At 42.5% G+C, this 72,089-nt stretch overlaps 2 protein-coding genes and 1 pseudogene across 2 annotated transcripts in view; 2 read left to right on the top strand and 1 right to left on the bottom strand.

Moving 5' to 3' along the window:
* The window catches only part of Pin4 (peptidylprolyl cis/trans isomerase, NIMA-interacting 4), an 11,469-nt gene extending 6,642 nt beyond the window's left edge, over positions 1-4,827 (top strand). Inside the window, exons 2-4 of the mRNA XM_042694896.1 lie at positions 64-137; positions 3,993-4,112; positions 4,648-4,827. Of these exons, the coding sequence (XP_042550830.1) occupies positions 64-137; positions 3,993-4,112; positions 4,648-4,806 (353 nt within the window). The 3' untranslated portion in view covers positions 4,807-4,827. The remainder of the gene's footprint in view (positions 1-63; positions 138-3,992; positions 4,113-4,647) is intronic.
* An 8,570-nt stretch (positions 4,828-13,397) lies between these two features.
* Positions 13,398-57,522, bottom strand: Ercc6l (ERCC excision repair 6 like, spindle assembly checkpoint helicase). Its single transcript, XM_042694919.1, has 2 exons — positions 57,378-57,522; positions 13,398-17,124 (listed from the first exon to the last, which is right to left on the bottom strand). Exons 1-2 carry the CDS (start codon positions 57,446-57,448, stop codon positions 13,464-13,466), a joined length of 3,732 nt encoding a protein of 1,243 aa, XP_042550853.1. The 5' UTR covers positions 57,449-57,522; the 3' UTR covers positions 13,398-13,463.
* On the top strand, positions 50,102-50,605 carry LOC122120672 (annotated as a pseudogene).
* Positions 57,523-72,089: the final 14,567 nt, after the last annotated feature.

The following is a 72,089-nucleotide window of genomic DNA, read 5'->3' as shown; positions in this document are numbered from 1 at the left end:
TTTAGGCTTTCTATAAAGATCAAAGTGCAGCTTAAATGATAACTTGTCATCTCTTCTCCAAAGGGGGTGCAGCTTCTGGAAGTGACAGTGCTGATAAGAAAGCTCAGGGCCCCAAAGGTGGTGGCAATGCAGTAAAGGTGAGTTAATTCACTTGTTCCTTTTTTTTCTATATTACGTATATTTTCTATATTACGTATATGTGTGTGGGCACATATGTTTTGTGTGTATACATGTGTTGTATATACTCTCATTTGTGTGTGCATGGGTGTGTGTTGGTACATACAAAAAGCAGTATGAGCTGGGTGCTGATGGCTTACACCTATAATCTTAACTACTCAGGAGTTTGAGATCTGAGGCAGCCTGGGCAGGAAAATCTGTGAAACTCTTATCTCCAATAAACTATCAGGAAGTTGGAAGTGAAGCTGTGGCTTAAGTAGTAGAGAACTAACCTTGAGTGAAAGGCTAAGAGACAGTGCCCAGACTCTGATTTCAAGTCTCAATACCAGCATGCACACACACACAAAACGACAGTATGCTTAATTCTTTTAATTGTTGTTGCAACAGTGATGTACATAAGTCAGGTAATGAGTAACTATTTTTTTTGGGGGGGGGGGTCCGGTCGTGGGGCCTGAACTCTGGGCCTAGGCACTGTCCCCTCAGCTCTTCAGCTCAAGGCTAGCGCTCTAACCACTTGAGCCACAGCACCACTTCCAGCTTTTTTCTTTTTTTGCTTATGTGGTGCTGAGGGATTGAACCCAGGGCCTCATGCATGCAAGGCAAGCGCTCTACCACTGAGCCACCTTCCCAGCCCCGTGAGTAACTTTTTTTTTGAGCAATGGCATCCCTTCACTCTCTCCCAGTTTATGCTTAACTTTTATTTTAGAGACTAACCTAATACATAAAACCAAGAGGACACCATTGGAAAACAAAGCCCAGTTTTTCTTATGAATAGTAAATTATTTTAAATGTTTTCTCAAGTGCTATCTCTCAGGCATACAAAATTCCTTCATACTTTGAGTAATACTCCATAAAATATATTGACTTAGATGATCTTAGTGAATGATTTCTCAGAAAAGGGTACTGTTTTATGAAACCAAGAGCTTAGGTGTATGTTCAAAGCACCTCTGTTGAATAACCAAGTCTCATTAGAAGGCTTCCTACTGGTGAGCTACAAACCAGAAACCTGACCATGCTTTGGCGGGAGGGGGGGAGGGGGAATGGGAAGGGATGGGAAGGGCAAACAAAGGAAGAGGCAACAATGCTTGATAAGAAATGTACTCATTACCTTGCTCATGTAATTGTAACCCCTCTGTACGGTATTTTCACAATAAAAAAAGATGCAATAAAAGAAAAACAATAAAAATAGAAAGCACTTATAATAGTAATAAAAATTCCTATTCTCTAAGATGCTGTGGCATATGAATCAATCTGTTACCTAGTACATAGTAATTATAAAACAAGTATTGCCTACTGAAATTACTGCTTTTATTGTTATTAAAAATAAATCGATAGTGAAAAAAATGGGGGTGGGAAACAATTAGGAAATAATTACAAGAAGTTTGTAATATAGTTCTGGAAGGGTGTTTGCTATGAGAAAATTCAGTCTGAACACAACTATGTGGCTTATGTTATGGAACAAGATAATTTCCATGTGTTAGTCAGGATATGGGAACATATAGTTTGATTCATTCATTCAGCAAGGATTTAGTGACATCTGCCCCAGGCCAAACAGTGTACTAGGCTTTGATAGCAAGAGTAAGACAGACAGAGAGAATATGAAACAATGACAGGAGCTGTTTTATCTATCTTTCTGTTCAGGGAACCTGCTTCCAGAGGGAGGAAGATAGGATGCATGAATCTGCTTTTCTGTTCTTGTTCTCTCTTTCTGTATGGGCATTTAACTGTATCAAGTGAATTTTGGTGTCCAAAGAAAAAATTTTCATTAAACATGACCCCTAAGTATAACCTAGTTACTTTATCTCATGTTTTTCCAAAGAAGTAGTCATTGTCATAACCGAGGATTGGTGGGGAAGGGGGGAGTCTGGCTATTTGGGGCTTAATGAGAGCTGACTTGTTGGTCTCCAAAATAACACTTAAAAGGAGTGTTTAGCTGGGTGCCGATGGCTCACATCTGTAATCCTAACTACTCAGGAGGATGAGATCTGAGGATTGAGGTTCAAAGTCAGCCCAGGCAGGAAAGTCTTGTGAGATATTTTTTTGGTCAGTTGTGGGGCTTAAACTCTGGTCCTGGGCACTGTCCCTGAGCTCTTCAAGAGCACAAGCACAGTGCCACTTCCAGTTTTCTGGTGGTTAATTGGAGATAAAAGTCTCATGGACTTTCCTGCCTGGGCTGGCTTTGAACCATGATCCTCAGATTTCAGCCTCCTGAATAGGTAGGATTAGAGGTATGAGCCACTGGTGCCTGGCTTCTTATCTATAAGTTATAAGGCAGAGACTCTTAGTTTCTATCCTAGTATATCATCTACAGTGTGAAACAAATAACAGTGTGAAACAAATAACTGATTTTTTTCTAAATGAAAAATGGGAAATCCTGCAAAACATAATATAATAAAAATCACATGGCTCACTGTTCACTAGCAAAGTACTTGCTGAGCAAGCATAAGTCCCTGAATTCAAAGTCCACATTGACCCAAAAAAAAAGAAGACAAGAAAAAATTAAAGATAGAGGTTTTGTTTTGTTTGATGCCAGTCCTCTCAGGGCCTGGATGCTATCTCTGGGAATTTTTTTTGCTCTAGCCTAGCGTTCTAACATTGGAGTCAGCTCTGTTTCCAGGATTCTGCTGGTTAATTGGAGTTGAGAGTCTGCCTGGGCTAGCTTTGAACTGTGATCCTCAGATTTCTGTCCCTTGGGTTGCTAGGATTCTAGGTACACGCCACCAGTGCCCAGCAAGATACTGGTTTTATTTTTAAACCACTACTTTATATAAACATGGGTTGAATGGGATACTGCTGTAATTATGAGTATTCTAATATTTGAAGCCAGGTGTGTTATACACCTATAATACCAGCACTTGGATGGCTAAAGCAGGAGGATTGCCAGTTCAAGGCCAACCTGGGCCACATAATAACTTCCAAGCCAACAAAGGCTATGTAGAAAGACTCTCAAGAAAGAGATAATTCAATGTGCAATAACTTTTCACTGTTAAATTGTGAGATAGCTTTATACAGAAAGCATCTTTGATTAAAATATTTCCTAGTAGATTTTTTTCATATCATCCCCCATGCTGATGAAATCATAGGCAACAGTTATTGAATGCTAGTTGCACTCTCTCTTTGCAGTCCTAGGTGAGCATCAGGTACAATTATCTCAGTGTATATGGTAAGATACTTGAAGGTCTAAAAACCTGGGTGCATTACTCAAATGGTAAAACACTTGCTTGTCTAGAAAGAGAGGTTCTGGGTTTAGTACTCAGTACTGCCAAAACAACAACTGTTTATCAGAGTTAGAATTGAATTCAGGACCAAGACTCTCAGCTAATATTATTTTTTTGCTAGGCCTGGGGCTTGAACTCAGGGCCTGAGCACTGTCCCTGAGCCCCTCTGTGCTCAAGGCTCTACCACTTGAGCCACAGCACTATTTCTTGCTTTTTCTTTTTATGTGGTCCTGAGGAATCGAACCCAGGGTTTCATGCATGCCAGGCAAACACTACCACTAAGCCCCATTCCCAGCCCTCTCAGCTGTTACTTTCCCCTCCCTGTTATATTGAGGTACATGGTAAAAGATGGGAGAAGCCCTCAGCCTGGTGCCCATTTTCCATCTAAATGAGGTTTCTGAGATGTCTTCAGATGCAAAACAGGTTTATAGTGATCACCCAACTGGGCAGATTTGCATGATTTTCAATTATTATTAGTTAATGATGTGTTTGGTTTATTTTTACTGGCAGGGATAATCCAAATGTCACTGCTGTATAGAGAGAAAACATTTGGGTCTCCAAGTATTAACATGAACATGCTTTATTTTTCCCTTGTAGGTCAGACACATTTTGTGTGAAAAGCATGGCAAAATCATGGAAGCCATGGAAAAGTTGAAGTCTGGAATGAGATTCAATGAAGTAGCCACACAGTACAGTGAAGATAAAGCCAGGCAAGGGGTATGTTGCTCTTAGCATTTAAAATTTTCTGTCCTTAAGCTCCAGGTAGAGCTCAGGGTAGGTCATGCATATAAACTCCTACATTTGATTCTTAGCATTGCAAAGAAAACACAAAAGCAGGGCTTAATTGTTCTGCTATTAATTTTAGCCATATCTCAATGTACAAATCTTAAAAGCAGAAATGTCTGACTTGTGGGGCTGGGAATGTAAGTCCAGTAGTAGGACACTTGCCTGGCACATATGAAGTCCTGGGTTCTATTCCAATCACCACAGAAAAGAAAAAAATGTCCACATTATAATAAGAATTACCTACATATAATGTAGGCATACCCAAACCTTTGCAGCTAACTTCATACTCCACTGTCTTGCAGGTGTTGTGTTCAGCCAAGGGTTAGATGACTTCTGGTTTGTCCTTGTTGGGCTCCTACATAGCCCAATTGAATAAGCTTCATGTTGGGAAATTCCCTCAAGCTACAGGACAACTTATCCCATTTCAGGACCATTTGCTATATGATGTTATCTTTGGGTTTTGCAGGGCGACTTGGGCTGGATGAGCAGAGGGTCCATGGTGGGACCCTTTCAAGAAGCAGCGTTTGCCTTGCCTGTGAGTGGGATGGATAAGCCTATATTTACGGACCCACCAGTTAAGACAAAATTTGGATACCATATTATTATGGTTGAAGGGAGAAAATAAAATCATACAACTGAATAAGTTGCACATTTTGTTTATTTTCAAAGATGTCATATAATACTTGTGCTTTGTGAACTGTTGGTATGGGTTTATAGGTAGAAAACAGGATGGGTATAGGGCAGTACATGCTATAATAGTTTTCAATCAGTTCTCACAGTCACATACTTTTTAATCTGTGTTGCTCTTCCTCCCAAGAACAACTCAAAAGTTAATTCAGAAACCATCTTCGGTGGGGGGGGGGAAAGATCTTAGCTCAGATTGTTTATGCCAACTGAAAATATTGGGTATCAGAAAGATTAATTAGTATATGAAAATCATAGGATAAATTCCCGTACAACTCTTTTGGACTCTTATGTCCAATTAACCAGATGGGTAGTAGTAGCTCCCTTGTGTAACAGAGTACATGACACCTAGGAGCCATTTGACATTAACTCCTTTTCCTTTAAATAAACATCTTTCGAGCCAGGTGCCAGTGCTCACACTTGTAATCCTAGTTACTCTGGAGACTGAGATCTGAGGAACATGGTTCAAAGCCAACCTAGGCAGGAATGTCTATGAGACCCTTATCTCCAGTTAACCATCAGAAAACTGAAGTGGTGATGTGGCTCAAAGTGGTAGAGCACTAGCCTTGAGCAAAAAAGTTCAGGGAGAGCACCTAGATAGCCCTGAGTTCAAGCCCCATGACTGACTAGATAAAAAATATCTTTTGGTAGAAAAAACACAATTCTTCCATATGTGGTATGTACAAAACTAAGCAACCATTCACCAAGTGCTGAGTAAAGGGACAAGAAAAGGGACAAGGACATGAAAACATGACTCCTTCATCCTCAGTATGTGGGTTATATTTATTATAATTCTCCCATGGCTAACATTCTGAATGTATATTTTAAAATGTTTAATTATGATATATTAAGGATAATATACTCCTTCAAAAATAAAACATTGCCACTTGAGCCTCCAGCTCTGATACATGTATGTGATTCTTGTAATCCATTGGACTGTTTCTCAGCTACATTACACATATATTATTCCAACTTACATATGAGGCTAATTTTGCCTAGAGACCTGAAATTCCCATTTTGGACATTTCTGAGCACCTCAGGAACTTTAGGCCTCTGTGAGATTTTCCCCACCTAGCAGGTGTGCTAGTATGACAGAAAAAGTTCAAAATAAGCTGGGTGTTCTTGGTATACACCTATAATCCTAATACTTTGTGTGTGGAGGTACTGGAGCAGGAGGATCATGAGTCCAACAGCAGTCTGGGCTTCAACGAGACCCTGTCAAAATACACCCCCCAAAAAAGGAGGAAAAAAGATGCTAAATAGTAAGTGAAATATGATGCTAGAGGCTCATGCCTATAAATCTAGCTATTCATGAGGCTGAGATCTGAGAGTCACAGTTCAAAGCCAGCCAAGACAAGAAAGTCCATAAAACTCTTGTGTCTAATTAACCAGCATAAACCCAGAAGTGGAGCTCTTGCTTAAATGATAGAGTGCAAGTCTTGAGCACAAACTATTAGGGACAACACTCAAAGTTCAAACCCCAGGAGTGGCACCAAACAAACAAACAAAAAGTAAATGAAGAAACTACATTCACTTAGCTTCAAATAAGCTAGTTAAGTACACTCAAAAATCTGGGGGGTATAGTGGTAGGTAGGGGTTCAGACTCTAGCATGGCAAAGTAAACAATTAGGCTGAATACTAGTGACTCATGTCTGTAAACTTAGCTACTTGGGAAGCTGAGAAATACACATCACAGTTCAAAGCCAGCCTGGGCAGAAAAGTCTGTGAGACTTCTCTCCAATTAACCACCAAAAAAGGGGGTACAATGGAGCCATGGCTCAAGTGGTAGAGCACCAGCCTTGAGAGAAAAAAAGCTAAGTGACAGCATTCAGGCCCTGAGTTCAAGCCTCAGTACCAGCACATGCACACACAATTTTTGAAAAATTTAGTATCTGTGTAAACTAATATATTCTCAAAATCTTGAGGCTTTATAAGCAAAGATGCTATTGAGATAGAAAGTTTTGCTCAAGACATTGGCATAATCAAGATTACATGTGAATGTTTGTTGCATGGATGTCACCAAAAAGGAAGGAGCTGGAAGGCAAGCCAGAGAAACAGCCTAAGTCCTGTGAACTAGGGAGAGGGCAGTAACAGGTACCTGAGAATGATACCAAGTTTTCCTTTGGGAAGTTAGGTTCTAGCTGGCAACTGATAATCTGCGGGAGTTGGTAGAGGAAAAAAAAATAAGGATTTCTACAGATTTAAACACATTATAACAAATGCATTTAACTATGGCTTCATCTCAGTAGGTTCACTGTTTAGATAACAAACATTAATTGTAGAAAAATAATTGTAAATTAAAGCCCAATTAATATCCTATTTCTTACCTGATTGGTACAATTCCAGACATGTAATGTATTGCTGGTGAGCATATTCACACTAGTGAATATGTATTCACTAGTGATAGGAATATAATTAGAACCTCGAGAACAATTTAGCAAAACCTATCAAATTTCTAGACTCGGCTCAGCAACTCTATTTCTAAGAACTTATCATCATGGGTATAATCACATATAAAAGGTATAAGGATATTCATGCCATCATTATTTAGAAGCAAACTAAATGTTCAATAGACGACGATAAATTACAGTTCATCACATCTCTGGCTATCATTTGGATAGAAAAATATGTACACTGGGTTTGGGGTGTAGTCCAGTGATAGAACACTTGCCTAGCACACACAAGGTCCTAATTTCATCCTTAGTGCTACAAAAAATGATGTGAAAGGCAGACAAGACAACTCTGGGAATGGCATCCAGAATGGGGGAAGACTGAAAGGAAACTTTTGACCTCAGGCCCTTGGATCAAAAGTCTTAACATTTTATTCACGGATCCCTTTGGCACTGCGACTAAATTTCCAGATCCTTTCTCATAATGTTCATACACCTATATAGGGACTACAAAAGCCACCGACTATACTGAAATATAGTAATTAAGCTTTTTGTTTTGTCAGTTGTGGGGCTTGAATTCTGGGCCTGGGCGCTGTCCCTCAGCTCTTCAGCGAAGGCGAGTGCTCTACCACTTGAGTCACAGCGCCACTTCTGCTTTTCTCATGGTTTATTGGTGATGAGTCTCACGGACTTTTCCTGCCTGGGCTGGCTTTGAACCACGATTCTCAGATCTCAGCCTCCTGAGTAGTTAGGATTACAGGCGTGAGCCACCGGTGCCCAGCAGTAATTAAGCTTTTAATATGCAAATATGTGTACTCTTCATTAGGTAATATCTACTAGTAGATCTAAGAACCATTGTGACAGGGCTGAGAATGTGGTTTAGTGGTAGAGTGCTTGCCTAGCATTCATGAAGCCCTGGTTTCGATTCCTCAGTACCACATAAACAGAAAAGGCTGGAAGTGGTGCTGTGGCCCAGAGTGATAGAGTGCTAACCTTGAGCAAAAAGGAGCTGAGGGACAGTGCCTTAGCCCTGAGTTCAAGCCCCACGACTGGCAAACACACACCTACACACAAAAATTGTGATTTAAGTTTTTGGTGCTGAGGATAAACCTAGGACCTCATACATGCTAAGCATGTAGTCAGTGGTTGAGACACCTGCACAAATCAAGCACAATTTCTGTTGGCAGAGAAGTCATAAATAATCATGGCCAGTACTTCTGCACTTTGGTGCCTATATCCATAGTGAAAAATTCTGAACTCCAGATTCAGGTAGTGGATGAAAAGGTGTTAACTTTTTTTGGGGGGGGGTGTGGTCATGGGGCGTGAACCTCTTTTGTTCAAAGCTAACACTCTACCACTTGAGCCACAGCTCCAATTACAGGCGAGAGCCACACACCATTACATGGCTAAGATGTTAACATTTTCCCATCCAAATTTGACACCCAGGTTCTATTCAGAAGCCCCAGGTTTTAAAATCATTACTTTGAAACTAGGCACCCAGAGACACACTACTGTAATCCTAGCTACTCAGGAGGCTGAGATTTGAGGATTACAGTTCAAAGCCAGCCCAAGCAGTAAAATCCATGAGGCTTTTTTTTTTGTTTCTTCTGTGGTAGAGCCTGGAAATCCTTTATTTTTTAAACATTATTATTATTATATTTAAGTAGTTGTACAAAGAAGTTCCCATTCTACAACAGTATATGAATACAAGGTATCTGACAACATTGTCACCCATCTCTCCTAACCCATCCCTTCTCTTTTTTTTTTAAATTGAGATTAAAGTCACAAACACAGTTTAACCTTCACAAGGCAAACTGTCTTTATCAAAGCCTTGAGACTCTTAATTAATCAGCAAAAAGCCATAGTGGAGGCATAGATGCAAGTGGTTGAAGATAAGGGACAGCACACAGGCCTGTGTTCAAGCCCCAATACCAGCACAGAAAAAAAATCTGCTTTGGATAGTTTGAATATTTTATCATATGGATGTTTTCCCTAAAACCTTGTCATAGTACACTTGGAAAAGAAAGTGCATTCTGATGGTATGGGATGTAGCTCAGTGCTAAGAGCTTATCTAAAATGCACAGCCATGGGTGTGATCCCCTGGAAAAAAAGATAAAGCAGAGCCTGAATTTCCACAAATAATTGTATGCCTAATGGAAAGGACTGAAAAAGATGTCAGGTACAACTTTTTGCCTGCATCACTGTGTGAACCCACAGGTCATGCTGGGATAGAGTCAGATTCAGACTGAATTAATGACTCTGTTACATCAGCATTCTAAAAAATAATGATATATGCAGTCACATTACACTAAAATACAAGTCAGTTTATATATTTTTTATTATTTTGGTTGTGGGCTTGAACTCTGGACCTGGGCGCTGTCCCTCAGCTCTTCAGCTCAAGGCTACCACTCTACTACTGAGCCACAGCACCACTTCCAGCTTTTTCTGCTTATGTGGTGCTGAGGAATCAAACCCAAGGCCTCATGCAGGCAAAGCCACTCTACCACTGAGCCACCTTCCCAGCCCCTGCAGTTGCTTTTATTAAAGTTTTGTATCATCAACTTCTTTAAATTTCAGCTTTTCGTGTGTATGTGCCTGTCCTGGGGCTTGAACTCAGGGTCGAGGCACTATCCCTGAGCTTTTGCCCTCAAGGCTAACAGTCTACCACTTGAGCCACAAGCTCCAATTCTGGCTTTTTTTTTGGTGCTTAACTAAGTCTCATGGACTTTGCTGCCTGGGCTAGCATTGAACTGCAATCCTCAGATCTCAGTCTTCTGAGTAGCTAGGATTACAGGCAAGTCACCAGCGCCTGATCTTCAAACATCTTTTACTAATATGTGAGAATAGTGGGTAGTTTAGTTCAATTTACAAGCCACTTTCTTATGATATGATAGGAAATACTAGCTAAGTGCAGTACAGTGCATCTTATATTCCCAGTTACTCAGGAGGCTCTGGAGACTCGAGCCTAGGAGTTCAAGGCCAGCCTAGGGAACCTACTGATACCCTGTTTCTCTTATGTTGAGGCCAGAGAGCAGATGCTTTGGTTTGTCCCCTTTAATTCTCATGCCCATCATGAACAAAGCAGGAAAATTCTCTCCGGACAAGGGGCTTATTAGGCCTGGAGTTGCTGGTGGATCCATTAAAAAAATGGGTCTCAGGACCTAGGTGAAACCCTCTTAGAATAGTTCATATTGAATTGCAAGATAGTGGCTAGCTGCATTGTTCCCTAGACAGGTCAAGCCTAGGGCCCTTTCCTCTGAACTTTCAGCAGGTTCTTTTTTTTTTTTTTTTTTTTTGGTCGGTCGTGGGACTTGAACTCTGGGCTTGGACTCTATCCCTCAGCTCTTCAGCTCAAGGCAAGCTCTACCGCTTCAGCCACAGAGCCACTTCCGGTTTTCTAGTGGTTTATTGGAGATAGGAGTCTCACGGACTTTCCTTGCCCGGGCTGACTTAGAACCATGATCCTCAGATCTCAGCCTCCTGAGTAGCTAGGATTACAGGTGTGAGCCACCAGCGCCCAGCTTCGTTCAGCAGATTCTTGAGCTGCTTGTAGACACAGTCCTGTACTCAAGCACACGTATCAGCTAGTACATTGAAAACAGCATTTCGTCCTTACAAATTAGGTGGAAAGAGGTACTCAAGAAAACCTTTGAGTGAATGACTTATCCTGTTATTCAACACCTGTCCCCTAACATGTTGTTCTACACTTTGAAGTTACAGCAGTGAACAAAACATGAATCCTTGCCATCATGGAAATACAGTTGGCAAGTTGGAGTTGGGATTTTTGTTGTTGTTGTTAGTCATGGGGCTTGAACTCTGGGCCTGGGCGCTGTCCCTCAGCTCTTCAGCTCAAGGTGAGCACTCTACCTCTTGAGCCACAGTACCACTTCCAATTTTCTGGTGGTTAACTGGAGATGAGTCTCGTGGACTTTCCTGCCTGGGCTGGCTTTGAACCTCAATCTTCAGATCTCAGACTCCTGAGTAGCTAGAATTAAAGGTGTGAGCTACTGGTGCCCAGAACAAGTTGGAGTTTTTAGGGGCATAGAGTTGGAAGTTTTATACAGGGTGGGGAGGGGTGTTAAAAAAAATGGTCTTTGTCCTTGGTTCCTGGCACATAGCTTTGTGTGTGTGTGTGTGTGTGTGTACATGCACCTGTACTAGAGTTTAAACTTGGCTATTCTCACTCAGCTTTCTTGGCTCAAGGCAAGGCTGGCACACAACCACTTGAACCACATCCCCACTTCTGGCTTTTCTTTTCTTGGCTAGGTAATTGGAGATGAGTCAGATGGACTTTCCTGCCCAGGCTGGTTTTGTATACCAGTCCTCAAATCTGAGTCTCCAGAGTAGCAAGGATGATAGGCATGGGATAATGGTGATGACTAATAGCTCTTTTCAGTATGCTGCAGTGATAGCTAATGGCTAGAGGCCTGGGAAGAGCTTGAGGACCCAGGCTGGTAGCAAAAAGACCAAGGTTCAACTAGAGAGGTGGCATTACTGAACCTCAGGGCTGAAGACTGAATTAGTCACCAAGAGTCAATTACTTTGAATTATGTCTAGACCAATGAAACTATCCTAGAGTCCCTAAATTGTTCATTCTCTGGTCTGCAAAAAAAAACACTCAAATAATTTGAGTTTGGAGAGGGTCAGCTTATGAGAATGATGTGCCCCAGTGGGCATGGAAGACTTGGGCACACAACTGTTGTCAGTACTGGAAGAAATAATGGTTCTGTGTATTATAGTGAGTTTTCATTAGGTAATACAAGATAAAAGCTTAAAAACCTTTCATACTTTATCACCATGGGCAGGTGACAGAGTAGCCCTCATAGGAGTTTGCTCAACTGAAAAACTAGAAATGTCATCCTCCTTCTACTTCAAAGGATTATGGTAAGTAGCCAGGCACCAGTGACTTATGCCTTTTATCCTACTTACTCAAGAGACTAAGCTCTGAAGATCATGGTTTGAAGACAGACCCAACAGGAAAGTCCATGAGATTCTTAGGTCCAATTAACCACCACAAAGCTAGAAATGGAGCTGTGGCTCAAGTGGTGGAGTGCTAGCCTTGTGCAAAAAAGCTCAGGGACAACACCCAGTCTCCTGAGTTCAGGCCCCAGGACTGGCAGACACCTATTATTTTTTTTAAAGTATTACAGTAAGAATTAAATGAGAGGCAAGTATAGAGTACTCAATATACCATAGGTGGTATATATGTGGTGGCAGAGTGCAGAGTGCTATGGTCCTCTTGATGTTTCTGAGAGGGAATCAAAATCCTTTCTGGTTTACAATCAGCGAGACTGTGATAATGTGTTGTCCAAACACAAGCAGAGCTGCACTGAAGAAAAGGTGATGTGAGTGGAGAATAGCTAACTGGTCAGTCAAGTGACTCTAGGGAAGGCTGCCAGCAGCAGAGAATGAGAGCACCAGTACCTTCTGTGCTGTTAAACTGAAAGCATTAAAAAAAAAAGCAAAAAACATGTTAACATGGATGCCTTAGATCTGGAATGCTAATGACAAGCTCCTACTTGAATTTCACTATAGCTTCTATATGCACCTGCAAAACCATCTCAGTGAAAGGAAGCAAATGAAAAGATAAAAACTTGAGAAAAGTAACTTTAATTTTTTTCTGAATGGATAACCAAGTGATGATCCTTTTCAGAGTAAAATTAGTTGCCAGAATAATTTTACAAAAACCTTAAGTATCCATTAAAAATAAAATTTGAATAAGACACCTTGGTTCTGATGTTTATGGAGTATACCCACAAGAAAAATAGAATACTGAAGGGGGCTGGGAAGGTGGGTCAGTGGTAGAGCACTTGCCTTGCATGCCTGAGACCCTGGGTTCGATTCCTCAGCACCACATAAGCAAAAAGAAAAAAGCCAGAAGTGGCGCTGTGGCTCAAGTGGTAGAGCGATAGCCTTGAGCTAAAGAACTGAGGGACAGCGCCCAGGCCCAGAGTTCAGGCCCCACGACTGGACCCAAAAAAAGAAAAATAGAATACTGAAGTGAAGAAATATTTAATCTACAGCATAGAAACCAGAATGTAACTGGGGGAGAGGAACCATAGGATAGAAATGAAGTTGCTTTTTGAACTTTCTTGCTTTAAGCATCAATGCTTCAAGCACTCAATGAATTTAATTGTGGAAAGAAAAGAAAACAAAACACTTTATATTCAGTTTCATCTTAAAATGAAGTGAACAAGTTATAAATTTCTCAACTGTTGCTAAGTTGCTTATACAAACTTAAAGTCATAAGCATGACTTCAGGATCGGCACTTTTTATGTCAAGCGCCTTAACAAAGCAGTTTAGAGCCTCCTGTATTTTTCCGCATTCTTTCAGTTCTTTTCCACGAGCCACAAGAGTCTCATAGTCATCAGTAGCCTCCACTGACTTCTCCTGGGGTGAAGCAACTAAAGGTTCACCAGACAGAGGCTCAGGAGTAGCACCAGAAGAGGTCTGCAGAACAGGAGAACTAGGCTCAGACATCTTTAGCTCGCTGGACTTGTCTTTGGAAGGCAGTGTTTCACTAGGAAGGTCCTCTTCTGTGCACTCATCACTGCTAGTTTCTCCTTGGGGATCATCAGCAGCATCCTCTGCTTCATGGTGGTTGCCAAGTTCTTCTTCCATATCCTCTACATGGTCTAAAACTACATTAATCAGAGACCTCCTAGAAGCCAAAGATCTTCTAGAGGTTGTGGATTTATTTCCACTGTCAGGCATTTTAGGTGAAAAGAGCCTTCCAGATTGACTGGTATCATGTTTGGGAGTTGAAGCATCAAATTGTTTCACAGATGTGAATTCAAAGGGAGATGTGCTGAATGGACTTGTGCTTGAAGTACTTTTAAAGGGATCATCTTCATCTTCATCATCTGAAATGATCCTTCTAGCTTTGCTTCTGGTTTTAACATTAATAACTACTTCTTCTGCTTCATCTTTCCCAGAACTTAAACTGGAATGATGCACTGACTCTGCTCTGGAATTAACTGCAGAACCACATGGGCCCTCTTCTTTCCCAACATGCTCCAAAGACTGATTGGAGAGATTTTGTCTATTGTCTGCAGAGTCTTCCAGGAAGAGATTGAAATCACATGCATATTGTGGTGAAGATGATAAAGATTTTTCTTTTGTGTTGGCCCCATTTACTTGAGCAACCTGCAGTGTGCTATGAGATGCTGACAAGCTGTCATCAGATATTTTAATAATGGATGTATTTGATTCTTGACTTTTATTTTCCTTTGTCATGGGATTAATTGGCCACGAACTGCAGCTATGTAAAACCTCACTATCCTGTAGATCTAGAATTGGCCCAGGCTCGGCTTCTGCTCTGACTGATTGACTAAGTAAACTTCCCAGGGGGCTCTCTTGCAGTGCTGGTTGCCTGGGCCTCTCTTGTAATGCCTCCTTCCGCACAGCCTCATCTTCAATGGCACAGACTTCTGCTGTTCCAAGTGAAGATTCAGTCCACATTCTTTCTGCACTTCCAACCCCCGTGGGTAAAGTAGATGCAGAGTCAGCATCAAATTTATTTTCATATGGGTGACTGCCATCTTGCATCATGGTAACGTTCACTGCAACATTGGAAAGATCTTGTGGCTCACTCTCTTGGGACTGATCATCAAGGCTTATGTTTGCCATCTGAGAACTAATGTCATCTTCCTGAGTATAATGAGTAGTTCTAAAAGGTGAAGGCTGATGCTGTGGTTTGTTCAATCCAGGGCCTCTCTTCTTTGTTTGAGAAGCTAATATAGATGCTCTCTGCCAGGCTTCCTCATTTTCAGTTCTTTGTTTTCCCATGGTATTTTGAGACTCAAATTCAACAAGGAATTGAGCTTTCTGAACTCTCTGTTGAATATACTGAGAGTCTTCTATCACATCAAGCTCTTCTTTAACAGATAGATCACGTGTGTACATCAAGTCATGGTCTGAGATTCCAGCAATGCCCAGAGAGTGCAGGTAGGCAATGTGTTCGTCTAGTTTCTCATCAGATCTCCTCTGAGCAGCATGCAAAGACTGAAGCTGCAGCTGGGTTGCAGAGTTTTGAAGATCCTCAATTGTAAAGAGCTCTCTTAATTCTTGTTTGGTAAAATAGCGGAATGGATTCTTCTTATCACCAGTTGTCTGCCTGATTAATGAGTCCTTGAAAACCTGTCGTCTATATATTTTTTCTTCTACAGTCCCACAAGTGATTAGCCTATAAATCACTACGTTTTCTTTCTGTCCAATTCGGTATACTCTATCTACAGCTTGAGCATCAGTTGCAGGGTTCCAGCTAGGGTCAAAAATGACCACTCTAGTGGCTGCGGTTAATGTCAGGCCAACACCACCTACGAGAGTGGTAAGCAGGAAAACAGAGTACTCTTTATTTTGCTGGAATAACTGAATTCGTTTTTCTCGTTCCCAGAGATGAGTAACTGTGCCATCAATTCGTAACACCTTAAAGTACTTACTCTTTAAAAGGCGTTCAATGATGTTTAGAATTTGTCTCGACTGGGAAAACACCAGAGTCTGATGCCCCTCATCTCGAAGTCTGTTTAGCAGGTCCATCAAGAATATCATTTTTCCAGATTCATTCATCAGTGTTTCATCAGTTATGTGATCAATGTTGTGCACTTCTGAGGGATCTTCTTCATTTACATCTTGAGCAGAGAGTCTGATATTCTCCAGATTCAGCAAACCACAAACCCGTGCAGACAGCAGCCGAGGATGATCACACAACTTCTTTAAGACACCTAGTTCAGCCAAAGGTGAGCGAGTCTCCATTAATAACTCCTTGATATGATCTAGAGATGTGAATTTCCTATAAATTTCTTCTTGTAGAGGTACCAGACGTATCCAAACGATTAAATCATTTTTCCTGGAAAGGGAAGGCATTTCACAAATGGGATCGACACCTGGAGTATTTTCATTGGGTCTCACCTCTGGGCCACTTGGCTTTTTCTTCTGTACTTCTTCTTTAGTTCTCCTGAGAAAATAGGGTTTTATGATTGCCATTAAGTTTTCAGAGATCTTAAATCCCAAGGCTTTTTCCCCTGGGGTGGCATCCTTCTCTCTTGCACGCACAATAGGATTTTCATACTCTATTTTAAAAGTTTTTAATGTTCCTAACAAGGACCCTTGGCAAGCAAAGTCAAACAGAGACCATAGTTCTTGCAAATTATTCTGGATTGGAGTTCCTGTAAGGAGAAGGCGATACTTTGCAGGGACAATACGAGCACAGATTGCTGTCTTGGTAGATGAGCTTTTTATTTTATGAGCTTCATCAAGGATCACATAGTCCCACACAAACTCTCCACCATTAAAGCTTGCAAGGTGCTGCCAGTTATTGATTAACATTTGGTATGTCGTGATAACGATGCCATTCCTTTGTTGAATCCGCCTGAGGTTTCTGGTACGTTCATCCTTGCTAGGGCCGTGAAAAGTCTTCACTCTCATTCCTGGAGTCCACCTGGCAAACTCTTTGATCCATGTGTTGATGAGACTGGTTGGCATGATCAACAGCACATGCTTCACAAAAGAAGCATCAAACATACCAGAAAGGAAAGCAATGATTTGAACAGTTTTCCCTAATCCCATATCATCTGCCAAAATGCCCCCTTTTTTCCCATCCCTATAGAGGCTGTAGAGGAAAGCAACGCCTTCCTTCTGATACTCAAAGAGCTGGTTGTATAGTTCTCGGTAAAGCAGCAGGCCAGAGTTGCATACATCTGTAAATTCATCATTTTCTTCTTCTGCCAATTCCTCCAAGGCCTCCTGTAGTTTTTGGATTCTACTCATCACTTTTTCATTGGGAAAAATGTCCTTTGCCAAATTGAAAAGTTTAAGCGCTTCTTCCAAATCTCCATTCTTAGCTGCTTCTTTGGCCTCTTTCACATATCTACAAAAAATTTTAAAAAAGAATTATATGGAGCCAAGTGTAGAGTACTTGCCTAGCATGCATAATCCTCAGCATTGTTAAAAAGAGAGAGAAAGAAAACATCATACACTTTTTCAAAAAGACCACACACACAATTAGAGAATTAGAAAGAAGGGTAACAGGTTAACATTCAATTTAGTAAAGCTTTAGGGCATTTTTGAATCCAAACTATAGTTGGGCTTTTAACATCCTCAATTCAGGATGAGAAAGGTTAGCACAGAAGATGGTCCACATCTGTAATCCTAACACTTGGGAAAATAATTAAGGCTTCCAGGCCAGCCTGGGTAAGCATAGCAAGACCTTGTCTCCAAAGAAAAACAACATCAAAAGTAAAACTATACAAATGGCCAACAAACATATGAAAATATGTTCAATATCATTAGTCACTAGGGAAATGCAATTAAAAACTACAATGAGATTGCATCTCACTCCAGGTATAATTATCAAAAAAAATGAAAAGTAACAAATACTTGTGAGAATGTGAAGAAAAAGGAACCTTTAAAATGCAGTATAGATGTTCCTCAAAAAATTATAAATAGGAAGTGGCGCTGTGGCTCAAGCAGTAGAGTACTCGCCTTGAGCTGAAGAGCTAAGGGACAGCGCCCAGGCCCAGAGTTCAAGCCCCACGACCTACCAAAAAAAAAAAAAAAAAAGAAGAAGAAGAAGAAGAAAAAAAATATAAATAGACAGGTATGGTGGTTCACACCTGTAATCCTAGCTGCTTGGGAGACAGACGTTTTGCTTCTTTTTATGTGCTTTCCCCACGGTATAACCCCTGTTTTCACTGTATTTGATGTTGGTGCCCTGCAGCTTGGATACACATTTTTCTAATTTGGGGAGGGGAAGGGAAATAACAAAATGCTAAAATAAGGATACAGGTTTACCCATTGTAACAATGAGATATACAAGACACTATGTTGAAAACGAACTTTACAACTTGGGGAGGGAAGGAAGAGTTGGGGAGGTAGGGAGGATGGTAGGAAAAACAGAGGAGGAGGTAACAATGATTGATAGGAATGTACTGATTACCTTATTCAAGTAACTGTAACCCCTCTGTACACCATTGTTACAAAAAAAATTTTTTTTAAAAGATCACATTTGAAGGCTGGTTCCTGGTTAGTCCAGGAAAAAGTTTGTGAGACCTTATCTTAACCATGTATCCCAGCTGTGCAAGATGCTTAAATGGGTAATTTGCAGTCCAGGCTGGCTGGCCTAGATACACCTGAGTAAACTATTTCAAAAATAACCAAAGTTAGGTCAGGCATGGTGACACACCTATAATCCTAGCCATTTGAGAGGCTTGTGGTTCCAGGCCATCCCAGGCAGAAAAGTCTGTGAGACTTCATCTCAATGGAAGAAGCTGGACAATGTGATGCACACCTGTCATCTGAGCTATAGCAGTGGGAAGCAAAAAAATAGGCAGATAGTGGTTCAAGCACCCACCTGGGCAGGAAATAAGACCTTTTCTCAAAAAAGAAAAAAAGAGCCAGGCGCCAGTGGCTCACACCTGTAATCCTAACTACTCAGGAGGCTGAGATCTGAGGACTGCAGTTCAAAGCCAGCCTGGGCAGGAAAGACCTTGAGACTCTTGTCTCCAATAAACCACCAGAAAACTGGAAGTGGCGCTGTGGCTCAAGTGGTAGAGTACTAGCCTTGAGCTGAAGAGCTGAGGGACAGTGCCCAGGCCCAGAGTTCAAGCCCCACAACCAACACACACACACACACACACACACACACACACACACACACACACACACACACACACACACACACACACACACACACACACACACACACACACACACACACACACACACACACACACACACAGCACAAAAAAAGGACTGAAGATATGGCTGGAGAGAAGAATTCTTGCCTGGCACGTGCAAAATCCAGAGATCAAACCTCAGTTATGGCAAAAAAAAAAATTAAAAAATAGAAACATCCTATGATCTAGCAGTATCATTTCTGGGTATGTACAAAGTCAGTTTACCATAGGCACACCCCTGATTACCAAGGCACTACTTGTAATAGCTAAGTTAATCAGCCTAGTGCTCATCCACAGATGAATAATGCTGGGTGTTACTGGCTCATGGCTGTAATTTTGGAGGCGGATTGCAATCTGAGGATCACAGTTCGAAGTTAACCCAAGCAGGAAAGAAAGTCTGTGAGACTCATCTCCAAATAACCATCAAAAAGCCCAACGTCGAGCTGTGAGTCAAGTGGTAGAGCTCTACTCTTGAGAGAAAAAAAAGCTCAAGGACAGCACCTAGGCTCTGAGTTCAAACCTCAGGGCTGGCACGCACACAAGCACACACACACACACGAATAATGGAGCATGAAATCCTCTAACATTCAACAAAGTCAGAAACAGAAAGATAAGTAGTGCATGTTTCTCTCATGTGTAGAAACCAATCAAGAAGAAAAATGATATGAAAAAAAGGCTATTAGGGACTGGGAAGGGGCTAGAGGGACAATGTGGGGGACAGGGTAGAAGAATCAGGAGTGAACATGACCCTTACATGATATATACATTATCAAAATATTGGTGAATCCCAATGATCATTACAATATATATTAACTACAATTTCTTGTGCCAGTGCCAGAGCTTGAAATCATGGCTTTTTGCTCTCATTTGGCTTTTTCTACTTGCAACTGACACTCTACTACTTGTGCTACACCTCCAATCCAGTTCTATTTTTTGTTAGTTATTTGGAGAAAAGATTCTCTTGGACTTTTCTACCTTTGATGACTTTGAACCTGATATCTCAGCCTCACGAGATTACAGGTGTGAGCCACTGGTGCCTAGCAATAATTACCACATTTAAAAAGGCTAATATAAGAACATGAAAAGATATTCCATATCATAAGTCATCAGGGGAATGAATGCAAACCAAAACCACACGATATCTGCCTTTCATACCCACTAGGGTACCCACATACATATACACAAACATGTACTGGGGATTGAATTCAGGGCCTCCTCCTGTTAGGCAGATACTCTACACCTGAGTTATTTGGGGGGTAGAATCTCAACATATATTTTTTTGCCAGTCCTGAGGCTTGAACTCTGGGCCTGGGCACTGTCCCTGAGCTGCTTTTGCTCAAGGCTAGCAGTCTACCATTTGAGCCACAGTGCTACTTCCAGGTTTTTCTGTTTATGTGGTACTGAGGAATATAACCCAGGGCTTCATGCATGCTATATAAGCACTCTACCACAAAACCACAGTCCCAGCCCTCAACGTATTTTTTGCTTGGGCTAGTCTGGACCACAATCCCACTTACACCTCCTGCATAGCTGACATAACAAGTTCATGCCTCCATATCCAGTTTTTGTTGAGATGAAGTATTGCTAACTTTTTCCCCAGGCTGGCCTCCAACCAAAATCCTAACTTGATTCTCAAATAGCTTGTGCCACCATGGCCAACCCAGGAAGACTATATCAAAAAGTGAAAAAAAATGGGGTTAGGAATATACCTCAGTGGTAGAGTGCTTGCCCAGCATGTCATCAATTCCTAGTACCACCGAAAAGGTGAATAATTATTGTTCGTAAGGGCATAGAAAAATTTTCAACAATTGGTTGGAATGTAAAACAGTACAGCTTCTTTGGTAAAGTCTGGCAGTTCTTCCCAAAATCATACACAGATAAATAATTTGTGCACAGTAACTCTGGTACAGAAATATTCATAGCAGTACTTGGGAAACAATGCAAATGTCTTTCAGCTGATGAGGTAATAAGAAACGTGCTGTGTCCATATAACGGAATATCATGAAACCCTAATTCCCATTACAACTGGATGAACCTTTAAAACATTACGCCACCAGAGTTCAAGCCCCATAACCAACAAAAAATTAAATAAAATACAAAACATTATGCCAAAAGAAACAAGCCAGTCATAAAAGACCATATATTTTATGTATGAGTCTATCTAAATGAAATTTCTAAAACAAGCAAATTCATGGAGACAGAAGATAAACTGGTAGTTACCAAGGGCTGGAGGGGTTATGTACATGGCAAGGAATTCCTTTTCAGGTAATGTAAAATTAACTGTGGTGAAATATGCACAATTTGGAATATACCACAAATCACTGAATTTGTACTTGTACACTATAAATGGGCAAAATATATAGTATGTAGATTCAATAAAGCTGCTAACCAAAAACAAGTCTGCTGGCAAATACATGGCCTGTAATGCTTAAGCTGCTGAGCCTGGCATCCCAGGCTGCCCTCTCTAATGTAGCCAGCAACTGCTAACACCTTTGCCCCAAATTCTTTTTTTTTTTTTTTTTCCAGGTAAGGGGTAGGTTTATTCATAGTTCGGCTGGCACCAGGCCATCCTGGTCCTCCACGCAGTGGAGAAAGGCCTGGGAAAGAGAGCTGGGAGAGCTGGGAAAGAAAGAGAGATGGAAAAGAGAGAGAAAAGAGCTGGAAAAGAGCTAGAAAAGAGAGCCTCTGGGAAAGGTAGGGAAGAGAGAGCTGGGAAAGAGAAGAGAAGGAAAGAGCTGAGAAAGAGCTAGAGAGGGCATCTGGGCCTGGGCTAGGCCTTATCTAGGGTATGTGTGGAGAAAGGTGTGGATACATCAAATTCAGATGTGACCTCTTCCAGGTGTCCCAGTTGCCTAGGTAACACAGGTACTGGGTGGAGACTCTGCTGCGAGGAGGGTGGAGTCTGCTCGCCATCCAGGAGCTGACTTTACATTCCAGCCTTTTAATAATCATGAAATAGCGCTGGGATTCTCTCTGGCTACTTCCTGCTGACAAGGGGCGTCGACAATAGGGGTAAAAGGCTGGAATTTGGTCCCCTCCCAGAGAAGGCAGTGAGCAGCTGCTGTCTCTTGGTGGCGTGCGTCCTTAAATAAAGTCTGAAGAAGTCTCATGAGCATTGAGGGGCTGGAAATGTTGGTAGAAATGTCCCTAGCTACTTCTGACATATTTGCCCCAAATTCTTTTTTTTTTTTTTTTAATTTTCTTTTATTTTCTTTGAGAACATACTGTACAGAGGGGTTACAATTACATGGGCAGGATAATGCATACATTTCTTACCAAGCATTGCAGCCTCCTCCTTTGTTTACCCTTCACCTCCCTTCCCAGCCTCCCCCCTCCCCCCCACCCAATCATACCCCCCTCCCCCCCCCCCCCACCGACATTGTAAAGCTGGTTTTGACATGACATTTTGTACTTCTCATTGTTGCAACAGGTCCACCTGAATCCTTAAACGACTTGTTTGTCCCCATCTCCTCCACATGTTATACTGACATCAAATATAGTGAAAGCGGGGGTTACACTGTGGGGGAGGGACATACAAAGCAATAAAGAAATAATCTTATAAATGCGTTAGAAACACATGCATGAAAGAAACAAAAACATTAAAATACATATTTGAGGGTTCGTTTTCCTAACATCACATTATCTGACTTTTTCCGCTTGACTCATACCTATACTAGATATTGCAAATAAGGGAAACCATGGGACCTATGTTTCTTTGGGCCTGGCTTACTTCACTTAATATAATTTTTTCCAAACCTTTCCATTTCCTAACAAATGGGGAAATGTCATTCTTTCTGATGGAGGCATAGAATTCCATTGTGTATATATACCACATTTTCTTGATCCATTCATCTACTGAGGGGCATCTGGGTTGGTTCCATATCTTAGCTATGGTAGATAATGCTGCAATAAACATAGTTGTGCTGGTAGCTTTAGTGGTGGTCTTTTTTGTAAACATTAGGGTAAATGCCCAAAAGTGGGATTGCTGGGTCATAGGGGAGCTCTATGTGAAGTCTTTTGAGGAACCTCCATACTACTTTCCAAAGTGGTTGAACAAGTTTACATTCCCACCAACAATGAAGTAAGGTTCCTTTCTGTCCACATCCCCTCCAGCATCTGTTGTTGTTAGAGTTCTTGATTTTTGCCGTTCTAACTGGAGTGAGGTGATATCTCAATGTTGTTTTGATTTGCATTTCTTTTATGGCTAGGGATGTTGAACATTTCTTCATGTGTCTATTGGCCATCCTTCTTTCTTCTCCAGAGAAGCTTCTCTTTAAGTCTTTCGCCCACTTACTTATTGGGCAGTTGTTTCTTTGAGGATTTGTTGTTGGGTGGTTTAATTTTTTGAGTTCCAAGTATATTTTAGATATGAGACCCTTGTCCGTTGTATGGCTAGTAAAGATCTTCTCCTAATCCGTGGGCTTTCTATTGATCTTGCTAGCTATGTCATTTGCCCTGCAGAAGCTCTGCAACTTTATGCAATCCCATTTGTCCAACCTTTCTTTGATTTGTTGTGTTTCCGGGTCTCTATTCAGAAAATTTCGGCCTGAGCCAAGGAGACCTAGGGTTTCTCCTATTCCATCCTGTAATGTTTTCAGTGTCTGCTTTGAGTTCAAGGTCTTTGATCCATTTGGAGTTGATTCTGGCGCAGGGTGATATATAAGGATCTAGCTTTAGTTTTCTACATGTAGTTAACCAGTTTTGCCAGCACCATTTACTGAAGAGGCTGTCTGTCTTCCATTCTATTGTTTTAGCTCCCTTATCGAAGATTAGATGGCTATAGGTCTGTAGGTTCATTTCTGGGTTTTCAATTCTATTCCATTGGTCCTGAGGTCTGTTTTTAATGCCAATACCAAGCTGTTTTGATTACTATGGCTTTATAGTAGAGTTTGAAATTTGGTATTGATATTCCTCCAGCAGTGTTCTTTCTGTTGAGGAGCGTTTTTGCTATTCGGGGTCTTTTATTGTTCCATATGAATTTTTGGATTGCCTCTTCTATTTCCTTGAAGAATGAGGTTGGAATTTTGATAGGTATTGCGTTGAATTTGTAGATAGCCTTGGGAAGTATTGCCATTTTCACGATGTTAATCTTTCCAATCCAGGAGCATGGGAGGTTTTGCCATTTTTTAAGTTCTGTGTTGATTTCCTTTTTCAAGATTTTAAAGTTTTCATCATAGAGGTCCTTCACTTCTTTAGTTAATTCCTAGGTATTTTATTTTTTGTGGTTGCCCCAAATTCTTATTGCTGCCTGCCTCCTGTTAAGTTTCTACAGTTTCAAGTTTCTCAGTGTCCTTTAAGCCTAGGCTCACACTATCACTGTCTTCCTGGAATGTGCTCCCCTCCCTCCACCAAGCTAACCTCATTCTTTAACAGTGATTCTCAGGCTGGTGATGTAGCTCTGTAGAGTGCTTGTGTAGCATGCATGAGGTTCTCTGTCCCATCTTCAACATGGGAAAGGCAAAGGTTGGAAAAAAGTGATTCCCAATTTTTTTTAAATTGTGAAAATACCATACAGAGGGGTTACAATTACATGAGCAAGGTCATGAGTACATTACTTATCAAGCATTGTTGCCTCCTCCTTTGTTTCCCCTTCCCATCCCTTCCTATCCCCCTCTCCCGGCCCCCCTTCTCCTCCCCCGCGCCAAAGTTGTAAAGCTCGTTTTTCAACATAATGACTTGTACATCTCATTGTTGCAATGGGTCCACCTGTATCCCTATTTAAACAATTTGTTTTTTCCCTTCCCCTCCACAAATTATACCAACATCAAATACAGTGAAAGCAGAGGTTATACCGTGGAGGAGGGACATACAAAGCAACAAAGAAATCATCTTATAAATGTTAGAAACAATAACAAGAAAGAAAACACATTTGAGTCCTTATCTTGGAGTTCATTTCGCCTAACATCCACTTATCTGACTGTTTCTGCTTGTCTCAGACATATACTAGTTATTGCAAATAAGGGAAACCATTGGGACCTATGTTTCTTTGGGCCTGGCTTACTTCACTTAATATAATTTTTTCCAAGTCTTTCCATTTCCTAACAAAGAACTCTAATAACAACAGATGCTGGAGGGGATATGGACAGAAGGGAACCTTACTGCATTATTGGTGGGAGTGTAAACTTGTTCAACCACTTTGGAAAGTAGTATGGAGGTTCCTCAAAAGACTCCACATAGAGCTCCCCTATGACCCAGCAATCCCACTTTTGGGCATTTACTCAAATGATCACAAACAAGACCATACTAAAGCTAACAGCACAACTATGTTTATTGCAGCATTATTTACCATAGCTAAGATATGGAACCAACCCAGATGCCCCGCAGTAGATGAATGGATCGAGAAAATGTGGTATATATACACAATGGAATTCTATGCCTCCATCAGAAAGAATGGCATTGCCCCATTTGTTAGGAAATGGAAAGACTTGGAAAAAATTATATTAAGTGAAGTAAGCCAGGCCCAAAGAAACATAGGTCCCATAGTTTCCCTTATTTGCAATATCTAGTATATGTCTGAGTCAAGCAGAAAAGGTCAGATACGGTGATGTTAGAGAAATGAACCCTAAGATACGTATTCAAATGTTTCTTTTTCTTTCATGCGATTGTTTCTAACACATTTATAAGATTATTTCTTTGTTGCTTTGTATGTCCCTCCCCCACAGTATAACCCCTGCTTTCACTGTATTTGATGTCCGTATAATTTGTGGAGAGGAAGGGGGAAAACAAGTCGCTTAAATAGGGATACAGGTGGACCCATTGCAACAATAAGATGTACAAGTCGTTATGTCGAAAACGAACTTTACAACTTTGGGGGGGGGGGGAGCGGGGAAGATTGGGTGGGGGCACAGAGGGAGGATGGGAAGGGGAAACAAAGGAGGAGGCTACAATGCTTGATAAGAAATGTACTCATTATCTTGCCCATGTAATTGTAACCCCTCTGTATAGTATTTTCACAATAAAAAAAAAAGAAAATAACTAAAAGTGGCCGAGCACCAGTGGCTCACCCTGTAATCCTAGCTACTTAGGAGGCTGAGATCTGAGGATCGTGGTTCAAAGCCAGCCCGGCAGGAACGTCCATGAGACTCTTATCTCCAAATAACCACCTGAAAAGTGGAAGTGGCACTGTGGCTCAAGTGGTAGAGCACTCGCCTTGAGTTCAAGAGCTCAGGGTCAGCGCACAGGCCCAGAGTTCAAGACCTATGACCAACACAAAAAAATAACTAAAAGTAAAAAGGGTTGTGGGGCATGGCTGAAGTGGTAGAACACCTGCCTAGCTACTTTTCTTTGCTAGCATTGTTGCTGAGAAACAAGTTAATGAAAGAATTCTTTTGGTCCATCATGGCCAAGAGGGCCTAAATCTTTCAAGGAGACAATTCCTATTTGAACCATAACAGTACCCTACTCTTGTTATCATGTGATGTGTTTTTCCCCAAAACTCAAGTCTCCAGTATAATCCTGAGAAGAACACCTCGAAAATTCCAATTGAGGGATATCCTTGCAAATACCTGACTAGCTCTTCATAACAATCAAGGTCATCAAAATACAATGGAAGTCTAAGAAACTGTCATAAGCAAGGATAGCCAAGAGATAATGATGAAATACAATGCAGTGTCCTAGATAGGATGGTGGAAAAGAAGAGACATTAGATTAAAAACTAAGAAGAAGCCAGGCATCGGTTGCTCATGCCTGTAATCCTAGCTACTAGGAGGCTGAGATCCGGATCAAAGCCAGCCCGAGCAGGAAAGTCCGTGAAACTCTTATCTTCAATAAACCACCAGAAAACTGCAAGTGGTACTGTAGCTCAAGTGGTATAGTACTAGCCTTGAGCTGAAGAGCTGAGGGACAGAGCTCAGGCCCAGAGTTCAAGCCCCACAACCAACAACAACAACAAAAAAGAGCTCAGAGACAGCACCCAGGCCCTGAGGTCAAGCCCCACACTGATTTTTTAAAAAACTAAGAAGATTCAGCTGGGGACTGGGGGCTCATTCCTGTAATCATAGCTACACAGGAGGCTGAGATCTGAGAAATGCAGTTCAAAGCCAGCACGGGCAGGAAAGTCCATGAGACTCTTATTTCCAATAAACTTCCAAAAAACTAGAAATGGTGTTGTGGCTCAACTAGAACACTAGCTCTGAGCAAAAGAAGCTCAGGGACAGCACCTAGGCCCTGAATTCAAACTCCAGGACCAGCACAAAAAAATTAAGAAAATCAAATAAAGTAGCTTAATTTTTAAAACCATCTGTTGAGCCAGGCTCCAGTGGCTCATGCCTATAATCCTAGCTACTCAGGAGGCTGAGATCTGAGGATCATTGTTCAAAGCCAGCCCAGGTAGGAACAGACTTGTATCTCCAATTAACTACCAAAAAGCCAAAGTGGAGTTGTTGCTCAAGTGTTAGAGTGCCAGCTTTGACCCAAAAAAATAAACAAAACAAACAAAACACCATAACCATATGCAGGGATAGTGTGTAGGCCCTTAGTTCAAGTCCCAGTGCCAGAAAAAATATATTATGGTATACTGAGGGTTTGTCTATATAGATGTAAACCTTCAAAATGGCTCTAAGGATCAGGTATTCTAACAGATACTTGGTAGAAGTAAACTGAATGAACAGATAAAGGAAACAAAGAATGAGTTGGGATATAATTTGGAGCTATAGCACTTGCTAAGCATGGGTATAAGGCTCTGGGTTCCATCCTAGCACAAGGAGACAGAAAGAAAAGACCGCTAGCTCTAAATGTGTTATTCTATGCCGAAGACTGTAGAATTATGTTACATTCTCTGTTATGTGACCACTGGAGTCCTGTAAGTGCCAGGCTCTGAACCCCATTCTCCACATTTTAAAAAATGTTTTAATGACTGAACCTGAAATTGGATGCCTAGGGCATGGTTCTTTTTAAGAATAGTTTTTGCCACATATCAGTGACTCAGGCTTGTAATCCTAGCTATTTGGGAGACTGAGATCTGAAGATCCGGGTTTGAAAGTACCCCAGGTAGAATAATCTGTGAGACTACTTTCTCCCAATTAATCAGCAAAAAGCTGGAAGTGGAGCTGTAGCTCAAATAGTGGGAGAACACCATCCTTGAGTGAAAAAGCTAAGGGACAGTGCTCAGGCCCTGAGTTTAAGTCCCATTATTGGCACACAAAGGATAGTGTTAAAGGACATAGAAAAAGATCATATACAGGCTGGGTATCAGTGACTTATACATGTAATACTACCTACTCCATAGGCTGAGATATGAAGAATTGTGGTTTAAACCCAGTCAGGGAAGAAAAGTCTCTGAGATGCTAGCTCCATAATAACCACCCAAAAGCAAGCAGGGTAGTGTGGCTGAAGTGGTAGAGTGCCAACATAGCAAGCAAATCAGGAGACCTTGAGGTCTTCAGTTAAAACCACAGTACTGGTACAACCACACAAAAAGATATACAACTCCTGAAAGGAACACAATTATTAACAAGTGTACAGTTACCAACTCTCTAGGTATTAACCCTACCTAAAGTTCATTAAAAATCATCTCTGACCAGGTGCTGGTGGTTCACACCTGAAATCCTAGCTACTCAGGAGGCTGAGGTCTGAGGATCAAGGTTCAAAGCCAGTCTAGGCAGGAAAGTCCATGAGACTCTTATCTCCAATTAACCACCTAAGAACCAGAAGTGGAGATGTGGCTCAAGTGTTAGGGCATTGACCGTTAGTAGGAAAAAGCTAAGCAAGTGCATGAAGTCATGAGTTCAAACCTCAGTACCAATGTACGTACGTACATACACACACAAGCTCCCTCCTGTGACTGGTTATGTGCCTCACTTGCAGAGCACTTATCTAGCTAGCATGTATTAGGAGCCCTAGACTTCCCCTCAAAACAAATCATCACTGCCCCAAAGCTTTATTTCCCCAATATTAACATTTTAGAGCTGGGAGTGAGACACACACCTGTAATCCCAACATTTAGGAGGCAGAAGAAGAGTTGGAAGTTCCAAGCCAGCCTGGGTTATGTAGCAAAACCCCCATCAACAAAACAAAAATCTTCCTCAATCACAGCCTATTAACCTCTCAATAATCCCATCTCACCTACCACCCTTTGTAGCTGGCAGACACTTGGAGAAACCTTTTTCCTCCAGAGGAACTGCCAAGTTAAATGATAAGAAGATTTTCTATATGAGAAAGCATTCAATAAGTATTCCCATACCTAAGCCTCAAACAGCTAAGCCTCACTAAACACAGTGCTTGCAATTTCACGCCAGCTTAAACTGCAGACTAGTGCTAGATTTTCCTTGATGCTTGATGGAGGATCCTTTGGAACATTCCCCACAATGTTCTTCTCAAATGTAATTGGATAGAGAACTAGATGCCAGGACTTTGACCCAATAAAATTTTATTTGTCATATGCAAAGCAGTCAGCTGCTCTTTACTGTCCAATCTGGTCACCAGGCACTGGGCCTATACAGTGCTAGAAAGGCCTGACCATGCTCATCTCAGTGAACATGAGTGGGGATAGTCAGTTCCCATACCCTGACCTAGTTCCTAGATAAATCTTTGTCAAGTTCCCTTGTGAACACACCTGTAAATAAAATTGACATAACTAAGTTATGTGATTCTCAATTAAAACTAAAATCAATCATAAGATCAACATAAAACCTGCAGTTGGACTAAAGGACATGATTGGGAATAGATCCATTCATAGCCCCAATCAGGGCTAGGAGGATTTAGGGGGCCTCATTTCCAGGAATAGAAAATATTTTATCAGGAGCTGGGAAGGTAGCTCAGTGGTAGAGTGCTTGCCTTGCATGCAGAAAAAGTCAGAAGTGGCGCTGTGGCTCAAGTGGTAGAGTGCTAGCCTTGAGCTGAAGAGCTCAGGGACAGTGCCCAGGCCCAGAGTTCAAGCCCCACAACTGACAAAAAAAAAAAAAGAGAAAATATTTTATCATCAGGTGTGGATGGCTCATGCCTGTAATCCTAGCTACTCAGGAAATTAAAATCTGAGGATTGAGGCTTAAAGCCAGCCCAGGCAGAAAAGTCCATGAGACTCTTCTCCAATTTAACCACAAAAAGCTAGAAATGGAGGTGTGGCTCAAGTGGTAGAGTGCTAGCCTTGAGCACAAAAGCTCAGGGAAAGTGCCTAGGCCTAGAGTTCAAGCTCCAGGACTAATTAAAAAAAATACACATATTTTATCATAATCATTTATAATTACAAATTTATTATTAAATAATAGTGATTTCTGGAATAAGTTAAACATGATTTACATTTCAATCAGCAGATATTATTATTTAATAATTACCATTTCCCCTCTTGGCCCATTTGGTGTTTTCTTTAATATTTTGTTTTGGTGCCAGTCCTGGGGCTTGAATTCAGTGCCTGGGTGCTATCTCTGAGCTTTTGTGCTCAAGACTAGTGTTCTGTCACTTGAGCCACAGCTCCACTTCCAGCTTTTAAGGTTGTTAATTGGAGATAAAAGACTCACATACTTTCTAGCCTAGGTTGGCTTTGAACAGTGATCCTCAGATCTCAGCCTCCTGAAGAGCTAGGATTATAGGTTGAGCCACTGATGTTCAACTGGCCATTTTGTTCAAAACATACTTTATTTCTAACAGCTTAAAAGTGAAAATAAATCAAGAGCCCAGCCTGGGTTAATTGTTTCTGGTGTATTCATACAATAGACTACTATTATACAAAAATTACTATATGTATGAATACATACAAGAATATATACTTGTATGAATCTCAAAAAACATGCTGAGCAAAAAGAAGGTAGGCGTGAAAGAGTAGAGGCAGCCAGGTGCAGTGGCTCTCTCCTGTCATCCTAGATAGAGGGGAATTACAAACAGGACAATTGGAGTAGTCTAGTCATAAACATGAGACATTGTTCAAAAAATAACACAAGCAAAAAGAGCTGATGGCAAGGATCAAGTGGTAGAACACCTGATTGGGAAGTATAAGGCCCCGAGTTTAAACCCAATACAGCAAAAAAAAATAAGCAAACAAAAGAACCCCACCTGCTTTGCCCATAGATATCTGCCTCTCAGTTTAAGTCACACAAAACTGGCATTCATTCTGGAATTTGGCTTCTTAGCTAGCACTCTTAAGCAACTGTTCTCACCAGGGGCACCAACAGTCACCATATTGCCAAACTCAATGACTATTTCTTGGGCTTTTTCATTCCTTGGCCTTTCTGCATCGTTCATTCATTCATTCATTCATGGTATTGTTATATAATCCCTGCTGGCTTCAAACTTGCCATCTTCCTACTTTAGCCTCCTGAGTCCTATGATTCCAAGCATGCACTATCCTACCTGGTTTCTGCCCTATTTAAAATTACTTACCACCCCCTTGTCCTTGGGCTTAGTAAGTGGCACACACCACTCTCTCCTGGATTTTTCCTACCTCTCCAATCATTCCTTCTCAATCTGCATCTTGAATTCATCTCCTTCCACCTGTCCCCATATAAAATGTTGGTGTTTCCAATATTGTTGTGTTGTCAGTGCCCTTCCAACCTGATGTGTTTACTCCAGCAGCCTTTAGGTTGAATCATGTTCCCTAGAATTGCATTTGGACTAGAATCTATGGATGTGCCCTTATTTGGAAAATCTCATTTTCAGTTGTAATCAAATTAAGATGAGGTCATACTAAATGGGAAGAGGTAATCCAACATAAATTGTGTACTTAAAAGAGGCAGACTAGGACACAGAAACAAAGAGAATGCCATAAGAAAATGGGAGCAGGCAGAAGTATATATAAGCCCAAAAATGCTCCAAGGATTGTAGGTGTTCCAGAAGCTAGAAAGATGTATAGAACAGACTATCTCTTATAGCCTCCAAAAAGAAGCTATTCCCTGCTGATGCTTTGATTTAAAACATCTAGATTCTAATGAACCCCAAGATATGTATTCAAATGCTTTTTTCTTTCATGCGATTGTTTCTAACGCATTTATAAGATTATTTCTTTGTTGCTTTGTATGTCCCTCCCCCACAGTATAACCCTTGCTTTCACTGTATTTGATGTCCGTATAATTTGTGGAGGGGAAGGGGGAAAACAAGTCGTTTAAAAAAGGATACAGGTGGACCTGTTGCAACAATGAGAAGTACAAGTTGTTAAGTCGAAAATGAACTTTACAACTTTGGGGGTGGGGGGGTGGAGAGGATTGGGTGGGGGGCCAGTGGGAGGATGGGAAAGGATGGGAAGGGGAAACAAAGGAGGAGGCTACAATGCTTGATAAGAAATGTACTCATTATCTTGCCCATGTAATTGTAACCCCAATGTACAGTATTTTCACAATAAATAAATAAAAATTTTAAAAAAATCTAGATTCTATAACAATGACAGAATAAATTTGGGGGATTTAAAAATTATGATAGCTGGGCACCCACCGGCTCACGCCTGTAATTCTAGCTACTCAGGAGGCTGAGATCTGAGGATTGTGGTTCAAAGCCAGCCCAGGCAGGAAAGTCCTTGAGACTCTTATCTCTAATTATCCACCAGAAAACCTGAAGTGGTGCTGTAGAGTGCTCACCTTGAGCTGAAGAGCTCGCTCAGAGGCAGTGCCCGAGTTCAAGCCCCATGACCAAAAAAAAATTTATTATAATGCGTGCCAATATTGGGACTTGACCTCAGGGCCTTAATTTGTTCCTTAGCTTTTCTGTGTGTTCAAGGCTGGCACTCTACCACTTGAGCCATAACTCTGCTTCTGGCTTTTTGCAGGTTAATTGGAGATAAAGAGTCTCATGGGCTTTCCTGCTTGAGCTGGCTTCCTCAGATCTCAGCTACCTGAGTAGCTAGCAGGCATGAGCCATCAGCTCCCGGCTATTTCTGGCTTTTTGGTGTTTTATTGGAGATAAGAGTTTCACAGATTTTCCTACCCTATTTGGTGTTGAACTTTGATCCTAAGATCTCAAACTCCTCAGTAGCTATTACAGGCCACTAGTGCTCAGTACTTAACTATTTTGTTGGTGGTGGTGGTCGTGGGGCCTGAACTCTAGGCCTGGAGCCAGAAATGGAACTGTGGCTCAAGTGGTAGAGTGCTAGCCTTGAGAAAAAAATAAACAACCAAAAAGCAACTTAGTTCTGGCCCTTTGTGCCAGTCCCAGGACTGGCACAAAAAAAAAGATATTGCCGGGCGCTGGTGGCTCACGCCTGTAATCCTAGCTACTCAAGAGGCTGAGATCTGAGGATCATAGTTCAAAGCCAGACCAGACAGGAAACTCTATGTGACTCTTATCACCAATAAACCTCTAGAAAACCAGAAGTGGTGCTGTGGCCCAAGTGATAGAGTGCTCGCCTTGAGCTGAAAAGCGCAGAGAAAGTGCCCAGGCCCAGAGTTCAAGCTCCAAGACTGAAAAAAAAAAAAGATGTTAACTGCTAAGTATTTTAGATTTGCAAAACCAAATATTAGATAACCATAGTAATACCTCCTTAGCCTTACTTATACTGTGATGTTCCAGGAAAAAAAATAGAACAAGAGACACATATCCAGGAAAGATTTTAAAATGCTGCCCTAAGCCAGGCATGTTGGCTCAGCTAGCTGCTTGGAAGCTGAGATAAAGATGATGATGTTTTGAGGCAAGCCCAAGCAAAATGTTCACAAGACCCCCAACTCAACTATAACCTGGAAGCTGGTGTACAAACCTATCATCCCAGCTTCATGCTGAGACAATTGGCTAAGTTTAGCTCTGATCCAGCTTGGGCAAAAAAGTTAATGGCTGGACGTATGGCTCTTTAATAGAGTGCCTGCTTAACAAACATGAGGCCCCAATTTCACCTCAGTGACAGGTGAATGGCAGCTCATACCTGTAATTCTAGCTACTCAGGAGGCTGAGATCTGAGGATCTCCATTCAAAGCCTGTCCAGAAAAGTTTGCTATACTCCATTATTTATCAGCAAAAAAACTGAGGTGGAGATGTGGCTCCAGTGGCAGGCAGGGCGTACCAGCTGAGCAAGGGAGGCCCTGAGAGCAAACATATTACCACCTCCACCCAAAAAGTACAAGTTGGGTGTTGGTGGCTCATTCTATAATTTTAGCTACTCAGGAGGCTGAGATCTGAGAATCATGGTTCAAAGCCAGCCTGGGCAGGAAAGTCTGTGAGAATATTATCTCCAGTTAAGCACCAAAAAAGCCAGACATAGCACTGTGGCCCAAAGTGGTAGAGTGCTAGCCTTGGGAAAAAAAAGCCTTAGGACTGTCACCAAAATAAAAAAAAAGCACATAAGAATTTCCTTGAATAGATATAAGAAGGAATAGTTATATCAGAAAATTGACTTTTTATAATACTTACTGAAGTAACTATGTGAGCAATGATTATCAATGCATGAAAACATTGATAGGGAAAAGGATATTTAAAGGATGCTAAATTATCCCCAACATATTATTTCCTCATCCAAAGGAAATGTAGCTTTAAAAAGGAAGGATCAGACTGACCACTGAAGCCTGTAATCCACCTTAACATTTCTGAAAGCAGAAAAACCAGACATTATTTGCTTCCTAATATGATGCAAAAAGAATACAGATGAATTATTCCCGCCAAAGAAACTAAACCTTAATCTTCTCAAGCCTTTACATTTACATTACAGAAGACAAGAGAACCAGCTAAAGGCACTACAAAGAAGCCACCTGGCTAACCCATATCTTTCTTCATTAAAAGAGGATTAAAAAGGGCTAGAGTGTAGCTCAGCGGGGGAATGCTCACCTACCTTTTACCAGGCTTTGGGTTTGATGCCCAGAATGCCAAAAATATTGGAAAATAAATTTGTGTTAGTACCAGGGCTTCACCTCAGGATCTGAGTAGTGTCTCTTAGATTTTTCACTCAAGTCTCTATCACTTATGCCACAGCTCCACTTCTAGCTTTTTTGCTGGTTAATTGGAGCTAAAGAGTATCTTAGATTTGTCTGCTTGGGTTGGCTTTAAACCTCCAGCCTCATACTCCTAAATAGCTAGGTTTACAGACATGAGCCACCAGTGCCAAGCTAATATTTTAAAGGCTTAAAGGCTTAATGCCTACCAAGTGTAGCCTGTAACCCTAAACCTTCTATGAATCTTGATTTCATAAAAAATGATTTAAAAAACACACAGAAGTTTTTGTGGTACTAAGGTTTGAACTCAGCTTGCTAGGCAGGTGCTCTACAAGAGCCATGCCTCCAAATGTACCTATTTGAAAGCTTTTGAACATGGACTTTAACAACCTGGTAATCCACAGGGGGCAGACAGCTGGGGGTAGAAAGCAGCAGTGGCTATAGGAGTGCAGGACTGATAAGAAACTAGACTCTGTTAAACCAAAGTAGACATTTATAAGAACATAATGGAGAGAATATGACTGTGATGCCACGTATATATATTTGCTATCTTCAGATGGTTATCAATTTATTGTAAAAAGAGAAAGTGCACTAAGATCAGGCACTGGTGACTCATGCTTGTAATCCTAGCTACTCTCTCTCTCTCTCATACACACACACACACACACACACACACACACACACACACACACACACACACACACACACACACACACACACACACACACACACACACACACACACCATGTTTAATGGCTCAGGTTAGTCTACAGAGAACAAACTAATGAGGTCAATCTGAGAAAGATCCCTTCACATGTTCTTTTAAAGTTTGAGTGCAGTGAGGTCTCAAGAGGCAGGGATTGAGAGAATCACTTTGAGGGCCAGCCTTGGCAAAAAGTTAGCAAGATCCTAACTCAAATAAGCAGATAAAGCTAGGTGGCTTACACCAGTAATCCTAACTACTCAAAAGACTGAGATCTCAGGATCATGGTTCAAAGCCATCCTAGGCAGTAAAGCCCAAGAAACTCTAGCTAACTGCCCCAAAAAAGCCAAAAGTGGAGCTGTGGCTCAAGTGATGGAGCACTAGCCTTGAGCAAAAAAGCTCAGGGACAGCACCCAGGCCCTGAGTTCAAGCCCCAGGACCTGCATAAAAACAGCAGGTTAAAAACAATAAGCAGGGTGTGGTAGTGTACACCTGTTGTCCCAGATACACTGGAGGCCACGAATAGGAAGATTGTGGTCCAGGCCAACCCATGGCAAAAACCAGAGATCGTATAACTAAAGTACAAAAGATGTGGATTAGCCGGGCACCCGGTGGCTCACGCCTGTAATCCTAGCTACTCAGGAGGCTGAGATCTGAGGATCTCGCTTCAAAGCCACCCTAGACAGGAAAGTCTGTGAGACTCTTATCTCCAATAAACCACTAGAAAACTGGAAGTGGCACTGTGGCTTAAGTGGTAGAGTTCTCGCCTTGAGCTGAAGAGCTGAGAGCCAAGCCCAGAGTTCAAACCCCACGACTGACAAAAAAAAAAAAAAAAAGATGTGGATGTATGACTCAAATGGTAAGAAACCAGAGTTCAAACCCTAGTCCCAGCCCCCACAAAAAAGTATGCACATATTTTACTTACAGCAGCTCCAATATTTCCAAATTCTCAACTGCACCTAAAACTGCATCACAACTGCTGATAATTATACACTTTTTTTGCAGGTTCTGGGACTTGACTTCTAGACCTGGGCACTGTCCCTGAGCTTATTTTGGTCAAGGTAAGCACTCTACCACTTCAGCCACAGCTTTTTTGGGCCATTTATTAGAGATAAGAGTATCATGGAGCTCCTGCCCTAGCTGGCTTCGAACTGTGATCCTCACATCTCAGCCTCCTTAGTAGCTAGGATTATAGCTGTTGGCCACCAGTGCCAGGCTGTACACTTCTTAGATTGATAAATTGTAATGAACTTAAAGTTGTTTTTTAATATAAACTACATATATTAGATGATGTCAAGGAGTTAATTTTGTTAGGTGTGATGATACTTTATCTTCTATACAATAGTGGGTATCTGAACCCAGGGCCATAGTATATGCTAGGCAAGCACTCTACACCCATAGCCTTTTAGCTTTCCTTCTTTCTTTCTTTCTGTTTTTTTTTTTTTTGGTTGTTCATGGGGCTTGAACTCTGGGCCTGGGTACTGTCCCTGAGCTCTACAGCTCAAGGCAAGCACTCTATCACTTGAGCCACAGTGCCACTTCTGGTTTTCTGGTGGTTAACTAGAGATAACTGTCTCACTGACTTTCTTGATAGGGCTGGCTTTGAACCATGATCCTCAGATCTTAGCCTCCTGAGTAGCTAGGATTACAGGCATGAGCCACCAGCACCCAGCACATTTTGATTTTGAGCCAGACTTTCACTATCTTTAAATTGAAAGCTCTTCACACTAGTTCAATGAAAATTACATATATTTTTTAAAAATGAAGGTGGGCACCAGTGACTCATACCTATAATCCTAGCTACTCAGGAGGATAAGATATGAGGATCACAGCTTGAAGCCAGCCCAGGCCTGTGAGACTTTTATCTTCAATTAACCAAAAAGTCAGAAATAGAGCTGTGGCTCAAGTTGGAGGAGTGCCAGTCTTGCACAAAAAAGCTAAGGGACAGTGTCTAGGTACTGAGTTAAGCCCCCCAGGACCAGAACCAAGGAAAGAAAGGAAGAAAGTGAGAGTAAGAGGGAGAGAGACAGACAAAGAAAGAAAGAAAGAAAGAAAGAAAGAAAGAAAGAAAGAAAGAAAGAAAGAAAGAAAGAAAGAAAGAAGGAAGGAAGGAAGGAAGGAAGGAAAGAAAAGAAAGAAGGAAGGAGAGAGGGAAGGAGGGAGGGAGGGAGGGAGAGAGGGGGAAAAAGAAAAAAAGAAATGAAAAGTGGGGCTGGGACTGTGGCTTAGTGTGTCTAGCATGCATGAAGCCCTGGGTTTGATTCCTCAGTACCATATACATAGAAAACGCAGAAAGGGGCGCCTGAAGTAGTGCTGTGGCTAAAGTAGTAGAATGCTAGCCTTGAGAAAAGAAGCTCAGGGACAGTGCCCAGGCCCTGAGTTCAAGCCCCAGAACTCGCAAAAAAAAAAAAAAAGAAAAGAAAATTGATCTAATGATTTTTATCAAATATTATTAGCTGAGGAAAATAAAGATTGAGAAGTGCTGGACTTAACAATAGAAGTCATGGGGCTGGGAAGGTGGCTCAGTGGTAGAGCGCTTGCCTTGCATGCATGAGGCCATGGGTTTGATTCCCCAGCACCATATAAGCAAAAAGAAAAAAGCCGGAAGTGGCACTATGGCTCAAGTGGTAGAGCACTAGCCTTGAGCTGAAGAGCTGAGGGACAGTGCCCAGGCCCAGAGTTCAGGCCCCACGACTGGACCAAACAAACAAACAAACAAACAAACAAAAAACAATAGAAGTCATTGGTGACCTTGACAAAAGCAGTTTAATTACAGTGATAGGGGTAAAAACCTGATAGAAGTGAGTTCAAGAGGGCTGGGAAGGTGGCTCAGAGGTAGAGAGCTTGCCTTGCATGCCTGAGGCCCTGGGTTCGATTCCTCAGCACCACCAAGCAGGAAAAAAAAGCCGGAAGTGGTGCTGTGGCTCAAGTGGTAGAGCACTAGCCTTGAGCTGAAGAGCTGAAAGACAGCACCCAGGCCCAGAGTTCAGGCCCCACAACCGGACCCCCCCAAAAAAAAAAAAAAAGCTTTGAAACACCAAAATGACCCATTAGACCAAGTAAACCTTCATATTCTTTTTTTTTTTTTTTTTTTTTGGTCAGTCGTGAGGATTGAACTCAGGGCACTGTCCCTGAGGTCTTTTGCTCAAAGCTAGCACTCTATTACTTTGAGCCACAGCGCCACTTCTGGTTTTCTGGTGGTTACATGGAAATAAGAGTCTCATGACCTTTCCTGCCCAGGTAGACAGTGCTTGGCTATCATATTCAATTTTAAAGAGAGTATTTTGCTGAGATTACAAAAAACAGCATGTCTAACATTGCTTAAAAGAAAAAGGATCTTGCCAGGCACCAGTGGCTCACGCCTATAATCCTAGGGACTCAGGAGGCTGAGATCTGAGGATCATGGTTCAAAACCAACACGGGCAGGAAAGGCTGTGAAACTCTTCTCTCCAATAAACCACCAGAAAACCAGAAATGGCGCTGTGCCTCAAATGGTAGAGCACTAGCCTTGAGTTGAAGAGCTGAGGAGCAGTGTTCAGGCCTAGAATTCAAGCCCCGTGAATGACAAAAAAGAGAAAGAGAGAGAGAGAGAGAGAGAGAAGGAAGGAAGGAAAGAAAGAAGGAAGGAAGGAAGGAAGGAAAGAAAGAAAGAAAGAAAGAAAGAAAGAAAGAAAGAAAGAAAGAAAGAAAGAAAGAAAGAAAGAAAGAAAGAAAGAAAGAAAGGAAGGAAGGAAGGAAGGAAGAAAGAAAGGAAGGAAGGAAGGAAGGAAGGAGGGAGGGAAGGGAAGAAAGGAAGGGAAGGAAGGGAGGGAAGGAAGGAAGGGAAGGAAAGAAGGAGAGAGGGAGAGGGAGAGGGAGAGGGAGAGGGAAAAGGAGGGGGAGAGGGAGAGGGAGAAAGGATCTTGAAATATTGTAGATCTAATCCTAGTCCAAAAGAGATTGGGAATGTTTGCAGATAGCTAATATAGTATAAACCTCCCCAAGGTCTAGAATTAATTCACTTCACTTCACAATGCCATTTCTGTGGAGTAAAGATTACTACATTTGGGGGAAAACAAAGGAAGGGCGACATTGTCCAAAAAGAAATGTACTAATTACCTGACATAAAATGGTAACCCCTAGGTATATCGCCTTCATAATAACAATAAAATCATATTAAAAATATTTCTCGGGGCTGGGAAGGTGGCTCAGTGGTAGAGTGCTTGCCTTGCATGCATGAGGCCCTGGGTTCGATTCCTCAGCACCACATAAGCAAAAAGAAAAAAGTCGGAAGTGGCGCTGTGGCTCAAGTGGTAGAGCGCTAGACTTGAGCTGAAGAGCTGAGGGACAGCGCCCAGGCCCAGAGTTCAGGCCCCACGACCGGACCCCCCAAAAAAAAAACAAAAACAAAAATATTTCTCCCAAGGCTGGGAATGTGGCTTAGTGGTAGAGTGCTTGCCTAGGATGCATGAAATCCTGAGTTTGATTCTTCAGTACCAAATAAACAGAAAAGGTTAGAAGTAGCACTGTGACTCAAGTGGTAGAGTGCTAGCCTTGAGCAAAAGAAGCTCAGGGACAGTGCCCAGGCCCTGAATTCAAGTCCCAGGACTGGCAAAAAAGAAATGTACTCGGGGCTGGGAAGGTGGCTCAGTGGTAGAGTGCTTACCTTGCATGCCTGAGACCCTGGGTTCAATTCCTCAGCACCACATAAGCAAAAAAAAAAAAGACAGAAGTGGCGCTGTGACTCAAGTGGTAGAGCGCTGAAGAGCTGAGGGACAGCGCCCAGGCCCAGAGTTCAGGCCCACAACCGGACTCAAAAAAAAAAAAAAAAAGAAGTGAGTTCAAGAGAAGCTTGGAAAAAAGGAATTGGAAATGACAAATATGTATTTAGAACTTTTATTTAAAGGGAGGATAAAGCATGGAGTAATAATTGGAGGAAAACATAAGGTCAATAGAGTTTTGGGGAACTGGGGTTGTGTTTGCCTAGCATACATAAGGCCCTGGGTTTGTTCCCCAGAACTACAAAATAAAAATTAAAAGATTATTTTCTTAGTAATGAAAAAAATACTTCTAGATCAAAGTCTTTGTATCATAGGGTGACAAGGGTGGGATGTTTTGCACCAATAGAAGAGTTATGACTTAAGTAGGAGCATGAAGAATTCATCCATACTAACAAGACAGAAAATTCAGTGGGAACAATTCTGGGAGATGGGTGGCTCTGTTCTCCCATAGCTTGTGGAATTTCTCTTCCTATTCTCTTCTAGTGAAACTGGAAGCAGGGTCCCAGCATCAGACATAAAGAAGGTGTTGAGGGTTTGAAAAAGCAAGAAGATATGAAACATGCTTCTTGTAGAGTGGACAAATAAATACACTGGAGAAATGTAAAATTATTGCCAAGTATTAAGAATCTGTTTAATATTAATAATCATGGATTCCAAGCAAGGGCAGTTAGCTGTTTCTTCAACCACTTCTATTTATTTAAGCCAAACATGGATTTCTGAAAGTGAATTAATTCCTTATTGCTATTATTGATATAGTAATACAAGTATGTCACTACAGGGATATACACACATATATAATACATATATGTGTGTGTGTGTGTATGGAATATCAAAATGAGCCCCCAAGTATAATATATAATACATATATGGAATATCAAAATAAGCCCCCTTGTATAACTAATATTTACTAATAAAAGTAATATTAAGCTGGGTACCAGTGGTTTATGCATATAACCCTTGCTTCTTATAAGGCAGAGACCTGAGGATCATGGTTTACAGCCAGCCCAGGCAGGAAAGTCTGTTAAGAACTTATCTCCAATTAACCAGGGGAAAAAAGCTAGAAATGGAACTGTGGTTCACATGATACAGTACCAGCCTTGAGTGAAAAAAAGATCAGGGACAGTGCTCAGGCCCTGAGTTCAAACCCAAGAAAGGCAATAACAACAACAATAGTAATAAATAATATTAACAACAATAATACTGCTGTCTCATATCTCATCTCTCTGATCTTTTCTGTACCCCTCTTCTACTTTTAAAGGACTCTAGCAACTACCTTGAAAAATCTCCCCATTTTGGTGTCAGCTGAATAGCAACCTTAATTCCATCTTGGACCTTAAATCTTGTTTTCCGTATAAAGTTACATTCACAGGTTTAAGAAAATAGTATGGTGATATCTGCTGGAAAAACAATATGCTCCCTACCGGATAAAGCAAGAAAAATGAAGTGGAGAGAGAGAGAGAGAGAGAGAGAGAGAGAGAGAGAGAGAGAGAGAGAGAGAGAGAGAGAGTGTGTGTGTGTGTGTTAGGTGGGAAGTGAGGACCTGAGTTGGGAAGCAACAGTGAAAAGACTCAATCAATAGCCTAGAGCATCCAGTGACATGAAAGGGTGTTGTAAATGACATCCTAAAGAAAGTAAAGTGATTAGAGAGTAGAATGCTGCATATTGAGATAATGGAGGTGTAATTAAGGTGATTCCAAACAGAAAGATGGTGAATAATTTCAAAACACATGTATGAAAGATGGCATAAAAAAATCTCAATTATAGCTGTTGATCAATACATGGTTGAAGAGACCAGAAAAGAAAAAGCTATAGTGAAGCACATCTGACATACCATGGTGAAATACTCTTTAGTACAATTACTATACACTTAAAAGGAATGTCAGGAAAGGAAAACTGGCTCTCCTAGGAGGGCAGAATCCATGGGAGGAGTAAGGTTAGTTGAAAGGTGAGGGTGAAAGAAGATGAATATAGTTGAAGCAGTTTATTTGCATGTTTGAAATAGAACAATGAGGGGTTAGGAAGGTGGCTCAGTGGTAGAGTGCTTGCCTTGCATGCATGAGGCCCTGGGTTTGATTCCTCAACACCAGATAAGCACAAAAAGCAGCCCGAAGTGGCGCTGTGGCTCAAGTGGTAGAGCTCTAGCCTTGAGCTGAAGAGCTGAGGGACAACGCCCAGGCCCAGAGTTCAGGCCCCATGACTGACAAAAAATATAAATAAATAAAATAGAACAATTAAGCCTGTTAAAATTGGTTTAGAAGGGGGAGGAGATAAGGGTGATAGAGGTTGATATGGATACATTATATGCATATATGAAAATGTCACAATGAATTCCCCCTTTGTATAATGTATATCAACCTTAATAATTGTGTTAAAAAAGTGATTCTGTTACTATTGCTTGACCACTGTTCACAGACTGTTAGCGTCATTAGATTGACAAACACCTAAATCAATATTAAGTATCTATCTCATCGGACTCTTGTAAGCATACAGATTCTGATTCAGGACGTCTTTTTTTTTTTTGCTAGTTCTGGGGCTTGAACTCAGGGCCTGGGCACTGTCCCTTAGCTTAATTTGCCATTCTTCCACTTGAGCCACAACACCACTTCTGGCTTTTTCTATGTATATGGGACTGAGGAATCAAACTCAGGGCTTCATGTTAGGTAAGCACTCTACCACTGAGCCACCTTCCCAGCGTACCTACATCATTACTAAAACATACCTCTAAATATTCCTAAGGACAATTAGATCCTAAAGGTTCTGACCTAATAGTTTAATCCAATGATAGATTCAAAATCTGAAGAGCTCCAGGTTCTCATGGCTCATGCGCCAGGTTCTCATGGCTCATGCCCGTAATCCTAGCTACTCAGGCGACTGAGATCTGAGGATCACAGTTCAAAGCCAGTCCATGCAGGAAAGTCCATGAGACTCTTTATCTCCAATAAACTGCCAGAAAACTGGAAGTGGCGCTGTGGCTCAAGTGGTAGAGCGCAGGCCTTGAGCTGAAGAGTTGAGGGACAGCGCCCAGGCCCCGAGTTCAAGCCCCATGAGCGACAAAAAAAAAAAAAATCTAAAGAGAATTTTGGAAGGTGACAGAACTGTGGAAGGTGAGGCCTGGCTGAAGGTGGCATGTCACTGTCACTGGACATACATCTTTAGAAGCTGTATCTTGCCCTTGCTCCTTGTCACTACTTTATTCTTTTTTTTGGGGGGGGGGGGCGGTAGTGGGGCCTGAACTCTGGGCCTGGGCTCTGTCCTCAGCTCTTCAGCTCAAGGCTAGCGCTCTACCACTTGAGCCACAGCGCCACTTCCGGCTTTTTTCTTTTTGCTTATGTGGTGCTGAGGAATCAAACCCAGGGCCTCAGGCATGCAAGGCAAGCGCTCTACCACTGAGCCACCTTCCCAGCCCTTTATTCTTTTTTATCCTCCATGTGAATTGCCCTCTCCTCCACTATGAATGAAACCTCTGTAAAAAAAAAAGTTGAGCAACAAAAAATTAAGCTCTTAAAGAAGTAACAACACAATTGATAAATGGGATAAAGCCAGACTTCTCAGAAGAATGGTCAATAGACACATGAAGAAATGTTCAACATCTCTGGCCATATCTGTCTTTGGGAGGAGAGTAAAGGGGCACAGACATGGAGGGACAAAGGCTGAACAAATGCAGCAGTGATATTCACTAGATACTATGTTGAAAATAAACAGTAGTACCTGTGAATGGGGACAGGAAGGAAAAACTGGGAGAGAGCAAGAGAAGGGGTGACAGTGTTAAAAAAGAAATGTATTCTTTATCTGACTTATATAACCATAACTCCTCTGTATGTTATCTTTACAATAACAATAAATATTTTTATTTATTTATTTATTTATTTTTTGGGTCCAGTCATGGGGCCTGAACTCTGGGCCTGGGCGTTGTCCCTCAGCTCTTCAGCTCAAGGCTAGAGCTCTACCACTTGAGCCACAGCACCACTTCCGGCTTTTTCCTTTTTGCTTATGTGGTGCTGAGGAATCGAACCCAGGGCCTCAGGCATGCAAGGCAAGCGCTCTACCACTGAGCCATCTTCCCAGCCCCTACAATAAATATTTTTAAAAGAGAAAAAAATGTTGAGCAAATAAATCCTTACTCCATTAAGTCGTATGTTAGTTATGTTATCACAAATAAGTCTAACATGACTACTAACAGCTTTTAAAGTTCCACCATTCCCACTTTGCTTATTAGTAAGCTAAAAATATATCTGAAATGCTTCCTTCCTTGGCACCTGAGGGCAACTCAAACCATTAAAGTTTCAGCCCCTGCACAAGAAACCTTATCATAACACTACTTACATCTTTTCCCTACACTCAAGCAGTTTTCACATCAGATCCAGAAACTTGCCTCACTTTCCCCAGAAAATCTCAATACATGTGTAAAAAACACTTTTATATCTTCTTGGTTCTATGTATGTAAGATTAGCAATCTTGACATCTGAGCTAAACTTTTTGTGGGAGGAAGTCTTGTCTGAGTCTGTTTTCTATTGTCATAACAAAACAACTGAGGCTGGGTTAATTTATATACGCAGAAGGTTTACTTAGGGCTGAGAATGTGGCTTAGTGGTAGAGTGCTTGCCTACCATGCATGAAGCCCTTGATTTGATTCCTCAGTACCACATAAACAGAAAAAGCCAGAAGTGGCGCTGTGGCTCAAGTGAAAGAGTGCTAGCCTTGAGCAAAGAAAGCTAAGAGACAGTGCCCACGCCCTGAGTTCAAGCCTCAGGACTGGAAAAAAAAAAGGCTTACTTAGACTCACAGTTCTAAAAGTTCAAGAGCATACTGCAGTACCTACATGCTCAATTTCTGGTGAGGACAACATGTTGCTCTATGCCTGACAGAAAAGTACAAAGGGGAATGAGGTACAGAGAGAGGGGACAAAAGGAGTTGTTCTGATAGTAAATACCCCTCAAAAACTATGTGTTAGCCGGGTTCCGGTGGCTCACACCTGTAATCCTAGCTACTCAGGAGGCTGAGATCTGAGGATCAAAGCCAGCCTGGGCAGGAAAGTCCGTGAGACTCTTATCTCCAATAAACCACCAGAAAACTGGAAGTGACGCTGTAGTTCAAGTGGTAGAGCGCTCGCCTTGAGCTGAAGAGATGAGGGACAGTGCTCAGGCCCAGAGTTCAAGCCCCACGACCAACCAAAAAAACAAAAACAAAACCAAAACTATATGTTGTGGGGGGTTGGAGGCGTGGCTGTTGATAGAGTGCCAGCCAGTAAGCAAAAGTGGCTGCAGGTACTGAGTTTAAGTCCCAGTCTTGGACCAAGAAAAAAAAGTAAAAAGAAAAAAAAACTGTATGTTGAAGGCTTGATCATTAATGCAATGCTAAGAGACTTTTGGGAAATGATAGGTCATGATGGTTCTGATCTAATCAATGGGCAAATCCACTGATCAAGTCATAATTTAATGGCAATACTGAGACATGATGGAAACTAGGGTATGGTCCTAGTTAAAGCTTCATCCAAAGCAGGTTCATGGGTATGCACTAGAAGGTTATATCTTGTCCCCATTATTTCTTCCTTTTCTCTGCTTTCCCAGCTGCCATGAGGTAAGCCCTTTCCTCCATTATGCCATGCCACAAACTAAGAACAATGGAGCCAGCTAACTATGGCATTGAAACCTCTGAAATTTGACTTCGAACAAATCCTTCAGTTATTTTTTTCAGCAATAGAAAACAACGAAGACAGGAGCTGACTTGCTCTTATGACAGCCAATTCCTTCATGAAGGCAGAACCTCCATGACCCCAACAATCTTTTAAAGGGCCCACAACTCTCAAATATAACAGCAATTGAAACTCAACATGACTTTTGGGGTATATAAACCAAAATCAGACCATAGCAAGGTCCTTTATCTTGCAAGGTGCCCAATTCCAAGAGCAGCTGTAGTAATTAATAATGATGAAGTACATGACAAAACCATGATAGTAAGAAGAGGTAATGGAGAGGATAATAAAAAAATTGAGATCGCCGGGTGCTGGTGGCTCACGCCTGTAATCCTAGCTACTCAGGAGGCTGAGATCTGAGGATCACGGTTCAAAGCCAGCCCGGGCAAGAGAGACTGTGAGACTCCTATCTCCAATAAACCACCAGAAAACCGGAAGTGGCGCTGTAGCTCAAGTGGTAGAGCGCTCGCCTTGAGCTGAAGAGCTGAGGGACAGCGCCCAAGCCCAGAGTTCAAGCCCCACGACCGACCAAAAAAAAAAAAATTGAGATCAACAAATTGACAATTTGGGGGCTGGGAAGGTGGCTCAGTGGTAGAACACTTGCCTTGCATGCGTGAGGCCCTGGGTTCGATTCCTCAGCACCACATAAGCAAAAAGAAAAAAGCCGGAACTGGCGCTATGGCTCAAGTGGTAGAGCGCTTGCCTTGAGCTGAAGAGCTGAGGGACAGTTCCCAGGCCCAGAGTTCAAGCCCCATGACCGGGCCCCCCACCCCCCACCCCAAAAAAAAAAAGAAACCCTAGTAACAAATTGACAATTTGTTACTGGAAAAAGATAGACATCAATATTGGAAAAAAAAATTTAAATCCTATTGACATGCTCTACTATACTATGTACTATATACTATGTACTATATATAGCACATATATATGTATATATATATATGTACTGGATGTACTAGAATTTAATCTAACTATTTAACAATTTCCCTATCAATCAGTATGTATACTGGACTAACGATATAGTTCAGTGCTACAGTAATTGTCTAGCATTTGAGAGGCCCTGGGTTCCATTCCCAGCACAGGGGAGAAAAGCTTGTAGAATGAAATAACAGCTATCATTATAAATACTACAACAGCACATACATACATGTACATGTTTATACACATAAATACCTTTGTCCACTCATATAAATATTTAGAAAAGAAAATACTATAATTTCTAGCTTCAAAGAAAACTGGGCTAAGAGTATGGCTCAAGTAGTAGAGTAAATACCTAGTAAGAGTAGAGTCCTAATTTCATACCCCAATACTGCCAAAAAATAAAGCAAAACTAAGACCAGTGTGGTGGCACATACTTGTAATCTCAGCATTTGGGTGACTGAGAAAAGGATTGTAGCTCAATGCTAGTCAAAGCAAAAGTTAGCAAAATCTTATCTCAAAAGCAAGCCAGGTTTGGTGATATATGTCTGCAATACCAGATACTTGTGAGGCAAAGGTCACAGAACCTAGGTTTGAGGTCAGCCCAGGCAACGTTAGCAAAAGAACCTACCAAAAAAACTGAACGTAAAGCTGGGCACCGGTGGCTCATGCCTGTAATCCTAGCTACTCAAGAGGCTAAGATATGAGAGGATCACAGTTCAAAGCCAGCCTAGCAGGAAAGTCTATGAGACTGATTTCCAATAAACCACTCAGAAAACTGAAAGTGGCGCTGTGGCTCCAGTGGTAGAATGCTTGCCTTGAGCTAAAAAGCTAAGGGACATTATCCAGGCCAGAGTTCGAGCCCCACAATTGACCAAAAAAAAAAAAAAAAAAAAAAACTGAACATGAAAATGGCCATGACTAGAAAATGGCCTAGAAAATGACTAGAAAATGGCCATGAGTTTAAAAAGAAAAAAAAAAGGATCAGGATCATCAAATGATAATCTGAGAAAAGCACAAATAAATGGTTACTTGTAAAGACTACTGATTGGATTAAAGACTGGTAAGGTGTTCTTGAATTATCATTCATTATTTCATTCACCCCAGAGACTGGGTCTCACTCCATGGCCCAGGCTGCCTCAAACAATCCTCCTGACTCAGCCTCAGTAGTAGCTTGAACCATAGCCATGTACCACCTCACTGGTTTCAATGGCTACTTTAAATGTGTATTTTCTAACAACAAGCAATCCCACTTCCAAAGTGTGTACTCAATAAAAGTGTACCAAAATTCATAAGGATTATTCATTACAACAAAAGTTAAATGACAAAAAATAAGCCAAATGAATTAATGTTGAGAATACTTACACCTCAACAAAAGAAAATATCCAGACAGCAGTAGCTCCCCCCTGCAATCCTAGCTACTCAGAAGGCAGAGATCTGAGGCCCATGGTTTGAAGACAATCCTAGCAGGAAAATCTATGAGACTCTTAACTCCAATTAACCACCAAAAAGCCAGAAATGGATCTGGCTCAAGTGGTAGAGTGCTAGACTTTAGCACAAAATCTCAGGGACAGTTCCCACTCCATGAATTCAAGCTCCAGGAGTAGCACAAAAAGAAAGGGAAGAAGGGAGGGAGGAGATGGAGGGGAAAGGAAGAAGGGAGGGAAGAGAGAAAGAACAAGAGAAAAAGGAAAAGATATTTTAAAGAGGGATGTTGAGTGTAGTATGGCATTGAAAACCTTTTATTTCAGCACTGAAGAAGCTAAGGCAGGAGGTGCCCTAGTTCAAGGTGCTAGCCTAGGCTACATAGCAAGACACTGATTCAAATAAACAGGCAAAAAGCTATAGTGGTATATGGTCATGTATGCCTATAATCCCAACTCATTTGGAAGGCTTAGGTGGGAGGATTGATCGCTTAAGTTAAAGACCAGCCTGGGCAATGTAGTAAGATGCCAGCCTCACTCAAATTAAAGTTCTAGACTATGAAAAAGGAAAGGCATAGAAGACAGAAACAGAGTATTAACCAATTTATGGTGTTACAAGGACAGAGGAAATATTGTAATGGAGACAAGGTTTCAAAAAATTGATGTTTTGTGTAAAAGAAAGTATAGAACAGTTTGAGAGAGAAAGAGTCAGAGACAGACAGAGACAGTGGGGTGGGCAACAGAGTATGTGTACTGACAAAGAACAAGCCAGTGATCAACAGAAAGAGTGAGTAAGCAAAGATAACTGAGAGAATGAACATAAGTAGGTCCCTGAAATAGTGGGTCACTAGTCATAGAAGCTAGCCAGAGAGGACACAGTATTAGATAAATGGCAGGGATAGGGCAAGGACAAATACAGACAAAAAGAGGCCAATAAAAAAAGTGAAGGAGGGTAGGGCACTGGTGGCTCATGCCTGTAATCCTAGCTATTCAGGAGGCTGAGATCTGAGGATCGCCATTCAAAGCCAGCCCAGGCAGGAAACTTCATGAGAATCTAATCTCCAAGTAACCATCAGAAAACAAAAAGTGGTGCTGTGGCTCAAGTGGTAGAGCACTAGCCTTGAGCTGAAGAGATGAGGGACAGCACCCAGCCCAGAGTTCAAGCCCCACCACAAAAAAAAAAAAAAGAGTGAGGAGGGTCTGGGAATGTAGCTTAGAGGTAGAGTGCTTGTTAGCATGCATGAAGCCCTGGGTTCGATTTCTCAATACTACATAAACAGAAAAAGTGCCAGAAGTGGCACTGTGGTTCAAGCAATAGAGTGCTAGCCTGAGCAAAAAAGTAGTTCAGGGTCAGTGCCCAGGCCCTGAGTTCAAGTCCAAGGACTGGCAAAAAAAAGTGAAGAATGAGGAGAGCATATAGGAGAGTGAAAGAGTAGACAAGAGGGTGCAAAGTAAGGATGTTTGACAGGTCCTAAGATGGCTGTGGGGCTGTTTTCTGGCCTAAATGAAAGTCAAGTTGTATCAAACTCTAAAGATGAAGCCACATTGGAGAACTCCAAATTTAAACTTACAAGAACTTAAAGAGGAGCCGAGTGCTGGTGGATCATGCCTGTAATCCTAGCTACTCAGGAGGCTGAGATTGGAGGACAGCAGTTCAAAGCCAGCCTGGGCAGGAAAGTCCGTGAGACTCTCTAATAAACCACCAGAAAACCGGAAGTGGCGCTGTGGCTCAAGTGATAGAGCATTAGCCTTGAGCTGAAGAGCTCAGGGACAGTGCCCAGGCCAAGTTCAAGCCCCACGACTGACAAGACAAAACAAGAAGTTAAAGAAGAAGGAACCAGTAGAAAATCACAGAAGCCTCAGATTTCCTAGCAGAGGGGTCAAAAACTGAACCAATGTAAATGCATATAAAGAGTGTCCTTCTAGAATTGCCATAAGTATGTGGAACAAATGTCAGGAATTGCATAAAAAAACATTCTGAACATAAAACATCAGCCTCCAGATTCAGTTGGAGAAAATAAAAAAGATAAGTTGAAGAATGTAAATGAATCTCAGGGAACAGTACTCAAAGAAACTCAGTAAAAGGAACTTACTCAGCATTTTGGAGCCATTGTTAGATTTGAATCTCCTGTGAGAAACAAATCAAAATGTTGAAAAGTCAGGGGGAAAAAAAGAGGATAAACTAGGCCGTGGAGGAGTGGGATACTGAGAGACTGAAGAACTCAGCAACTAGCTAGTTACTTGAGGGCTTCGTGTAAAAATTGTCAAAGCAATTGCCTGCCACAAGTTCATAGAGGCCAAGAAGGAGGCTGAAAATTCACAAACTGCTAGAAAGAAGAAACTGGAATAGGGGTTTAAAGCAAAGGCAAGAGGGGAAACCAAAAGCAACATGGGATATATGTAACCCTGCAGAGCTCAGAACTCTTTTTTTTTTTTTTTTTTTTTTTTGAGTCAGGTCATGGGGCCTGAACTCTGGGCCTGGGTGCTGTCCTTGAGCTCAAGGCTAGCGCTCTACCACTTGAGTCACAGCCCCATTTCCGGCTTTTTTCTTTTTGCTTATGTGGTGCTGAGGAATTGAACCAAGGGCCTCAGGCATGCAAGGCAAGTGCTCTACCACTGAGCCACCTTCCCACCCCCGCTCAGAACTCTTAAGGGACCTCACATGTTCAAATTATCAAGAATTTCCTGCCTAGGCTAAATATGGCACAAATTGATAGGAGTAAGAAGAAATGTATATGATTTAGGAGTTGATCACCAACTCCTTCTTCGACATTTTCGGGGTTTTTTGTTTTTGTTTTTTTTTGGTCCGGTCGTGGGGCCTGAACTCTGGGCCTGGGCACTGTCCCTCAGCTCTTCAGCTCAAGGCTAGCATTCTACCACTTGAGCCACAGCACCACTTCCGGCTTTTTTCTTTTTTTCTTATGTGGTGCTGAGGAATCAAACCCAGGGCCTCATGCATGCAAGGCAAGCGCTCTACCACTGAGCCACCTTCCCAGCCCCATTCTTCAACATTTTCTAAGGAGTTTATTTTATTAAAGTGAATAAAGCATACACAAAGGAAAAGGATGGGATTTTAAAAAATCTATTTGGATAAACCTACAGTATAGGATCAACTGGCTTTTCATCTGTTTGGTATAGCAAAGTCTGTGAGATCCTTGTACTTTCTTCTCCATTCTAAGCATAATTACACTTTTTCGGGACTTGTGTTTTTACGATTGTCACTATCTTTACAAATAACCTAATGTCACAAAAACAGTGACTGATTCTTTATTGGAGACAGTAGAATTGAGATTTTGTAGTGACATTTATATATCTTCAGATGAAATAATTATAAAAGGGTGACAGAACCAAGAGAGGTGGCTGCCTGCTGGCCCTGGAAGCCCACACCAGCCCTGCCTGAAAACTAGCACCCCCACTTTTCTGCTATCCAGAGGGATGTACAGTTTCTCCCGGGTTTGCTCTTCCCTAAATACCCTCCTTTAGTCCTAGTTCATACCTAATTCATTCATTAGCTAGGCATCTCATTTCTCAGGTGAATATGTTAAAAAATTTCTGTTTTGTCAGGTGCTGGTGGCTCACACCTGTAATCCAAGCTGCACAGGAGGCAGAGAACTAAGGATAGTGGTTCAAAGCCAGCCCAGGCAAGAAAGTTTGAGTCTCTTATCTCCAATTGAACACCAAAAAAGCCTGAAGTGGGATGTGACTCAAATAGTAGAGTGCTAGCTTTGAGCAACAAAACTCAAGGACAGGACAGGCCTTCTTAAGCTCAAGCACCAGGACTGGCACACACATACCAAAAAAATCTTATTTTAATACAATGCATGGTTTCTATCTGTGCTTAAACCCAAAAGTTACTGATAGAGAGAGAGGGTAGGCAATGAGATCGTATGACAGGGAAAGGACAGGCACCAAAAAAAGATTCAGTGGGGCTGGTGATGTGGCTCAAGTGATTGAGGCTGCCTAGGAAGCCTGAGGCCCTGAGTTCAAACCCCCAGAGACAAAAATAAAGACAGGTGATAGAGACAGGTAAAGAGTGGTTGACAAACTAAGAGACCATAGGTGACTGAGAACAGTGCAAGGGGACACAGTGGGAAGGATGGCAGAGAAAAAGAGGGTGAGATGAAAGAGCAAGTGGATGGCAGAGAAAATAAACAGTGACTGGATATGTGGTAATGAACAGATGAGTGTCAGAGACAAGTTGGTGACAGGGAGAAAAATGGAGGGAGCTTGAGCAGCACAGTGAGCAGGCAGACAATAGAGGAGCTGGTGAGCAGGCATCACCAAAGGAGAGCATGACACAGTGTGCCCAAGATCACTGTGACAGAAGATGCTTTATGACAAAGAAATGTATGTAGCAGGGGGAGGGAGCAAGAAGAATAATAGAGATAAAATATGATCAAAGTGCATTATATATATGTATGAAAATGTCATAATAAAATCCCTTACTCTGAACAATTAATGTAGTGTGTGTATATATAATTTTTCTTTTTACATTTTTTTAACTATCAACTAAGCTGGGTACCTGTCACTCACACCTGTAATCCTAACTGCTGAAGAGGCTGAGATCTGAGGACTGTGGTTTGAAGCCAGCTCAGGCAGAAAAGTCTGTGAGACTCTTATCTACAATTAATCACAAAAAGCCAGATGTGGAGCTGTGGCTCAAGAGGTAGAGCACAAAAGCAAAGGGACAGAGCCCGGGCCCAGAGTTCAAGTCCCAGGGCCAGCAAACAACAACAACAACAAAAATCAACTGAAGTGAGATAAAACTAATAGCTGGAAAATGGGTTAAGAATATACTAAACTGCTGGGTATGGTGGTACCCACCTGTAATCCCAGCTACTCAGAGGTGATAACTGAGAAGATCTCACTTCCAGACAAACTTTGACAGAAAGTTTGCAAGAACCCATCTCAAAAACAAGCCAAGGTTGTGATGGCTCATCCCTGTAATTCTATCTACTAGGAAGTTGAGACCTGAAGGACAGTGATTCAAAACCATCTTAGACAGAAACCCCATCTGTGAGGCCTCATCTTTAATTATCCAGCAAAATGCTAGACTGGCAGGGCACTGGTGGCTCACGCCTTTAATTCTAGCTACTCAGGAGAGACTAAGATCTGAGGATCATGGTTCAAAGCCAGCCTGGGCAGGAAAGTCCATGAGACACTTACCTCCAATTAGCTGCCAGAAAACCAGAGGTGGTGGTGTGATTCAAACTGGTAGAGCACTAGCCTTGAGCTGAACAGCTCAGGGACAGTGCCCAGGCCCAGAGTTCAAGCCCCACAACTGACCAAAAAAAAAAATCCAAGCATTTGTGGTTTATAATCCCATCCCCACAGGAAGTGTAGAAGGATCAGGGTTGGCCCTGGAAAAAAAGATCTATCTGAAAAAAAAAACTTAAGCAAGGACTGAGGAAATGGCTCAAGTGGTATAGCACCTGCTTAGCAAGCAAATGCCTGAACTTTAAGCTCTAGTACCAACAAAAAAAGAAATATGGCCAGGCGCCATTGGCTCACTCCTGTAATCCTAGCTACTCAGGGGGCTGAGACCTGAGGATCACAGTTCAAAGCCAGCCCTGGCAAGAAAGTCTGTAAGACTCTTATCTCCAATTAACCACCAAAAAACAAGAAGTGGTGCTGTGGCTCAAGTGGTAGAGCACTCACCTTGAGCTGAAGAGCTCAGGAAAGTACCCAGACCCAGAGTTCAAGCCCAAGACACCCCCCCCCAAAAAAAATAAAAGAAATATGTACTGATGTCTGCACTTTGGGGCATTTTCAAAAATTATGAAAACTGGTAACTTTAAATTTTCTTTTTTTGTCGGTCGTAGGGCTTGAATTTTCAAAAACTAAAATGTTTACAGAAATGAGTATACTTTTTCTGTCATTGATATTGATATCCTCTCTATTTTGAGAATGTCCATGTTTTTGAGAGACAATCAAATGGTAGGGTTACAATTGTACAACTGAAAATTTTGTTTTATAGTACTGAGTATTGAACTCAGGGCCTCACACACACACTAGGCAAAGAGTTCTACCACAAGCTATACCCTGGGTCCTTTTATTTTAAAAAATAAGATCTTACAACTCTTGACCTAGGCTGGCCTCAAACCTGCAAATCTGATGCAACCTCCCAAATAGTTGGTATTTCAGGCATGGGCCACCACACTTGTCTTGTAGATTTTTTGTGTGTGCCTTAATTTGAAAAGGCTTTCTGAAACTTTCTATTGAAAAATACATGTTTTACTATGATTTAGACCATTCATTAAAATGTGATTAAATATTAAAATGAAAGCCTAAGCTATTACAATTATTAGCAATAATTCAAATATAATAATATCAAGAATGTATGTTCGTAATAAGATTGACCTATTATAAAATACAAAAAATAATAAATCTGGAGATCTCTTTATTTTGTGCCAGTACTGGGACTTGAATTCAGGGCCTGGCAGATGTCCTTCAGCTTTTTCACTCTAAGTGTGAGCCACTGGTGCCTGGCTAAAGATTTTGTAAAAGACCAAAAAAAGGCTAGAATTGGTTACTCACACCTGTAATACTAGCTACTCAAGAGACTGGGAGTTAAAGTTCAAAGACAGCCTGGGCAGTAAAAGTCCATGAGACATCTCCAGTGAATCACCAAAAAAATCTGGAAGTAGAGTTGTGGCTTAAGCAGTAGAATACCAGGAATAAACAAAAAAGCTAAGGGAGAGTACCCAAGCTCTGAGTTCAAGCCCCAGTACTGGCATATACACATACATACACATGCAGACAAATAGGCATACACATGCACAAAGACAAAAAAGATATCGTGTGCCAAACATATGTAAGCCAGTTTCAGAGTTCTTTTCAGCACTTACACAGCAGCAACAGATAGAGAAAGGGACAAAAAGGAAGGGGAAAAAGAGAAACAGATTAAATAACTAGCATTGTATCTAGGACCAAAGCTGTAAACAGGAGATAGTTTGTGTGAGGGGAATATATGTGGAATGGGGGGCATGTGGGAGGATTAGTGAGGACAGGAGAGACAGAAATATTAGGTGGGGGGCTGGGATTGTGGCTTAGTGGTAGAGTGCTTGCCTAGCATGCATGAGGCCCTGGTTTCAATTCCTTAGTGCCACATAAATAGAAAAAGCCTGAAGTGGCGCTGTGGCTCAAGTGGTAGAGCGCTAGCCTTGAACACAGAGGGGCTCAGAACAGAGCCCAGGCCCTGAGTTGAAGCCCCAGGACCAGGGAAGTAAAGAAATGTTAGGAGGAAAAAGAAAGCAATTGTAATAGCTGAGGGGGTCATGAGATAAGTCCTGAAATGAATTGTGAGAGAAGACATGATTGGAGGAGGAGTGATAGCTGTAGGTAGTGGAAGACAGGGATTGTTTAAGAATGCTCAGGCAAGAAGCTTTGGGAGCAAGCAAAATGTCTCAGAGTAAGAAACAGTTCTAAGGGAACAAACAGTGCAGACAGAGAGCCCTCCCCCTGATGTGCTTAGGGAAAGGAGAAGGGCTAAAGATCCTAGCTACTCAGGAGGCTGAGATCTGAGGATCGCGGTTCAAAGCCAGCCGGGGCAAGAGAGACCGTGAGACTCCTATCTCCAATAAACCATCAGAAAACCGGAAGTGGTGCTGTAGCTCAAGTGGTAGAGCGCTCGCCTTGAGCTGAAGAGCTGAGGGACAGCGCCCAGGCCCAGAGTTCAAGCCCCACGACCGACAAAAAAAAAAAAAAAAGATCCATTTTCCAAATGAAAACTTAAGGCTCAAAATAGTTAAGAGAAACTTGCTTTTGGTAACCAAGCTAGTTAACTGCTTGTAATTTCTGTTTTTATCTTGTTTTGTTTTTGTTTTTTAAGTGCTGTGGATCTAACCCACAGCTCTTTCATGCTGGGCTAGTGCTCTACTACTGAACTATACTCCCAACCAGTCATCTGAAGTTAAAATGACCCAACTTCAGTTGGGGATATGGCTCAATGGTAGAGTATTTAGCAGTACATGCATGATGATCTAGGCTGTAATCCCCAGACCTGTAAAAAATAAAGTAACACGATCCAACTCTAATAGTCAGTACTCTAGTAACATACATAGACTGTCTTAAGATATCATGGGACTTGTTTACTTGGTACAGTTTTAGTTTTGCAAAATAAAAGCTTGGAGTGTGCCTCTATTATATGAAAAATATTTATTGAAATGAATTCTAAAAAGCAGAAACAATAAGGTTTTTGTTTTGCTGATCCTGGGGCTTGAACTCAGAGCCTGAGCACTGTCCCTAAAAGATAGTGCTCTACCTCTAGAGCCAAAGAGCCACTACTGGCTTTTTCTGAATAGTTTATTGGAGTCTCATGGACTTTCCTGCCCTGGCCAGCTTTGAACCGTGATCTTCAAATCTCAGCCTCCTTAGAAGCTAGGATTACAGGGGCTGGGAAGGTGGCTCAGTGGTAGAGTGCTTGCCTTGCATGCATGAGGCCCTGGGTTCGAGTCTCCACCACCACATAAGCAAAAAGGAAAAAACCGGAAGTGGTGCTGTGGCTCAAGTGGTAGAGCGCTAGCCTTGAGCACAGAGAGGTTTAAGGACAGTGCTCAGGCCCTGAGTTCAAGCCCCAGTACTCGCAAAAAAATAAAATAATAAAAATGAAGATGGTTAATTTGATGTTATGTGTATTTTACAATAAAAAAAAATCCGTACATACCCTAGATTTCACTCAGCAATTAGGTGAATGCTTATGCATTTTAACACATCGTTCAAATGTTTCCGGTGGTGAGATCTTCCTTTGCTCAGTGATCCTTCTATTTAGATGCTCACTCTCATCTTTATACTAACGCTCAGCCCAGCATATGAATCAATTTAAAGTACTCATGAAACAATACAGCAGATCGGTTCCCACTACCAGACCAATTTGGGGGCCCTGTTATTTGTCTCTGTATACATTAGGTTTGGGGCTTGTTAGGGTAGGAAGATTCAGAAAGGGCTTAAGCAGTTGAAGTGCTGACTCTGTAGGAGATAATGCTGGAGCTCATGCACCCCCTCTGGCCAAAAAGTAGGTGTGCCAGGGATTCCCAGGAAAGAAATACGGTCAGTGCTTGGAGTCGATTCTCATGCCCTACTCGGAAAGGGCCGAGAAGCGTCCCACAAGGCTCCACCACCTCCTCCGCGCAATCCAAGGCCCTGCTAGTTATACCTGCCCGGTAGCCCAAACTAACCTCAGATAATGGGCAGCCTGTATTGAGCTTAAATTCTGGATTTCCGCCGAACTTGTGGACGCCTCCATCATCAAGCTTGGTTTTCAGGAATCAGAGCTGTAGCTTGAATTTCGCTCGTTAACATCCGACGCATGCTCTGTTCTCTCGCATAGCGGCAGGGCCAACCCTCTGCCGCCAGACCAACCAATCCGCAGGCCCGCGCTTCAGCGCCGACGTCATAGCTCCACCCGTTCTGCGCCTGCGCGTATGCGCGCGGGAACCTAGAGTTTGAAGCGGTCAATGCAGCACAGCGCGGTGAGGCGCCTAGTGGACTGCGTCATTGGATTTTCAATATGGTCGGAACCAATATACGGGGCACAGGCGGGTGGGGGGGGGGGGGGGAGAGGGGCCGGGGAGTGCGCATGTGCCTGCACGCACGCGCGCGCACACGTACGCACGCACACACGCACGCACGCACGCACGCACGCACACGTTATTCTTAGAGTGGCGGAGGACCGCTATAGCTGCTTTCAACGACTCCGGTACTTCCTGGCTCTGAGCACACTTTGAATCCAGATGCCTTGAGAGTTGAGGTCTCTGTGATCTAAACACATTGATAGAGGTCACCAAAGCTGTCATTTAAGAAATAGCCTGGCACTAGTGGCTCACGCCTGCCATCCTAGCTACTCAGGAGGCTGAGATCTGAGGATCGCGGTTCAAAGCCAGCCCAGGCAGGAAAGTCCCTGAGACTCTTCTCTCCAATAAACCACCAGAAAACCAGAAGTGACGCTGTGGCTCAAGTCGTATAGGTTTGCCTTGAGCTGAAGAACAGCGCCCAGGCCCAGAATTCAAGCCCCATGACCGACAAGGAAGGAAGGAAGGAAGGGAGGGAGGGAGGAAGGGAGGGACGGAAGGAAGGAAGGAAGGAAGGGAACAGGCAGGAAGTGGAGCTGTAGCTCAAGTAGTAGAGCACTAGCTTTGTGAACAAATGTTCAGGGACAGCACCTAGGACCAATTAAACACCAAAAAGCCACAAGTGGAACTGTGGCTCAAATGATAGAGCACTAGCCTTGAGCCCCTAAAGACTGACCCCCTCCCTGTTTTCCCGATGCATACAAATGTCAGGCAAGCCACCAAAGATATGTACAGACTGCCTGACACAGGCAGAGCAATCTACCTAAGCCTGACTGCAAACATTCTATTGTGGGTTCAACTGAAAAGCCCCGGACCTCCCTATACCTAATGGCTTCTTTATTAACCTCTGCCTCCTTGCTCAGACCTCATAAAAACCCAACTCCTGACCCACCTCTTGACACAATCTCCAAGCCCACAGGAAGCTTTGTCCTCACTGTTATATCTCAATAAACACTCCTTGCCTGTGGAAGATGGCCTGTTTCCTTTTTCCTCCATTTTTCTAACAAACACAAAAACTCAGGTCCTAGGACTAGCACATAAACAAACAAACCCTCTGTTAAGAGAACATTTGGTAGGGGTGTTTAAGTTGTGTGTGTGTGTGAGTCCTGTGGTTTAAAATTGATGTGGTAGGAAGTGGCGCTGTGGCTCAAGCGGTAGAGAGCTCACCTTGAGCTAAAGAGCACAAGGACAGCGCCCAAGCCCAGAGTTCAAGCCCCACAACCAACAAAACAAAAAAACAAAAACAAAATAAAATTGATGTGGTAGCAGTAAGCATGGGACCTTTTGGGAATGCCTTTTGTTAGGAAGGCTCCATTCTTATGAAAGACTCCAAGCCTTATAAAAAGTTTCAAGATCATTGGTTTAGCCCTTATTTGTTCTTGTACCATTTAAGGACACAACATTCCTTCCCCTGCTGAGAAGGAGATTCTACAAAGAGGCACCATCTTAGGAGAGAGGCCCTCAGCAAACACCAGTCTTACCAGCCCCTTATCTTGGACTTCTCAGCCCCTAAAGCCGTAAGAAATAAATTTCTAGTCAAGTGCTGCCAATGGCTCATGCCTGTAATACTAGCTACTCAGGAGGCTGAGATCTGAGGATCCTAGTTTGAGGCTAGCCTGAACAGGAAAGTCCCTGAGACTCCTAGCTACAATTAACCACCAAAAAGCAAGAAATAGATCTGTGGTTCAAGTGGTAGAGTGCCAACTTTGAGAGAAAAAGCTAAAGGACAGCACTCAGGCCTTGAATTCAAGGCCCCATACTGGCACCAAAAAAAAAAAAGAAAGAAAAAAGGATAAAATGTATATTGTTTACAAATTATTCCATCTGTGATAGCAGCAAAAATGGACTAAGACAGGGCAAGTTGAGTGCCCAGATACCCTGACAACCCAAAAGATAAGTAGGAGTAGAGAATAAGGGAAATTTCTATAGAAAGCAAAAGAGGGATAGAAGCACAAAAACTTCATTTGACTAACAAGGTAGTTGGTAATTCACACCTGTAATTGCAGTATTCAAGGGGCTTTAGCAGGAGAGTAAAGAATTCAAGGACAATTGAGGCTACATAACAAGACCATGGTTCAAAAGAAAAAACTTGAGGTTGGTGTTAGATACCTAGTTTGAGTCCCAGTCTTGAAATGAGAGAGAGAGAGGGAGAGAGAGAGAGAGAGAGAGAGAGAGAGAGAGAGGGGGGGGGAGAGAGAGGGAGAGAGGGGAGAGAAAGAGAGGAGGGGGAGAAGCTTCATCTGGAATCTAAGGAAGTCATTTCTAATTGTGCTTTGGCTTGAGGTCTGCCATCATCACTTAAATACTTGGAGAGCCAAGTGCTGGGGACTCACACCTGTAATCCTAGCTACTAAAGAGGCTGAAAATTGAGAATCACAGCTTGAAGCCAGCTGGGGCAGACAAATCCATGACAATATTATCTTCAATTAACCAGAAAAAAGATATAAGTGGAGATGTGGCTCAAGTGGTAGAGCACCAGACTTGAGTGAAAAAAGGCAATGGAAAGTGTGAGGTCCTTAGTTCAAGCCTCGATATGTGCACAAAAATACATACATACACCAGGAGCTGGTGGCTCACACCTGTAATTCTAGCTACTCAGGCAACTGAGTTCTAAGAAGCTCTGCTTAAAGCCAGCCCCATCAGGAAAGCCTGTGAGACTCAGATCTAAAAACTGTGGCTCAAGGACTGGTAAAGTAGCTTAGTAGTAGAGTGCTTGCCTCACATGCATGAAGCCCTGGGTTCGATTCCTCAGTACCACATAAACAGAAAAGGCCAGAAGTAGTGCTGTGGCTCAAGTGGTAGAGCGCTAGCCTTGAGCAAAAGAAGCTCAGGGACAGTGTCCAGGACAAGAGTTCAAGCTCCAGGACTGTAAAAAGGAAACAAACAACAAAAAAACTGTGGCTCAAAGTGGTAGAGCGCTAGCCTTCAGCACAAAAAGATCAGGGACAGGACCCAGGTCGAATTTAAGCCCCGCAACTGACAAAAAAAAAAAAAAAAACTCATACAAAAGCCAGGAGCTGGTGACTCATGCCTGCAATCCTAGCTACTCAGGAGGCTGAGATCTGAGGATTGTGATTCAAAGCCAGCCCAAGCAGGAAAGTCTGTAGACTTTTATCTCCAGTTAACCACCAGAAAACCAGAAGTGGCACAGTGGCTCAAGTAGTAGAATGCTCACCTTGAGCTCAAGAACTCAGGGACAGTGCCCAAGCCCAGAGTTCAAGCCCCACCACCGACAGAAAAAAATGCATACAAACATATGTCCATACCCACACACCTATAGAACCCAGGCTGAAGCAATGCAGTTCTGGGTTTGCTGTTGTAGGCAGCTGACCCTCTATGAACTGTCATGAAAAGCTAGAGAGACTTCCACAGGAACCTGGTTACCCTTTCCCTATCTGCTTCCCTGCTGGCAGTGATCCCCAAAAGGCCCTGATCAATGGGAAGGAATATCTATCTTGCCAGTCTTTTTTTATTTTGATGGTCCTGGGGCTTGAACTAGAGCCTGGGTGCTGTCTCTAAACCCCTTTGTGCTCAAGGCTAGCATTGTACCACTTGAGCCACAGTACTTCTGGCTATTTTGAGTAACTTAATGGAGATAAGAGTCTCATGGACTTTTCTGCCAAGGCTGTCTTCAAACCATGATTCTTGGTCTGGGAATGTGGCTTAGTGGTAGAGTACCTGCCTAGCATTCATGAAGCTGTGGGTTGGATTCCTCAGTACTACATGAACAGAAAAAGCCGGAAATGGTGCTGTGGTTCAAGTGGTAGTGCACTAGCCTTGAGCTAAAGAAGCTCAGGGACAGTGCTCAGGCTCTGAGTTCAAGTCCCAGGACTGGCAAAAAAAAACAATAAAAAAAACCATGATTCTCAGATCTCAGCCTCCTGAGTAGCTAGGATTATAGGGGTGAACACTGATGCCTGGTTCCTTGCCTGTCTTTTGGCTTCTGGACTTTCTCAGAGTCATTGTCACACAGCTGTAGAGCTCTTCCCCATCCCCTAGGAACTGCAGTTACTGCTTTCTCTGTCTTTTTTGTCAGTCTTGGGGCTTGAAGTCAGAGCTTGGGTGTTGTCCCTAAGCTCTTTTGTTCAAGGCTAGCACTCTACCACTTGAGCCACTGTGCCACTTCCAGTTTTCTGGTGGTTAATTGGAGATAAGAGTCTCACACTTCCCTGCCCGGACTGTCTTCAAACTACAATCCTCAGACCTCAGCCTCCTGAGTAGCTATGATTATAGGTGTGAACCATTGGCTGCTAGTTGTTTTTTGGTTTTTGGGTTTGGGGTTTTTTTGGCGGTCGTGGGACTTGAACTCTGAGCCTGGGCGCTGTCCCTCAGCTCTTCAGCTCAAGGCTAGCACTCTACCACTTGAGCCACAGTACCATTTCCAGTTTTCTGGGTGGTTTATTGGAGATAAGAGTCTCACAGTCAGGGCTGGGAAGGTGGCTCAGTGGTAGAGCACTTGCCTTGCATGCCTGAGGCCCTGGGTTCAATTCCTCAGCATCACATAAGCAAAAAGCCGGAAGTGGTGCTGTGGCTCAAGTGGTAGAGCACTAGCCTTGAGCTGAAGAGCTAAGGGACAGCACCCAGGCCCAGAGTTCAGACCCCATGACCGGACCCCCCCCCTGCAAAAAAAAAGAGTCTCACGGTCTTTTATGCCTGGGCTGGCTTTGAACCCCAATCCTCAGATCTTAAACTCCTGAGTATCTAGGATTACAGGCGTAAGCCACCAGTGCCCAGCCTGGCTCCTAGTTTTATTCTAATTCTTAACTACTAGTTTTTAGTACTGGGGCTTTAACTCAGGGCATCATATTTTCCTCAGTATATCCACTCAAGGTTGGTGCCATACCACTTGAGCCACACCTCCACTTCTAGACTTTTGCTGGTTAATTGAAGATAAGAGTCTCTTAGATTTGCCTGCCCAAGCTGGCTTGGAACTGTGATCCTCAGAACTCGAACTCTTGAGTAGCTAGTATTATATGTGTGAGCCACTAACACTGGGCATATAAAAAATAATATAGCTGGGCTCCAGTAGCTCATGCCTTAATCCCATCTACTCAGGAGGTTGAGATGTGAGAATCACAGTTCAAAGATAGACTAGGAAAGAAAATCCCTGAGACTCTTATCTCCAATTAAGCACCAAATAAAAAGCCAAAAGTGGAACAGTTACTCAAGTGGTAGTTCTTTAGCCTTGAGCACAAAAGCTCAGAGATAGTGTCTATAACCTGAGTTCAAGCCCTAGGACTGGCACCCCCCAAAAAGAATAATATAAATATTATATTGCTTCAAAAATAAAAGTTTGTTGACATAACTATGATTCTTTTGTGGTACTGGGGTTTGAATTCAAAATCTTGTGCTCTTAGCATTTTTTGCTCAAAGCTGGTACTCTATCACTTGAATCATGCCTACACTTCCATCTCTTTGTTAGTTAATTGGAGATAAGAGTGTCCATGACAATTGGGAATGAGCGAGTGAATGAGTGAGGTTATCCAAAAAGAAATGTATTCATTACCTGACTTATATAACTATAACCCCTCTGCATGTCACCTTTATAGTAACAATAAAAAAGAGTTTCAACAACTTTTCTGCTCAGGCTGGCTTTGAACCACAGTCTTCAGATCTCACCCTCCTGAGTAGGTAAGATTACAGATGAGAGCCACCAGCACACAGCAACTGATATTTTAATTATAATATTAACCCACATATCATACATTATACATATATTATGCACATATGAAACATATAGAATTAGCTAAGAAAGGGTTAAACAGGCTGCAAGGTTCCCAGTGAATGTATTAAATAAAGGCTGAAGGCAAAGGCTGATACAGATGTAAGAAAAGTCAGAGAGGACTTGATGAAAATTATGAACCACAGGTGCACAGCTATTTATAGTGCAGACTTAAAAAATGCAGGTCAGGGTGGCAGGCAGTTTGGGGTGTCAGTTTGAAAGGGGTTGCATGTCAAAAGCAGGAAAAACTGTACTTGAGCTAAAGCTCTGGAAGAGTGCTGAGATCTGGTCCTGGGGTTTGAACTCCGGACCTGGGTATTGTCCCTGAAGTTTTTTCTCAAGGCTAGGGACTTGAGCCACAGCCCTACTTCCAACTTTTTTTGGTGCTTAATTAGAGGTAAGTCTCATAGACTTTCCTGCCAGGGCTGGCTTCAAATTGCAATCCTTGGATCTCATCCTCCTCCTAAGTAGTTAGGATTAAAAGCATGACACAAATAAAATAAAATTAAATTAAAAAAAAAAAAAAGCATGAGCCTGGCTCACAGTGACAGTTTTTTTTTGTTTTGTTTTGTATGGGTTGGGGGGGGGGGTTGCCAGTCATGGGGCTTGAACTCAGGGCCTGGGTGCTGTCCCTGAGCCTCTTTGTGCTCTTCAGCTCAAGGCTAGAGCTCTACCACTTGAACCACAACACCACTTCCAGTTTTCTGAGTGCTTTATTGGAGATAAGAGGCTCATGGATATTCCTGTCTGGTCTGGCTTTAAACCGAGATCCTCAGATCTCAGCCTCTTGAGTAGCTAGGATTACAGGCGTGAGCCACTGGCGCCTGGCATACTTTATACAACATAAAGTAACCTAGAGCAGATCCAGTCTATTCTCATCTAGCATGTGTGAGGCCCTGTATTCAATCCCCAGCACCATAAGAAGAAATTCTTTCTCTGCTTCTTGCTGGCCATGGGGTGAAACCCCCCATGGCTGCAAGTTTCTAGCACCATGATGATCTGCTCAAGCATATAGAGCTAGGCCAGAATTCTGAAACTGAGCAAAAGTAAATTTCATGCCAGCTGCTGGTGGCTCATGCCTATAATCCTAGATACTCAGGAGGCTGAGATCTGAGAATCACAGCTCAAAGTCAACCTGGGAAGATGACTCTACAAGACTCTTATCTCCAATTAACCACCTAAAAACCAGAGGGGGAAGCATGACTTAAGTGGTAGAGCACCAGCAATGAGTGAAAAAGCCAAGTGAGAGTGCAAGGCCCTGAGTTTGAGCCCCAGTACTAGTACACACACACACACACACACACACACACACACACACACACACACACACACACACACACACACACACACACACACACACAGGGTTTGAGACAGAAAAAAATAAAACTTGGACAACAAGCATTTCATTCATGGGCTGGGAATGCAGCTTAGTGGTAGAGTGCTTGCCTACCTAGCATATGAAGTCCTGGGTTCAATTACTCAGAACCACATAAACAGAAAAAGCCAGAAATGGTGCTGTGGCTTAAGTGATAGAGTGCTAGCCTTGAGCAAAAGAAGTTCAGTGACAACCGGGTGCTGGTGGCTCACGCCTGTAATCTTAGCTAATACCACTAGAAAACCAGAAGTGAGGCTGTGGCTCAAGTGGTAGAGTGGTAGGCTTGAGCTCAAGAGCTGAGAGACAGCACCCAGGCCCAGAGTTCAAGCCCCACAAAGCCAAAAAATAAATGAAAAAGAAAAAGAACTTCATTGGTGCTTCCAGACATCCAGGCAGACCTCCTCACTTCCAGCAAGTACTTCTGTTAGGTGAATGGGGTTTTAAAACAGGGAGAAGAGGGTTGAGATGAGAGGATTCTGGAAGAGTGGGAGAGAGGGTTGAGGGGATGCAGATGAAGAGCAGTGAACAGCTGGGTGTCATCTCAAACTCTGACAGCAGGGGGAGCCATAAACTGAATATTCTGAGAGTGACAGCATACTGGCCCATGAGCTAGAAAAATTCCATTATTATTATTATTAATATTAGTCGTTGTTGTTGTATAAAGGAGTTACCATTTAAACAAATTAGCTTATGATTCCAATGCATCTTGATTGATGTCACCCCTTTCATCATTTTCTGTCCCTCCCCTTAATTTTTTTTTTTTTTTGGTTGGTCCTGGGGCTTGAACTATGGACCTGGGTTCTGTCCCTCAGCTCTTCAGCTCAAGGCTAGTGTTCTACTACTTGAGCCACAATGCCACTTCCAGTTTTCTGGTGGTTTATTGGAGATAAGTGTCCCTTGGACTTTCCTGCCCTGGCTGGCTTTGAACCGCCATCCTCACATCTCAGCCTCCTGAGTAGCTAGGATTACAGGCATAAGCCACCAGAGCCCAGCTTCCCCTTAATTTTCTTTCTTTTTTTTGGGTCCGGTTGTGGGGCCTGAACTCTGGGCCTGGGCACTGTCTCTCAGCTCTTCAGCTCAAGGCTAGCGCTCTACCACTTGAGCCACAGCGCCACTTCCGGGTTTTTTCTTTTTGCTTATGTGGTGCTGAGGAATCGAACCCAGGGCCTCAGGCATGCAAGGCAAGTGCTCTACCACTGAGCCACCTTCCCAGCCCCACCCCTTAATTTTCTTAAGTGCATAGGATATGCATTGAATATAATGACTGCATTCTCTCCAACTTCCTCCCTTCATTTTTCTCCCCCCTACCTTTGGCCCTTCCCTACACCTTTAAAGTATGTTTCCCTGTATTCATTTTGTTGGACTGTTTTCTAATTGGAAATACTTCAAGTCAGCCCAGGATGAGGTGGAATGACACGAAGGGAGATAAAGGAGGGAGTTAAGAGTTATATTATCTGCAGGATCTCTGTCCTACATTGAAGTCTTTAGTGAAATCTGACTTCCAGAGTTGAAGTGAAACAGCCAAAAGGTAGGGAATCCTTTGAAGGGACAGTGCCCCTGCCAAGTGCATGGCATTGTCTTTGCCCTTTGGGCCACCTCACCCATTCGCAAGACCTCACAACTGTCTCCTGTCTCATCCTCTCATTTGAATTTTGGACATAAATAACAAAGTAGCTATAGAGCATCTCATTCTGAAAGTTCAAACCCAACATGGCACTGAATTCATCTCTTACCCTTAATGTCCTCCAACTGCATGAACCAAACTACCAATACCTTAGTTGTCTAAGTCAGAAACTGGGAGGAGGAGCTGGACGCATAACTAACTCCATAAGAGTGCTTGCACAGGAAACGAGGGAGCTGGAGGAAGAAAGGGAGGGAATGAAGAAGAAAGGACATTTTGAGTCTTTTCTCTCATTTATCCCTCACATTAAATCTATCAGTAAGTCTCATTAGTTCTACCTCCAAAATACAGCCCCAATCCAGCCATTTCTTTCCATCTTCACTGCTACCATTCTGGTCTAAGCTACAATTATCGCTTCCCTTAACCACTGTAGTAGCATCCTGATTTCTTCTCTCCCGGCTTGCCTATCATCCACTGTCTGATCTCTCTCTACCAAGAAACCAAAGTAATCTTTCAAAAACACCAAATTGACCACATCAGGGTTCATGATCCAATCCACAACAGTTCAAAGTATTTCTATTGACTTCCTGATCAAGTCCTGCTTCCTTACCATGTCTAGACTACCTCTCCCCTGCTGGTGTTCCCCTTCACAGTCCTGCCATATGCATGCATACACTCTCTTCTTAAGTGGAACTGTTTCCAGCTACCCAGATCTTGTTTCCTGATCTTCTCGCTGTCTCCTCATTCAGGATGGGAACTGTTTCCTTTCCTTTTTGTTTCTGTGCCTGTCTTGAGGCTTGAACTCAGGGCCTGGACATTGTCTCTGAGCATTTTCTCAAGGCTAGAGCTCTACCTCTTGAGCCACCGCTCTATGTCTGGTTTTGCTGTTGTTGTTAGTGGTGGTGGTAGTGTTTGTGGGGCTTGAACTCAGGAGATGTACTCTGTCCCTGAGCACTTTTGCTTAAGGCTACTACTCTATCACTTTGAGCCACAGTTCTACTTCAGGTGGTTAATTGGAGATAAGATTCTCATGGGCTTTCCCAACCAGGTTGGCTTTGAACCATGATCCTCAGATCTCAGCCTCCTGAGTAGCTAGGATTATAAACATGAGCCACCAGCACCCACCCACGTCTGGCTTCTTTTGATGCTGACTTTGAGCTACAATCTTTAGATCACAGCCTCCTGAGTAGCTAGGATTATAGGTGTGAGCCATCAGCTCTTAGCTCTTCCTTTGCTTTTTTTCCTCTCTATGTCAAATTCCTCTTGTTTCGGCTCAAGTCTCCCTTCTTCCAGGAATGGCTCTGATCCTTCTTTACATCCTTGCTCACAGCCTACCTTTATCATTGGATTGATTCTGTGGAATTTAACTTACCAGTAACCTGACTTGTTCCCCTCATTATCACAGGAGTTCTATGAGGGATTTAGCTGTCTTTTTCACAATTAGAGTCCCACAGAGTTTAGCACAAGGCCTACACACAGAAGTATATTGGTAAATACTTATTGGTTGGGTGGATAGATGAACAGGTGCATGATTTGTCAATTTACTCTAAAAGGGGTACCATGGACACTACACTGGACTTAGAATGAAGCCTTGGGTAGAGGACTGAGAAACCTCCAAAGCCATAGTAGTGACTAGGAACCAGAGAAGTAGAGAGGGTCAAGCATGCCCAATCCTAGACACTCTTCATGCCAGTAAAAGCTTTAGGGTCTTAGGGGGTAATTGTGGAATGGAATAGAGATGAGTATTAAGTTTTTCTAGAGCCCATCCAAGTCCTTGGCCCTCTGCCTGGATCTGAGTCAAGAACTGTATGTCCCAGAGAACTGGCTTGCCAGCCATCTGCTGTGAACTTAAAAGAGCCTAGGGGCCCTTGTGGAATGTTTTGTTCCAATTCATCAAGAAAACAACACAGCTGGGGACCTTGGGCAATCTAGACCTTTGAAGGTGTGGTTAGAAGGGCCAGATACATGACACCAGGCCATGCTGAGAATCTGGCAAGTCCCAGAACAGAGAGCTCCTCTTCTAGCACAGCCCCACTGTTCCAGAACTGCTTCCCATGAAACCCATGCTTCATGAACAATTGCTCGATGCTGGATCCTTGCTCCACAGCAAGATGTCATCCTTTATTAATTATAGGAACCCAGGCTCAGAGAGATTAATTGCTGTCTGCAAGGTCCTAGAGTAAGCACATGGCAGATTCAGTGAGAGAAGGACCAATCCCCTAGTGAATGGTTTCCCAGTCTGCTAAGAAATTATTTTATCAGTGAGCAGGTAGGTAGCCTGAGGATAATGGCTAGGAGCAGAGACACGTCTAAGATATACCTTGCTCTATTGCAAGAACACATATTTGTCTCTGAAACACATCATTTCTAGGTGACAGGATTTGGTCAAGGAGTAGAGTCAAGCTGTGCAAGCAATAAAGTTTTAGCATGGAGACAGGAAAAAATGGGCTTAAGGTCTCAGCTGGCATAAAAGAACAGTTCAGAAGGGAGCTAAGAAGCAAATCAGATCCCCAGCAGGAACACTAACAAGTCACCCTTTGCTCCTAAAATACCCCACAGCCATGGGCATTCACATGCATTGAAAGACTGCTCCTTGGAGCCAGGTGCCAGTGGCTCATACTTGTAATTCTAAGTAATCAGGAGGCTGAAATATGAGGATCCCATTTTGAAGCCAGTCAAGACAGAGAAATTTAACTAGCAAATTACTGGGAATGGAGCTATGGGGCAAAATGTAGAATTCCAGACTTGAGAGGAAATGCCAAGTAAGAACATGAGGCCCTGAGTTCAAGCCCCAGTACTGGCACAGAAAATTTGATTAGACCTTCCTAGTCTCACTTTCTCTAAAACAGAGAGCCTTGCCACTTGTATGCTTCATATTACTCACTAGGATTTAAACTTAAATTTATTTTATCCAGGTGTATGTGTCTTTCTGATCCTTTTTGTTGTGGTGGTGGTTGTTGTTGTTTTGTTTGTTTTCATTTCGCCACTCCTTGGGCATGAACTCAGGCCTGGGCCCTGTCTTCAAGCTTCTTTTGCTCAAGGCTAGCACTCTACCATTTGAGCCACAGCACCACTTCTTTCTTTTTTTGGTAATTTATTGGCGATGAGTCTCACCGACTTCCCTGCCTAGGATGGCTTTGAACCACTATCCTCAGACCTCAGCCTCCTGAGTAGCTAGGATTACAGGTGTGACCCACCAGGCCCCAGCTCTGATCTTGATAGAAATAACTGTCTTGACTCACTTCCCTTTGCTCCTCATTTAGCACACCAACTCCATGTCTGTATCCAGCATGCAACATTACTTCCAACACATAGTACATGCGGCTGAAAAAATCTGGGGAGCGAGTGAGTTGTTCAATAGCACTTTCCTGTTTTCCAGGCCTTTTCCTGGTGAAGCACTCAGATTTGGAGAGAGAAAAAGGTATTGGAGAAAGGATTATTTTCCACCTTCCTGAAGGGAGAAAACTGATCTTAAGGACTTGAGGTGAGGTCTATGTCTATCTGAATAATTAGCAAAAACTCTCACTGATTCACTAAATAATGTTCCCTTTGACTCAGAGAGTTGTCTTTAAATTATCACCTTTGAATTAATGTGAGTCATTGCAGACTACATAACAGCCTTTCTTTGTCAATATTGTCTGCTTCAAATTTGTCACTAATTCCAGCTGGCCTTGCCCCAACCAATCTGAATGACTGAAAGGCAAAGTGAATACAATTTAAATAGTGGTTCTGTCCCCGCACGATCAGCTTTTGGTGTCTCTGTGGGCCTTCTCCTTAAAAAGTGTCCCAGGTGCAGTGATTTTTGCAAGAAATAAAGGCGGGCCAGCAGGGACCTTGCTTCTATAGAGAGGAATCTGGCAGTTTGTGGCTCCAAGCAGAGAGTTGAGAAGGGAAAGGTGGCAACACAAGCAAACAATAGTCATAATCACAGCCAGGTTATACTAACTGGCCTTCATTTTACAGTTTACAAACTGTTCAGGCCCTCAGCTCATTTCTGTCTGGGTCTGGGTTATTATGGAAATGAGTTATTATTCCTGTGTCATTGCAGGGACAACTGAGACACTGAATGGTCAAGGCTGTAAAAGCAATGGCCTCTATGCAGCTCAGTGCCTGGCACATCAGTGCCCAGAGCCTGGCTCCCTGCCCAATCTCCTGTTGTCACTGAGCCTGGCGGTGCCAGGGCTGGTTGCTATGGCATTTCTAGAGTGTCACAAGTGCCCAGGAAGCATACAAATTGACCTGCGTGAAACATAGTCTTGTGAAAAACAACTTCCAATTTACTCCCACTAATTACCACCCCCAGATTATACCCTGTGCCCAGTCAGGAAAGGAAGGGATGGCGGGGGAAGGAGAAAGGACTTGGAGAGGAAGAGAGGGAAGAAGAGAGGCACACTAGGCAAGTGGCCTTGTCAGGTCTGAGGTTTCAAGTATGAGAGTAGGAGAGACAGAAAGAGATGGTCTTTCTGGATTAGACATGGAAGAGGGCTATGTCATGTTGGGCTTTAGGGACTTGAGTGTTCTTCCTTTTCTCTAACCACCAAAAGGCTAAAAGTGAAGCTGTGGTTGAAGTGGTAGAGCACCCGTTTTAGAGAGGAAAAAGCTAAGAGACAAAACCCAAGTCCAGAGTTCAAACTCTAACACTATGACATACACAAAAGCATTGGATATGTTTTATGTTCATTTGAATTCGCCAGAGACAGAAACAAGCACGCGAGCACACACACACACACACATTTTGTACAAGACATTGACTCACTTGATTTTGGAGGCTGAGAATTGGAAGTACAGTTGGCATGATGGAGATCCAAGACGGGACATTAAAGTTCCAGTTTGAGTTCATGTCTAGAGACAGAAGAAGATAGATATTATAGCTTTAAGGTAGGCAGAGAGATAGAATTCTTTCTCTCTTTTTTTTTTTTTTTTGCCAGTATTGGGGCTTGAACTAAGGGCCAAGGCACTGTCCCTTAGCTTTTTCACTCAAGGCTGGCACTCTACTACTTGAGCCACAGCTCCATTTCCAGATGTTTTGGTGGTTAATTAGAAATAAAAGTCTGATGGACTCTGCTTCTTGGGCTGGCTTTGAACTGTGGATCCTCAGACCTCAGCCTCCTGAGCAGCCAGGATTACACTTGAGTGCCTGGTTTGTTTTGTTTTGTGATGTGGTCTTGCTCTGTTGCTGAGTCTGGTCTCAAACTCTTGTGCTCACTCATCCTACCTCAGCCCCAAGTAGCTGGCTTGTGAAGTTTAAATGAGATGATTAGGTGAAAAACTCAGGTTCACAATAGGCATAGAATACTGTTCCCTCGGTACTTGTTCTTCCTTGACCTGCAGGAAGCTAGAAAAGCTTCAGAGCAGATCTAAGACAGGAGAGGCTATGATGGATAAATGGGATTGTATATGATGCAGAAGCAAATAAAGGGCTCTCAGGAGAGGTCAGAGTCAGTGGTCAGGAAGTACTTAGTGGAAGACTTGGGAGTGGGGAAGGCTGGAGGAGGACATGACAGGGTGCGCCAGGTAAGGAGAACCTGTGACAAAAAGAAATAGAAAATTATGTACAAAGAAAGAGGCCCCAACAGGAAGGGGTGAAGAGATAGGAGGTCA

The sequence above is a fragment of the Dipodomys spectabilis genome, unplaced genomic scaffold (assembly GCF_019054845.1).
Source record: "Dipodomys spectabilis isolate Male_0828 unplaced genomic scaffold, ASM1905484v1 ptg000176l, whole genome shotgun sequence".
NCBI classification, from domain to species: Eukaryota; Metazoa; Chordata; class Mammalia; order Rodentia; family Heteromyidae; genus Dipodomys; species Dipodomys spectabilis.
This window is presented reverse-complemented; position numbering and strand designations above follow the sequence as displayed.

Coding starts and splice junctions, on each gene's coding strand:
- Ercc6l (XM_042694919.1), bottom strand. CDS start 57,448: ATGATGGAGGCGTCCACAAGTTCGGCGGAAATCCAGAATTTAAGCTCA. Junction 17,125..57,377: donor CAGGCTGCCCATTATCTGAG/GTTAGTTTGGGC, acceptor AATTTTTTGTAG/ATATGTGAAAGAGGCCAAAG.